This window comes from Sceloporus occidentalis, unplaced genomic scaffold (genome assembly GCF_023333645.1).
Source record: "Sceloporus occidentalis isolate IW3139 unplaced genomic scaffold, rSceOcc1.0.p SCAF_25, whole genome shotgun sequence".
Taxonomy (NCBI): Eukaryota; Metazoa; Chordata; class Lepidosauria; order Squamata; family Phrynosomatidae; genus Sceloporus; species Sceloporus occidentalis.
The window spans coordinates 2,917,548-2,989,636 of NW_028317005.1; the positions used below are offsets into that span (position 1 = coordinate 2,917,548).

The 72,089-nt window shown below is 41.4% G+C and overlaps 1 protein-coding gene and 1 pseudogene across 1 annotated transcript; both read left to right on the forward strand.

The window, feature by feature from the left end:
- The first annotated feature begins 40,580 nt into the window (after positions 1–40,580).
- LOC149300264 (phospholipid scramblase 1-like) lies at positions 40,581–43,773 on the forward strand. The gene is made up of 6 exons (XM_089485353.1): positions 40,581–40,637; positions 41,009–41,051; positions 41,300–41,520; positions 42,038–42,199; positions 42,780–42,941; positions 43,741–43,773. The coding sequence occupies exons 1-6, from the start codon at positions 40,581–40,583 to the stop codon at positions 43,771–43,773; spliced, it is 678 nt and encodes a 225-aa protein (XP_089341479.1).
- Positions 43,774–46,360: 2,587 nt separating this feature from the next.
- On the forward strand, positions 46,361–56,251 carry LOC149300265 (phospholipid scramblase 1-like; annotated as a pseudogene).
- Positions 56,252–72,089: the final 15,838 nt, after the last annotated feature.

The window sequence follows — 72,089 nt, forward strand, 5'->3', positions numbered from 1 at the left end:
CATTCGACCAGTCTCACATACACCCAAACCACGTTCGGTTCAGGCCGGTTATGCCGAAAGACACCACCGTCGCATTCGTCCATTCTCAAATGCACTCATATATTCAGCCAATCTCACATACACCCAAACGACGATCGGTTCATGCCGGTTATGCCGAAAGACACCACCGTCGCATTCGTCCAGTCTCAAACGCACTCATATATTCAGCCAATCTCACATACACTAAAACGAAGATCGCTTCATGCCGGTTATGCCAAAAGACACCACCGTCGCATTCGCCCAATCTCAAATACACTCATATCTTCAGCCATTCTCACATACACCCAAACCACGTTTGGTTCAGGCCGGTTGTGCCAAAAGACACCACCGTCGCATTTGGCCAGTCTCACATACACCCAAACCACTTTCGGTTCAGGCCGGTTATGCCAAAAGACACCACCGTCGCATTCGACCAGTCTCACATACACCCAAACCACTTTTGGTTCAGGCCGGTTGTGCCAAAAGACACCACTGTTGCATTCTACCAGTCTCACATACACCCAAACCACGTTCGGTTTAGGCCGGTGGTGCCAAAAGACACCACCGTCGCATTTGGCCAGTCTCACATACACTCATATCTTCAGCCAATCTCACATACACCCAAACCACGTTCGGTTCAGGACGGTTATGCCTAAAGACACCACCGTCGCATTTGTCCAGTCTCAAATGCACTCATATCTTCAGCCAATCACACATACACCCAAACCACGTTCGGTTCAGGCCGGTTATGCCAAAAGACACCACCGTCGCATTCGACCAGTCTCACATGCACCCAAACCACGTTCGGTTCAGGCCGGTTGTGCCAGAAGACACCACCGTCGCATTCGTCCAATCACAAATACACTCATATCTTTAGCCAATCTCACATACACCAAAACCACGTTCAGTTCAGGCCGGTTGTGCCAAAAGACACCACCGTCGCATTCGTCCAGTCACAAATACATTCATATCTTTAGCCAATCTCACATACACCCAAACACTCAATCTTCAGCCATTCTCACATACACCCAAACCACGTTCGGTTCAGGCCGGTGGTGCCAAAAGACACCACCGTCGCATTTGGCCAGTCACAAATACACTCATATCTTTAGCCAATCTCACATACACCCAAACCACGTTCGGTTCAGGCCGGTGGTGCCAAAAGACACCACCGTCGCATTTGGCCAGTCACAAATACACTCATATCTTTAGCCAATCTCACATACACCAAAACCACGTTCAGTTCAGACCGGTTGTGCCAAAAGACTCCACTGTCGCCTTTGGCCAGTCTCACATCCACCACTACCATCTGACCGCCTCAAGCTGGTTGCACCATAAGACACCACCGCCGTCATCGGCCAATCTCACATACAGTCAAACCACGTTGAGTTCAGGCCGGTTGTGCCAAAAGACACCAATGTCACCAATCATACATCCATATTACCGTACTCTTAGGCCAGATGTTTCAACAGACAATCTCACATAAACACATATCACGGTCGCCTTAGGCCAAATGTGCCAACAGATAGCACTGTTGTGTGCGGCTAGTCTCACATACACCCCTGCCTTGATCGCCTTAGGCCGGTTGCGCCAACAGACACCACTGTCGCCTTCACCCAGTCTCACATACACCCATATCACAATTGCCTTAGTCTAAGGCTACACACCAACTCTTACAATAATTTTGCAAAACTTTCACACACTGTAAAATAACATGTTCCAATACACAGACATTTGTATACAAAACAGGATAAATATGGTATTTCAGAGCTTAAGAGTTCCAGAATTTTGTGTTACACTACTGCACTGATTACCAGACCATATTAATATTGCGCACATCTTTACATCAAGTAGGTTACCCGACTCAGAAATATACATATATATATACATACATATATATTTGTATATATATATACAAATGCACATTTTCTAATACATTAATAATTACAGTGCATGATAATTGGCACTTATTTGCACAAAAGAAGTTGTGTACATAACAGCACAGCAAATCCCCCCTTGTGCCATAAAAACCCTTTAAATCACCAATAAAAGATAATAAACTTTAACCATCAAGTGAGAGTACACATCAAAAATGATAAATAGACAAGCCTTAGGTCATGCAAAGAAACTAAGGCTTGTCTATTTATCCAAAAAATAGCCTTAGTTTCTTTCCATGACCTAAAGAAAAGTTAACCATTAACCAATTGCTTCTACACTGTCTGTCAAAGACTATTGGCAGGATGTATGGGTTACAAACAGTATGAACAGCGTTAGTGCTTCACATGAGCTTCAATTCTTGCAAATGGTGTCCAACAAACATTAAAGATACACAAGTAACGTTCAGAAACATTAATTGCAGCTGGATATGGCTATGGCTATTGGACTTCAAAAAAGGAGTTCAAAAGGTTGGGTACATCTTAACCACATTGACGTTAGATTTGTATTGTTAAAAGCGCTGACAAACAAAACTGTTGCCACCTGATTCTTCAATACTAAAATGTGTACCACTTTCTCTGTTAGTTTTACTGAAACAGAAATTAAATGTGAAGGCAGAGAATCCCTTACTGACAGCCCATTAAAACATACTGCAATAAACTGGATAAAATCCTTATTGCTTCAAAAAGCAGGTCTAGCAATAAGTACCGTAATTGCACGATTATAAGACGACCTTGAATAAAAATCTGAATATTAATTTATGAAAAAAAGAAAAAGCCTGAATATAAGATGACACTATAGGAAAAAAGTTACCAGTAAATGTTAATTCATGTAAACTATGTGAACAATTTTTTTTTTAAATAAAAGCTATGATTGAGAAAAATATTTTGTTTCTATTTCCTTTTTTTCAACCTGCCACCCTAGTTATGCACATCTGCCCCTTGGCTTGCCACTCTGCCCCATGATATCCCTTTTAACCCTCTAAATGCCACTGTGCCCCATGATATACCTTTTGACCCCCTATTTGCCACTCTGCCTCCAGAACTGCCTTATACCCCTATATGCCACTGTGGCATTTAGGGGGTTAAAAGGCATATTATGGGGCAGAGTGGCGTATAGAGGGTTAAAAGGCATTTCTGGAGGAAGAGTGGTGTACAGAGGTGTTAAAAGGCATTTCTGGAGGCAGAGTGGCATTAAGGGGGTTAAAAGGCATTTCACAGAGCACTCTGCCTCCAGAAATGCCTTATGCCCCCCATTTAACACTCCCTCCCTCCTCCAAACTTACCGGTGCTTCTGAGTCCCCGGTGTTTGTCCGGGCAGCGTGTAGAGCTCTACGCAATTCGCGTAGACAACTTCCGCTGCAGCCGGGAGGAGGTGCGGTTAGCAGCGGGGGTTGTCTGCGTCCATCGCGCAGACCATCCCCGGCTGTCAGGGTTCACAGGGAACTCTGATCTCTGACAGCCGCTGAAGGTCTGCGCGATGGACGCAGAAAACCCCCTGCTGCAGCGGAAGTTGTGTACGCGAATCGCGTAGAGCTCTACACGCTGCCCGGACTAAGCACCGGGGACTCAGAAGTACCGGTAAGTTGGGGGGGGGGTGTAGACAGGAGGATCCAGGTCCCCTGCATCGCTGCGGGGGATCTGGATCTTAGTCTCATAGTCAGACCTAGTTGAGGTCTGATTATAAGATGACCCCAATTTTTTGCTCTGGAAAAAACCTTGTCTTATAATCAAGCAAATACGGTATCTTGCACTAACAGCCATATCTAGAAACATGAAATGCTAAAATAGTTTCTGTTTCAAATGATTATCATATTTCTGATTTAAAGTATTGTTGCACAGAAACAACCCCCCATCGCTTAATCGGGTGAGCCCAAAGAGAAAGTCCAAGGTTACAGCAGACAGCCTTCTGCAACTCAACAGAGCAAAACCTGTCTGCCTCCAGCTGAGTGCTAAGCCCAATCCTGCTCCTACACAGGGAGTCGAACCTGAGCCAGCACCCGCGTGGCTGACAGTCTCCATTGCTGTTATCCCGTTAAAACAGAAAGTTCCCATGAAGAAAATAAAATGTCATACCTGTATTTGTTTGAGACCACCAGTTCTTCATCCTGTAGAAGAAGCGACCTTCGCGTATACCAACTGGAATCCTGATACACTGCCAGGTAGCTAGCAACATCTATGTCTCCATCCAGACGCATCTGAGGGAGCTGACTGTGCAGAGATTTTCAGAATGCAAGTGCCTATTGTTGCATCGCACTGACATCATCAGTGTCTATGACATCATTCACTGTTCTCAGCATCTGAAAATGATGTTTAACACAGCTATTTAAATCAAACTATATTCTTTATCTATTCTAGACAGAGATAATTTACTTCCAATGTTAGAGATTCTGCTTGAATAATCTGAGTAGATGGGAAGTCCATACACTTTATCAGAGAGTACAAGACTTTAGAAAATCAAGGCTTAAAACATATATCTAGAGGATTTTCCTGATGGCCGATAATTTGTTGAGTTATACTGCTTGGTTGCTGCTGAGATTAATAATATTTTGAATAAACCATTCACCAATTCATCATTATGTTTGTGGATTTTGGGTTATACTACCGCTCTGCTTATCAGACCATATTAAAACGGCTGCATATCCATACATGGAGCAAGCTACCGGACTCTGAAACTTATATATATATATAATTGGCCCATGGATGCTCTGTTTTCCATATTGTAAACAGCCAGTTGGGGCAACTAGAGAACTCATCTTAACCATCCCATTACGCAGAAGCTAATGTGAATATGAATATAAAAATCACACACAAACAAAGACATGCTAATTATTGCCATAATTCTTCGTGATGACTTCATGGCGTCCGGGATGGATCGCAGACATTAAAATCAGTGGCGCACAGGTCCGGCACAACAGACACGCAAGATGGCCGCCGGCCTACAGAGCACTCAGCCTGGGGGAGGGGCTCCTCCGCGGCGGGCTAGCCCGCCCACTGCTGGAGGAGAAGAGCCGGTTGGCAGTGCTCCAGAAGCATCTATGGGACGCAGGCAGCACTATGCCGCCCCAAAGTCACTGATGGATCCGGTAAAAATAAAGAGGTAAGTCCCGATACTCGGTTTTACCGCTTTAATTTTCTGGAGGAGGCGGGGTCTATCGGGTCACGCAGCGTCATTGCGTGACCCCGAGGGAGCTGCAGTAAGCGCCTGCTAGGTCAACACGGTGAGTTAAGTGTGTGAGCTGCTTCAGTGTGTTTTGCTTTGGTTGTGTGTCCGCGCGGGTATGTTTACGTGCGTCAGTGTGTCCGCGTGGGTGTGCGTCAGTGTGTCTCATTTGGTAAATTAGACACGCTAAGATACTAAATCAGAAACACTAACATACAACATGTGCTTGGGTACATTAGTAGTAGTTTGTGGGTACAGTAGTAGTAGTAGTGTGTGGGTACATTAGTAGTAGTAGTAGTAGTAGTAGTGTGTGGGTATAATAATAGTAGTGTGTGTAGTTGTGAGTGACCTCGCGGTTAAACGTGAGGATACCCGTGAAGTGTGCGGCCAGCCAAAAAGGTCTGCAGACTGCTGCTAAAGATGGAAGGAAAGGGGGGGGGGGGGGTGAAGAAAGGTTTGTTTGTGAGTCTGAATATATATATATATATATGTATGTATGTATATACAAAGACAAAAAGTGAAACGCTGGCACTCAATGAAGATGAGAGCCAAACTGTGTGTTGCTGAAATATAATAATTCCTTTATTTGGGTTCGTAGTCCCGTATTAAAAATTCATAATACTAAAAATACGAATATATTTTATACTTTTTTAAATAGTATATAATATGATACAATCAAAACAATGTCATCTAAAGAAAAAAAAAATATATGTATAAAAAATATATAACTTGTGTGGGTTCACTCTGCGTGCAATATAGATGCTGGGTAATTCTAGTGGATGCAGCCTGGGCAAGTGTCCTGTCTACGTGTAATCTGGTTGCTTGCGCAAGTCCTTATGTGTGCAATACGAATGAGGACCAGTCAATACACTCTAATACACAACCCTCATCAGGTGCCAAAAAAGCAGAGACCGGCTGATGGGGGGGGCAAGACAATTTTCACACCAGGGCTCTGTGTTTTCTAGTTACGCTCCTAATGTAGAGTCCCCAACCCTGACCGCTCCCTGCTACATGAGAGCTCTGTAAGAGCTAGTGTGCATTAAGTGTTACTTTGCAATCACGGCCACCTTCGGTCCCCACAGAGATTTGTGGGGTTTTCTTTTGGCAATTTAGAAATGGAAATGGGGTGTTCTGAGATTATCAGTAGGCCTACTTTTTGATTCATCTCTGCAGGCCATTCATTTTTGCTTTGAAACCGCTTTGCACACACATGATTTTGGGTGGGAATGTATTACTCCCGTTCTCCGCTCTCTGGCCAGTTGTGTACAGCATCGCGGCAGAGAAGCTGAAGAGGAGGCTCTACCAAGTACAGGAGTGGTTAGACACCAGCAACAGGAGCTTTCCTCTCAAGCTGAACTGCCTTTATCTGCAAAAAAAAAAATGTGATTTCAGATAAGGGGTTCTCAGATAAGAAAAGGATACTTAACTTGCATTACCGAATTTTAGTACATGTTTATAAAACCTACATTTAACCACATTTCATTACAGTATACTCAGAGGATGTTGTACTCTTTGTTTAAATCATCCTCTAGCTCTCTGGGCTGACTTCATATGCAAAACTGACCGTTCTGCTGCCTATGTTGCTGCTGTCGAGGAAGGGTATGTATTTTGGATATCAATCCTCTTTTGTTTGTTTGTTTTTGTTTTTTTTTCCTGGCTTAGAGTGATTGTGGGTCTTAAAGGGGAGATATATATAAAATTAACAATGGGTTGTTGGATGTGTATAGTTATGTTATAAATAATTTGTGCTCTGTTGAAACAGAGCAATGGTTCAGTCATTCTATATAATGCTCATTATGCCTAATACATGTAGTGAGTAGAAGGCAACACCTTTCTATGGTTTTAAGCATATATGTTTGTTTAACCATAATTTAGCATTTACAAAAAGTCCCTAGAGTACCCTAACACATATATAAGGTTTTTTCTTTTGTAGGCTCAATATTCTAGTGCACGGGATCAAAAAGAAAATATGGTCTAGAAGTGGAATTGTCACTTTTAACCCACTTATTAAAACTACCAATAAGTGTTTTGCTTATCAAGTAGTGTAATTGTTTTGAGGATAGTTATCAGATTTCCCTGAGAGATATTAATAATTTTCTGTCCCAAAATTATCTTCCTTCTCCTCACCCCACTCTTTTGGATTTTACTTAACCATAGCAGTGAGATAACATAATATAATGGATTAATCATGCAAATCCAAATTACAGTTAGTTAAGGTTTTGCTCCCACAAAAAAGGGATTTCTGAACTATATATAATCTGTAAACACCACTAGAGTATTGAACTACAACATGTAGATTTTTGGAAAAGTGACAGATCTTCTTTAAACCCCTTCAGTCCCCTATGGACGTACCGGTATGTCTAAAAAATGCATCCCAAGAATCCCCTATGGACGTACCGGTACATCCTGCCCTTGCAGTGGCAGGGATGTGTCCCTACACGGGAGATCAGGCATCGCCAGCTTTCTGCTGTCCAATCTGATGTAATAGCTTCCGGCACAAAAGCCGGAAAACTGTTACATTTTTAAACGCTGATCGCACGATCAGGCATTCCCTTCCGGGTCGCAGACCCTGCAGGGGATATCCTGTCCTCCGATGAGGCACAGACTCTGTGGGGACTTGCATAGAGATCACAGTGTGATCGGTGCAGGGGGATCGCAGAGAGGAGAGTGAGAAACCATGTTTCTCACTCTTCTCCCATGCTGAAACAGACAACTAAGGGAAAAAAGTTAGTGATTGAAGAAAAAAAAACATAAATAAATCACCAAAATAATACAATAAAAAAATAATAGTGAGCTAAGTGATCTCATTGTGACATCACTGGCATTAATAACATGTTCAAGAGGTCCCTAAGAGGATCTCTAACCATTTTTATATATATAAAATATAATAATAATTAAAAAAAAACAAAAAAACCCTTACATCCCATTGCCCTAACATCTACCCAGTATAACCCTCCTGCCCCCATTCACATCCCCCAAACCCGTTAAGCCATAAGCATAAAAATTCTACGAATCATGTACACCTTCTAGTATGTTCCCTGTAAGTGCTGGGAAAGTATGGAAAATCTATATAAATTAGGTATTTCTGAAATCAGGACACCTGAATTGATAAATTTGGAGGGAATTTTCCATCACTTTTACCTAATTTTGTGAGGATTCAGAGGGGAAATGTAAAAAAAAAAAGTGTTTTTTTTTCAAATTTTTGCTAGTTTTTACTAAATTTCTCATTCTAAATTTTCACCTAATCATCCAACTATGGTATCAAAAGAAAGCTCTATCTCTCCTTGAAAAAACAATATATAGTTTACATGGGTACACTATTCGCAGGAAAAGAGAATAATCGCTGAACCGGCATAGCGCAAAATTGCTCTGGGACTTGAGGTACCAAAAACCCCTGGGATTGAAGGGGTTAATATCTCCTTGGGTGTTGCTCACACAAAAGTACTTAATCTCACATCTATTATGTGGCTATGAAGGAGAGCGTATATGTGGATAATAGGGAGACATAGCTATCTGATTACATTAATGGCAGAACATCAATCTGCTTGACACAGAAATTAAGATAAATATTTCTGAGGACTGGGATAAGATGAGTTTACATCATGTCAATTATAGGTTTATGTGCACTTACAAATCTCATAATTTTAAGAACAAAAAATAGCTAACTGTGAAGTTGAATTACGTAGAAGACTAGTGATGGCCGTTTACCTAGTCATAGACAAGTTATGACCCATTTATTTTAACGAAAGATTGGCTACTGGGTAAAAAAAAACACTTTTTGAAGTTAAAACCACTTTTCAAACTCTTTTTATAAATAGCTCCCATAGAGCCATATTAAGAAAAATGCTGGGCATGGAGCTTAAATATGCTATTGCTGCTTTCTTTAAACTTTGCCCCAAGATTGCAAATATTGCCCTTTGTGCTCACTACCGGAGAGCAATTGGCATCTTCTCTATACATTGCATATATATATATATATTAGGGCTGCAACAACTAATCTATAATAATCGATAATGAAATTAGTTGCCAACGAATTTCATTATCGAATAGTTGAATCGATTTTTATCGATTATAAAATTAGGGTTTTTTTCAGAGCAAATGCTCTGGGAAAAAAAACCCCTCGTTTTATAATCCATTTCACTCAGTGTGACTCACAGCAGTTACTACTTACCAGTCCCTCCCTGCAGTCACTCTGAATATTGGCCCCACCCATTTCCTATAGCGTCCACATGGCCCATCAATTCATCTAATTGTGAGTATAAAATTAATATTTGGGTTACAGAAAGTTAGGGGAAGTGGGGGTTAATTTAGGGGCAGTTATGGTTGATGAAGTGTTTAGGGTTAATTTAGGGGCAGTTATTGTTGATGGGGTTGTTAGGGTTAATTTAATGCTGAGGACTGAGGGTTAATTTAATTAATTTAATAAGGTTAACTTAAGGTGCAGTTAGAGGTAAAGGGGGGGGCAAACTAAGGGGAAGCTAAATCCTGGGGGCAGTGAAGATTATTAATGTATTTATAAAAGTATGGTGTCGGTGTGCTGTGAACGAGTCTGTGAATCTATGAAGGCACTATGGCATATCTGGGGGGTTATATGGCATATCTGGGGAGGACGGGTTGACATATCTGGGGGTATAAGGCATATCAGGGGGCACAGTGGCATATCAGGGAGTATAAGGCATATAGGGTATATATAGCGTGGAGACAATCTCCGTTACTGCCGGCACTTCTACTGGGGCTTCTATGATGGAGCACCGGTGTTACATGAACTTCCTGTGCTCAGTCCTAGAAGCTCCAGCAAAAGTGCCAACCAGAAGCAGAGGTTGTCTACGCACATCGCACAGACGTTCACCAGCTGCCCCTACTAGACACCAAGGAGTCTGGAGCACGGGGGGGTAAGTCTTTGTGGGGGGCAGAGTGGCATATGTGAGGAGGGTGGAGTGGCATATCTGGGGTATGTTGCATATGTGGGAGGCAGAGTGGCATATGTGAGGAGGGTGGAGTGGTATATCTGGGGTATGTTGCATATGTGGGAGGCAGTGTGGCAAGCCTGGGCTCAAATGTGCATAACTAGGGGGGCAGGTTGGGAAATGCATTTTTATTAAAGTTTTTTTTATTCTGCTGTTTGTTTTTAACATCCTGTTTGTTTATTAAATTATTTTAAATAAATGAAAAATTTACATTTATTTTTTTATCCGATTAATGGAAAAAAAATTGTCCAACTAATCGATTATGAAAATTTGCTTCTACACTGCTTTTAGTGCATTGGTCTATTGGCAGGACGTATGGGTTGCAAACAGTATGAATAGCACTATTGCTTCACATGCGCTTTGGTCCTTGCTAATGGTGTCCACCAAACATTAAAGATACACAAGTAATGTTGAGAAACATTAATTGCAGCTGGATATGGCTATGGCTATGGCCTGAATGGTAAAAAAAAGGAGTCCAAAGGTTGAGTACATCTTAACTACATTGATGTTGAATTTGTATTCTGTTAAAAGCGCTGACAAACAAAATTGTTGGTAATGGTTAACGTTTGCAGCAAATGGAACCTAATTCTTCAATACTAAAATGTGTACCACTTTCCCTGATGGTTTTACTGAAATAGAAATTAAATGCAAAGGCAGAACATCCCTCACTGACAGCCCATTAAAACAGCCTGCAATAAACTGGATAAAATTCTTATGACTTCAAAAAGGAGGTCTGGCAATAAGTATCTTGCACTAACAGCCATATCTTGAAACATGAAATGCTAAAATATTTTCTGTTACGAATGATTATCATATTTCTGACTTAAGTTGAAGAACTATGGTTGCAGGCACCCCCCCCCATCGCCTAATCAGCATACCTGGGAACTCTCCGGGTTTGACCCGGAGATTGTCGGGTGAGCGCTGCTCCTCCAGTTCTCCCGGTCAAGACCCGAATCCTCCGATTCTTGACACGCCCTGCTCCCCACCCATTTTTCCTTTAAATGGGAGTGTTTCCTGCTGCGGTCAGTGAGAACGCCCCCGACTTCAGCGGGGCCACGTCCCTCAAGGGAAGGCTCCAGGTAGCCGGAAGCCCAGAAGTTCCCAGGTATGCTAATCAGATGAGGCCAAAGAGAAAGCCCAAGGTTGCAGCAGACAGCCGTCTGCAACTCAACAGAGGAAAACCTGTCTGCCTCCAGCCGAGCGCTAAGCCCGATCCCTCTTCTACACAGGGATTCCAACTGCTGGAGGAGAAGAGCCGATTGGGGAAATCATTGATCTCCACGGCAGGCGAGCCCGCCCACTGCTGGAGGAGAAGAGCCGATTGGGGAGATCATTGATCTCCGCGGCAGGCTAGCCCTCCCACTGCTGGAGGAGAAGAGCCTTTTGGGGAGATAAATGATCTCCTTCTAACAGGCGGCGCTCAAGAAGCAGGACCGATGCAATTTAGAGGGTTTTTAATTTTAACACGGAATTAAGCGCAAATCTAAATGCTTAAATCCAGTGGATGTAGAAGTATCTACAGGATTTTCCATATAAACTAGACATAGGTCATTAGCCAACATTATGTTGTGGCATTTACACTAGAATAAATGAAAAACACCCACATGGGTTTGATTCCAGAACTACGAATAGGTAAATACTATTACATGGTTTCCAAAAGCAACTCTCTGGCCCTTAAGATTTTAATGGAAGAGTCTTGAAGAGTGTTTTACCCTTTCTTCCTTCTACTTCCTCCTTCTTCCTGCTGTACATATTCTAATAATATCAACTCATTACACTGTAAATAGAGTAGAGCTCAAATGTTCAGAGAATCCCCTTTTAAACATTGTTGTGAGTCCATTATAGCATTGTATAGGATTCCAGGACTCTTAACTACCATCAGAGAAATGTCCCTAGGGACTTTGACAGCAAAGCACATAATTACTTTAGTCTGTTGAAACATACTGGGTGGGACCATGAATAATGTAGATCACAGAATGTCTGCAGATAAGAACCATTTGGCTAATTCAGTCTTCCCATTCTCTGGCCGCTGTGCTTTACAAAAATATGCATTGAACTGGTAAAGTGTTTCCCACGGGTAGGCTAATAAACTATTTTTGGTTTTTAGAATTCCTGATTTGTATTTATTTATTTATTTATATTTTTTTTTATTCTGCTGACATTTTTACTATATATGTTTATCAGATGGGTCATATATTTATGAAAACAAAAGTGCAATTTAGTATTTAGAAGCCAGGAAGAGTTCAGTTAGTTAGTTAGTATTGTAATTTTGATCTGTATAGCTTTAAAAACAAAGGTTTGTCATTTCTGAGAATCCACGTCATGTTACTTTTGCTGGCAGCAAATTCTTGCCAGTTGCAATATCACTAATGACCCAAGGGTCAATCATGTTTTCCTGGTTTTGTTTTTAAGCCTTTTTGTGATAGAATGTAAGATCTGGAAACATTGGGCTTTGGTACTTAGTATCTCAGGACCATTTTTTTTCCTGTGTGTGTGTGTATGTATGCATGTGTGTATATATATATATATATTAGGGCTGCAACTAACGATTATTTTAATAATCGATTAGTTGGCCGATTATTTTTTCGATTAATCGATTAATCGGATAAAAAAAAACAATATGCGAATTTTTAGTTTATTTAAAATAATTTAATGAACTGGATGTTAAAAAACAACTTAAAATTTACATTAACATTCTTATTTTGTTATGATGTAATAAAAAAACAATATTTTCAAAGTACAAAAACCCAAACACAATATTTATGAAACAAAATAACCCCAAACATTCTGAAAAGAGGTGGACTATTACTGTTCAAGAAACTTTGCCCCAGCCCTGGTACTTTGCACCCAGCACCCAGCACTTTGCACCCAGCACTTTGCACCCAGCCCTGGCACTTTGCACCCAGCACTTTGCCCCACCCCTGGCACTTTGCACCTGGCACTTTGCACCCAGCCCTGGCACTTTGCACTCAGCACTTTGCCCCAGCCCTGGCACTTTGCACCCAGCCCTGGCACTTTGCACCCAGCCCTGGCACTTTGCACCCAACCCTGGCACTTTGCACCCAGAACTTTGCACCCAGCCCTGGCACTTTGCACCCAGCACTTTGCACTGTGCCCCTGCACCCAGTCTCCAACTCTGCCCTGCACCCAGCCCTGCCCCCACATTCTGCCCTGCCCCCACACTCACACCCTGCCCCCACACTCACACCCTGCACCCACTCTGCCCTGCACCCACACTCACACCCTGCCCTGCATCCACACCCCCACTCTGCCCTGCACCCCCACTCTGCCCTGCACCCAGTCTCCTGCCCTGCCCCCACACTCACACCCTGCCCTGCACCCCCACCCCCACTCTGCCCTGCACTCAGTCTCCTACCCTGGCCTGCCCCCCCACCCCCACTCTGCCCTGAAACCCCACCCCCACCCCCGCGAATCGCTCTGTGCGAATGGAGCCACTCGCACAGAGCGGTTCGCTCTGTGCGAACGGAGCCACTCGCACAGAGCGAACCGCTCTGTGCGAACGGAGCCACTCGCACAGAGCGAACCGTTCTGTGCGAACGGAGCCACTCGCACAGAGCGATTCGCACAGACATGAAGAATACTTACCTCCGGAACACGTCACATCCGTCACGCAGTGCAGAGCGTGTAGCGGAAGCAGGGAACGCTCGCGGAGGTAAGTAAAAGGAGCCAACAACGAATCGATCACTCGATTAATCGATAACGGAAATCGTCGACAACGATTTCCGTTATCGATTATTATCGATTTTATCGATTCGTTGTTTCAGCCCTGATATATATATATATATATATATATATTATATAATTTTTTTTTTTTTACTTACACACAATGTGTAATGAAAATTTTATTTTATCTATTAAAAAAAAACAAACAATCATAACGCGTAATCCAAGACCATTTTCCAAAAATGTAACTATTATGTCTAAAAAAATAATAAAAAAAAAAAATATTTACTTGGCTTTCCCTTGTACCATAATAGCATCACATCCAATTTCCCTTTTACTTTAATGCATTTTAATGTACTAATGATGCTTATTGTATCCTAGTATATCCTGTAGTATCCAATGACCTACTTACTGATAATGCCTTGTTAGGGTAGAAACTGGATTTATGAAGATTCACTTTTCCCTGTGGGTTTGTTTTTTTGGGGTTTTTTTTAAATGCGAAAGAATTATGTTTCTCATTAGCAATCATTATTGTTTGTATACATACTCTAGGGAAATCCACTTCATGTATAATTGGTGGACTGAATTAGTTAAAAGATTTGTAAAAGTATTTAGGGCTCCAACTAACAATTATTTTCATAATCGATTAGTTGGCAGATTATTTTTTCGATTAATCGGATAAAAAAAACTATACAAATTTTTCGTTTAAAATAAAAACGTATCATTTACATTACGATGTGTCATTAACACTGACATAATAATAAAGCTATATTTTAAAGGAACCCAAACACACTATTTTTCTAACTAAGTTTTAATACCAAAAGTTTTACAAGTAAATATTAATTCATGTAAAGTATATTTTTTTCATATTTAATAAAAACTGACAAAAATTGCCTCTTGTTTATATTTTCTTTTATTTGCCAACCTGCCGCCCAGTTATGCACATCTCACTCCCAGCTTGCAACTCTGCCCATATATGCCTTATACCTCCTATGTACCAGAGATGCCACTGTGCCCCCCAATATGCCTTATACCTCCTATATGCTACTGATATGCCACTCTGCCCCCCATATGCCACTCTGCCCCCTATATGCCACCATGCCCCCTGATATGCCTTATGCCCCTGTTAGGGATATTAATGAGACAAAATAGGTAAAACCAATATTTTATCACACACGCAAAATAACGACGCTACCAAAGATTGTAGAACCACATCCACAATGTTAATTTAAGGAGATACCCTATATTTTATCTCCGATCCTAAATCCTTTCAGATCGCCGAAAATTATAATTCAAATTAGATATATATATCACAATAATAATCAATCAAAAATATTGTTTATTGTAAACACAATTTATAAAATATCTATAGGAGTCACACAATGCATGATATAAAACACAAAATTCTTAAAACATGTCAAATTGAATCAGTTCCAAATACAATATATTATCGATATTATCAATATGAATTACTACTTTATGAGTCTAACACACACAATTAATTTCCATCCCACTCAGCAACCAAAAATGATAATCAGGGCGGTAATAAAAAGATCACTAACTCTATTATATTAGTTCAACTAATATGACAGATTAAAATAATTTAATAATGTCTAAGAGTATTTAGTGAAATTCCTAATAGATGCAAATAATGTCAAACTTCATCTACAGGTAAAAATACCTTTTCATTATTGTCATTATCACGGGTTATAAGCTGCAGTCTCACAAGCCGTCATATACAATAATGCAATATATTATTTATTTCCCAGAAACAGGGAATTCTATATGAAGAAGACAAAATGTATCTCTATTCAGCATAATAAAACAATTATATTTACCACCACTTGTTGCTGTTGTCCTACTGGTCCTTGTAGAAGTTAATCCAGGTTCAGTGGCAAGAAATTAAGTGGAAAGAAATATACTTTCTAAAAGTTATATAGGTTGGGACTCAAAGTAATTCTAAGAGTAAGATTATGGTGCCAGGATCTTGAGATTCCAATTCTCTGGGGTAAATTTAAATGAGTCCGGCAGGGTCTGTCTGTTTCAGGTCCGTTTCTTTTTTAAGGTCCGCCCCTTAATTATTAAAAACCTAAGCTTTTAAAGACAGGGCTTATTATCATAGCCTCCACCTCTTGATTGGAATTCTCCAATCATAATGGTGGGTTTTACCCATTATAATTAGGACTTTTACTCGTATTTACATCGTTGTAATTTCTTAATTTACCTGCGAGAGACGCTCTGGTCTAAGAAATAACTTAAGACCATTACATATGTGTTAGGAATTTATCCTTGGTCACCTTATCTTTAGATGTTACCTCCTAGATAGTACCATTACATAAGTTATGGTGGGTAAAAGGTGATGGAAACCCTTCCACTTAAATTTAAGGGGTAAATAGAAGTATTATTAAACACCCATCTACACACACCAGACAAGCCAGAAGGCTTGTTTTTCCCTCAGAAATCTCATGGTGCTTTCACAACCACAAGGGATTCTGGGTAGGCACATGCAAACAAGGTTAACAATTATCACCTTTGCCTCTATATCCACTTTATACATGGATTCCTTGAAAGTAATTGCCCGCTGTACAAGACAGCCTTTAGACAAAACTCAGAAAGAGGTACAATAGCCAGATCACCACTCATGGACAGCTGTTTCGTCCTTCATGGGACTCGTCAGCATGAGGTTGTGATACTGGCTTAATAGTATGAGGCTTAAATTTAAGTGGAAGGGTTTCCATCACCTTTTACCCACCATAACTTATGTAATGGTATTTCTTAGTTACCCCAAGCCTCATACTATTAAGCCAGTATCACAACCTCATGCTGACGAGTCCCATGAAGGACGAAACAGCTGTCCATGAGTGGTGATCTGGCTATTGTACCTCTTTCTGAGTTTTGTCTAAAGGCTGTCTTGTACAGCGGGCAATTACTTTCAAGGAATCCATGTATAAAGTGGATATAGAGGCAAAGGTGATAATTGTTAACCTTGTTTGCATGTGCCTACCCAGAATCCCTTGTGGTTGTGAAAGCACCATGAGATTTCTGAGGGAAAAACAAGCCTTCTGGCTTGTCTGGTGTGTGTAGATGGGTGTTTAATAATACTTCTATTTACTCCTAGATAGTAAATCAGGTCTTTGTAGTCACCCATATCTCCAGACGTTGCCTCCTAGATAGTAAATTAGTTTTGGTGGTCTTACGACGTATCCCCCATTCCAATTTACATTCCTAAGGATATGTAGTGTCTACTCCTTAACTTTCTCATGGAAGATAACGTTAATTGGATCATATATACTGAAACATCTATATACATGAATACTTCTTTGTTCTCAATTATAGAGGGAACAAAGATAGAAAGAAATAATCATTATATGATTAAGTAAAATAAAATGGCTCTGACTCCATTTTGTGCTCATGTAAAATACAGAATATATAGAATACATGTTTTCTATCATAAAATATCTGACATAATCCCCCCTTTAGATTATGACAAAGCGAAATCCAGTTTGCTTTAGAATGATCTAAACCAGCGTCAGATGCATGTTAACGACTTCAAATCATATCGTCCGACATGGGACTTGCAGGAGTATACCGCACGGATTGGAACACTTTTGCTCCTATAAGAGAAGTCATTAATGAAAACTTTATAGTAAGAATAATTAGCCATATAAGAACTGTTATCATCATCAAACCAAAAATTATATCGCTATGGTATGACCAATCCACATTGTGTATGATATTGGTATCTTGTTCCGTGTACTTATATGCATCAACAGAAATATCATTCTTCCTGATAGACATCTGTATCGTATGGTTAGGTTTATGGTCAAGTAGATATTGGAGATCAGGATTAATGGGAATATCAAGATTTTGAAACGCATCAACCATTTGAACTTCCCCTTCCCAAACATCGGTACCAACAGGGTACAAAGTAACCTTGCCTATGGTAATACGCGAGTCCTGGGGTACCTTGATCAATGACACTGGAGATGGCAAGGCTATCACCTTATTAGTCACTTGATCTCTCCGAAATATACTCATGTTTTTGTACAGAGTACTGACCAACCATCTATCTTTTACCAAGATAGCATGTACTGGAGCATTATCACCGGTTTTTGTCATAGTTACTTGACATTTTTCAGAACCATGCTTAGTATATTCAATTCCACATAAGGCATTAGTAGAATCATATATAAAAGGATTCCCGTCGCACTGAAAATTATTGTCCTTAAATTTAACACATTCTGTCAAAATAGGTATTGAATACCAATCTGGTACCCATGGTTGAAAAGCCAACACAGCAGGGGTTTGGATTCTGACATGGATCTCATCCTTCCATGTTCCAACATTATGTATGGTTTTCAACTGAAAAATATTTCGTGGGGTAACATACGGGATTGATAATAAGAAACATATTTCCATTTGCTCTGGGTCAATGTAAAGAGGAAGAGCACTTCCCATTTCATAGGCCAGATTTAGTTGCATGGGTTCCACTGTATTGCCATCGACTTTCATAATCATTTTACGAACAATATAGTCTGAAACAAAATATAAAGGAATGTGTCCTTTGGTTAAATCAGTCATTCCAGATTGCACTTCATCCAAAAAGGAATTTGTGTGGAATATTATCGGGTCGTGCACAAACAAAAGTTCACGTTTGAATTGTTCATGACTTTGGTGCAAATTAATGGAGTGAGAGATTAATTTGGAGTGCATATTCGTGGTTACAATGGTATCATTCACCATAACCATTAAATCTACTAGGTACTCTCTTTGTCGTTCCATTTCCCGATGAATAGCATTGATTTCTCCTTTTAAGCCTCGAATTTCGTTCTCCAAAGTTTGAACAGAGACAGAGTTTGCGGCAGACATACCGGTTGCAACGACTGCACCTATGGCTGTACATACCAAGGCAACAATTAAAGCAACAAGGAATCTTTTAGCTCGATGATTCATTGTAATGGAGCTCGATACAAATGGTTTCCTGGCTTGTTCCAAAATTTCTTGAACGCGTCTTTGTGCTCTTTCAAGATGCATCTGGTACCAGGCTTTTAATTCAGGGAGCTGCATCGATGAAACGTTGTACTGTTTTTCGATGGAGATCTTCGGGTCTAAGCTGACAAACACACGTTGTGTTAGGATCCTCTTTTCTGTAAGGATGAATCCAGGAGCTTCTTGGATCATGATGCCAGAGGATGGTCCAGGCTCTGCGATCGGTTCCATCCGCATCTCGTGACACAGTAGTAGTACGATCCAGACAATCGCCACATCCTTCTTGGACATCTTTCAGAACTTGAATCCTTGCCTTAATATTCAAAAAAAATAATATAGTATGAGTATACATACTTGTAATATCACTTGACATTAAAACATAGCTATCCGATCTACCTATCGATATTGATATAGTTGCTGGATGGTATGGAAATTAATGATATGGATATACATGATCGCATAACATAACACACATTTCAAGTTGTATACGATACCACATTGTTGGTTTGGCTCTTCTGATTCCAAACAGATGTTCAGTCTTCTATTTCCGAATCATTATCTATAATTCTTAACTGAGATCTGGGATGACAAGAACGCAATTGGTTAATATGAACCCATTTTTCAACAAAATCACCATCTTTAGGAATCTTGATCTTATAAGCTACTGGTGAAATCTTGTCAAGTATGACATATGGACCCTTCCAAGAAGGTAGAAACTTCTTTTCCTTCACTTGGTTTCGTGCAAAGTTATACAGATAAACTTGGTCGGAGATTTCATATTCTTTCTTAGTAGTCTTCAGATCATAGTAGGTTTTAGCACTGATTGCTGCTTTTCCTAGATTCTTTTGTGCAAAAGCAAATGCATATTGAAGATGTTTACGTAGATTTTCAACATACTGATGGGTTGTTGCAGCGTTGATCAAATTATGATCAGAGGTACGATATAGCAAATGTTGTGGTAAAACCATCTTCCTGCCTGTCATCAATTCAAAAGGTGACATCTTAGTGGCGGTACTAGGTGTAGCTCTAATAGCCATTAGAACTAAAGGCAATTTAACATCCCAGTCCTTGCCAGATTCTTTCACATACTTTTTGAGTATATTTACTATGGACTGGTTATAACGCTCTACCCCTACGCTAGAAGCTGCACGGTAGGCGATATGTAACTTGCGCTTCACACCTAGGATTTTCCACATTTTTGTCATCACTTCACTTGTGAAATGACTTCCACGATCTGACTCGATTCTCTGAGGAAGGCCAAATCTGGAAAATACATGATTAATTAGTAATGCTGCACACACAGAACTAGTGTTCTCTCTGCATGGGATACATTCTACCCATTTGGTGAACATACATGTAACAGTTAACATATACTTGTTACCTCTTGAGGATCTAGTTACAGGTCCTATGAAATCGATTTGTATGTCAGACCAAGGTAGAGACATTCCTCGTTTCTGAAGTGGTGCACGATGAGTTGGAGCATGAGGTTGGAATTGCGGACAAATCAAACATCCTCGACAATAAGTTTGCACATCTCTTAGCATATGTGGCCAATAGGCATAATCACGCAATATTTCGTAGGTGATCTTATCCCCACGGTGACCAGAAGTAGGTGCATCATGTGCGTGTTGCAACATTAAACCTCTAAAGGTGGTAGGAACTACCCATTGTTGTATGCCATGTTTGGATGTTCTGATCAGCAATCCATCCATCAAATTGAATTGGACTTTATATCTCATTAAGATTCGCAAGTCTTCATTAGCCTTACAATCATCATCAGTGATAGGATTGGCAATAGGATCTTTTATATACTCATAAAATTGACCAATAACGGGATCGTTCTTTTGACTAATGATCAGATCCTCATTGGGAAATTCTTGACTCCATTGTGCAATATTAAGGTCCACTTCATTTCTAGCTTGCTGTCTAGTTATGGCTTCAATCTGAATTGATCCAGTAAGATCATCAATGTCAAAAAGTTCTCCATTGATGGCTGCCTGTTTTGCTAATGAATCAGCCAAATCATTACCTTCTTTATCGATACTCTGTATCTTAGAATGGCCTTTGGTTTTCTTCCAGTAAATGGTCAAACCATGTTTGATTACCAATTCATCAATCTTACAAAACAGCTTACCATGCTTCACAGGTTTGTTGTTACTTCTCAGCATTTGGTTACGTTTCCAGCTAGGCAGATACTCGACAAAACTGTTGCGCACGTAGTTAGAATCCGTTATGATAACAAATTCTTTAATACCATATTCAATTGCCATTTGAATGGTTTTATATACGGCATAAAGTTCAGCTATCTGACTGCTTTTAGGACCAATGCTGTATCCTATAGATATATTTGGATAATCTCCTGTCCAGGTGATTCCAATACCTGCAACCAATTTCCGTTCATTATCAATGGTGATATGATATGAACAACCATCTATGTATACACATGATAATGGTCGACAATATTCCTCGTCATAAGCTTTATACGGAGAAAGTAATTGTTCCTGTAGGAAATCATCTCCGGTGGAGTTATCATCCAGAGGTAGAGCAGCACAATCATGTAGATCTGCTAGTCCTTGGGCAACTACATTCTTCTTATTTTGATTATAACGGACTTCTAACGGCCATCCCTGTAAGAATAAAGTCCATGCAGTAATTCTACTGTTAGAAAGATTACCGTCTCGTATCCTGTCGCTCTGCAAATATTGGAGAGGTTGGTGAGCAGTTTCTACAATAATCTTCTCGCCGTGGATATAGCTCCGAAAATTCTGTAATGCCCATACCGTAGACAATAAAGCTTTCTCACAGTTGTTGAATTTCATTTCAACAGGTGACAAGGTTTTGCTTGCATATGCGATGACTTTGTTCAGATTGTCCTGTCTTTGATACAAAACCGCACTTATGCTTAAGTTAGTAAATCCTGTTTCCAGATAGAAAGGCTTACCTCCCTCCGGATATGCCAAACAGGGTGCCTGAGTGAGTTTTCTCCTCAGCTCATCTATGGCTTTGTCCTGGGCTTCCCCCCAGTTCCAATTAACATCTTTCCTAAGCAGCTGTAAAAGAGGTTTTGTTATTTCTGCATAGTTATCAATAAACTTACGGGAATAATTAATCATTCCTAGAAACGATCTTAATTCTTTGACATTGGTAGGAGTTTTGGCATTCAGAACGGCTTCAACTTTCTTCTTCTGTGGACTTAATCCTTCAGAAGTTACCTCGTGTCCAAGGAAGTTGACTTTGGTGCGACACCATTGGGCTTTCTGTAATGAAAGTTTAACTTCTGCCTCTCTTAATTGATTAAGAACATGTCGGATCTCCAGAATATGTTTATCAAAAGATGTACTTTTGAGTAAAATATCATCCACGTAGGCCAAGGTTCCCCTTTCAAATGCATCAGGCATAACTTTATGCATGAATACAGCAAATTCATGACCAGAATTTATGTAACCAAAAGGCATCCGGGTCCAAGTATACTGCTGTTTTCCAAATGTAAAGGCCAACTTGTATTGGTCCTCCTTGTGTACCGGAATAGTCCAGTATCCCTGGGCACAATCTAAGGCAGTGAATATTTTGGATCCTTGCATTTGTACCAAATATTGGTCTATGTAGGGTACAGGCCATCCAGACATATACACACGTTTATTTAGCTGTCTTAAATCAGCACACAAACGCCATTGACCATTAGGCTTCAGAATTCCTAGGATGGGGTTATTATACGAACTGTGCACCGAACGGATAATACCACGGTCCTTTAAATTCCGAATGATATCCTGTAGCGCATCATAGGACGCTAAAGGTAGTCTATATTGCTTGATACATACGGGTGGTAGATCGGGATCAGTCTAGATTCTAGCGACATGGAGGTTAGTAAAACCACAATCATAAGAATCTTTGGCAAAGATCTCTTGGAACTCCATTAGGATTTCCCTTAGCTGTTGACGTTCGCTGTCATTAGAGCAAGCATCAGCCATGGATATCTGTTCTTCCACCCTTTCCTGAAATCCAGGAAAAACTTCAGGTTGACCTATTTCAAAGGATTCCTCAAGTTTAGAGGTTAGATCCTCTCCAGGTGGATCGATCTTCTTTTGGTCATTATATTCTTGTTCATCAATTAGGTGGTAAAAGACAATGGAGGATTCTTCAATCCTGCACGAACCTTCACCTATACTGAAAGGATAAACAGATTGTATAGTGAATAAACCTTCTGGAATAGAATTAAACGTTTGTTCCACTATTTGTTCTTCTGTCAGGTATTCTTCAGGAATGAGACCTATAACATGATTTTGGAATCCAAAAGTATAATATTCTGAATCCAATGCCAAACCTACAACAGTACCTTTGGATAAGGTAATATTATGAGGTGCAATGTTGTTTATAACAACATAAATAGGGTTTCCATGAATATTTACCATTGGTGTAGGTGTTACCATGACACCTAGCTGCTGCATCCGGTTGGATAAGCAGATAAATGCATTAGGATTTCTCAATCTCTGGCCTTTCTTAACCTGTATGGGTAGAAGAAAGTTACTGCTCCCTTGTGGAATGGTTACATCTTCAGGTACTTGAACACTGACTGCATATGGCAATAACTGTGCCGATTTCAGTGCTTCATCTTCATCCTGAAATTCACAAGGATCGCTTTTTAATCTGGTCCAAAGATTAGAATTAATCAGATCCAAATTAATAGCAAAGCGATGTATAATATCATTGCCCACATAAATCTGGTAACGAGGTTCATCCAACACCAGAAACAAATGTTTGGCTGTCTTATTTCCGATAGAAATGGATAACAAACATTTTGCAATAATATTATGGCTATCCGATTCGCCGTCCAGATTATGGATCCACCTGTCTTGGGGAGAAAGATACCGGATCATTTTAGGATTAGCGATCTGTTTTAACAGACTGTTGTGGAAATCAAACGTTGTGCTGACCACCAGACTTCTTTGAATGTATAAAAGTTTATTCCGGATACAAGCAGCTGCAGGGAGATCTGCACAAAAGCAGGCAAATCTAACAGCTTTACATTTTCACACACTATATATACATTGAAAACAAAAGAAATAAGTAAACTCCTACAAAAGGGCTGGCACACTTGTAATATCTCTGGGTTTACCATAAAAGGCAAAAGCCTAACCTACATATCATTAATATGTATGATATGGGTGGGGTTTCAGTTAATTAAAGCAGACATCCTGTGCCCGGAAGTTGACCCTGAGCCCACACTTATGGTCCAGTTTCTCACCAGCTGTGTAATTTGACCTATGCCCTCAACCATAAATATCCTGTTCCTAAACAGAACAATACTACCTCCCAGTGCATCAGACTCTTATCACCAAATAGCAGAAACAGTTAACCTCTTCCTACCCACTCTCCACATCCTAAGATTCCACAGTCCCCCCTTTCATGCTTTAAAGATTCCATGAAGCATGACTCTTAGGCATTCACCCATTGTGTTTAATACATTTGTGGGCAGCCAAATCTTGGTCACCGTCATACACAGATAATAAACGTGTTTTGTAATTTCTTGAGTATTCTTGGTTTTGATATTAGAATCTCCATTAGCACTAGGGGGACATTCATGAATGGTCTTACCAATTAGAACAGGATAATGGGCAATAGACGAGGTAGCAGAATTCCAACATTTAAGGAGTAAAAGTTTCAACACTGTTATGGAGGCAAATATGGTTGTGAGGAACAAAGCCCCTATAATCAAACCATACGCCCCAAACCAACTACTTATTCCCCAATCCCCAGAAGAAATTTTCAGGGAACTTTGCATTTCAAGTACTTCTTTCCTAATCTCACTAACCGCTGGAGTAACATTTTTAGAGACGACTGGAACATAAGTGCAACATTCAGAGCCCACTAGTGAGCATAATAGCTAAAATGAAATGAAGAGCTATATGATTCTGTATGGCACCCAATCGTAGTGCTAGCATTTCTGCTGTAATACTTGTGAGAGTGTTTTCTGTTTAATTGGCCACCATTTCTAACATGATGGTTAAAGCTCTGATTCTTCCCCAATTATCTTAGACCCTAGTGGAAGGAATTCTCAGCTACCCAAAATTTCTGAAAACGTGGGTTCGTCTTTATGGTGCCTTTTAGTTCTATGAACCCCAAATACAACTATTGCTCTTTCTTTAGTATGTCTTATTGTAGGGAATATGTAGGTCACATAACATGATCCTTGACAATTCTCAGGTAATCTAGTAAATGCATAATTTCCACACCTAATAAAACCCATTTAATGTCACATAAATATGTGCTTTACCCAACATCTTCTTCCCATGCAATATTAACAAGATGTACAATGACACCTGATTCCTGCAATTACTTGTGACACTTACTAGTTCCTACAAAAATACCTCCCTCAATATTTGTACGTTCTAAACACAAATCCCCAATGGTCTGAACTACTGTTATTCTTCCTCATTTCTCTTTGAAGAATTATAACACTGACCATACTCAATTTATGACATCAGAAAGGGAGGATAAAGAGTTTTAGGGAGACCTGGGAGTAAAACTTGAGTCTTATTTCTAAATCCTACCATTTCATCAATACAATACAATGCAATATAATGGGTCGGGTATAAAAAGGAACAACCCTGTCTGAACTATGAGGCATATGAATATAATCATAATACAGAGAATCTTGTACGTTCTCAACGTAACTATTGGCAAGAGCAATATAAGAGTTCCGTTCACAACACTGAAATAGAATAACAAAGGATAGAAAAACAAATATTTGTAAAATTAGACTTTTTTTTTTTTTTTTTTTAAACTTCCTGCTCTCTCTGTGTTAAAATACATGTTAATTATGCAATCTACTTAAGCAACATAAAATAAAACAAAACAAGTATCTGAAATATAAAATTACTAGGAGAATTTCAGTCTTTTAAATCTTTTGGGGGAGGAGCAAGCTTGCAATGGGAGATATGGATCCAAGAAACAAACAAATCTGTGTTGTACATAATACTTGATAAGCTCCTTTCCAGTGCGGTTCCTTTGGAAACTGTTAATAAGGACCAAGTCTCTAGATTGGATATGGTGCACATTTTTCTTCATATATTGTTGGCTGTACAGCTTTGACCTGTAGATGTCGAGACTCCAATGCTTAAATTAGTGGCATATCCACATTTATAAATTGTCCTCTTGTATGATTTTGATAGCAAATAAGAACCTTTCGGCCCATCCACTGTCCATTTTCCCAATATAAGGCTCATATCCCAATCAGCCCACGGTCCCGTCCTAGACTCAAGAGCCACATGCCCATGTCCTGTATTTTACATTTCCTTACTGTACCAGCATTTACCACTTCCACTGGTAGGCGGCTCCATACATCTACCACATAACTCCGTAAAGAAAAACCTCCTTACATTACATCTAAATACACATTGCATTGACATACTTATTACATAGACTGAAAGTACAAATATACTTAGAGAATACAAGCACAAGATTTTTGTAATTATTTTCATTTAAGTGTGAAAAAGAAAGTACTTAGAAATTTTAATTCCATGGGATAGAATCTAGAAAGATGTGAACCTGTGTCTGTGGATTTAGAAGCCACAAAGATTTCCTTATAAATTTATAACCTAAATGAATCCCCTAGGTATTAGTCAAGTCATGACTTTATGTGAACATTCTTGTTACAAAGTAACCAGTCACCAGGCGTTCAACTTTCTTTCTGATCTGAGTTCTGGTGGCTTGAGAACCCTGTTGAGATATAACTCAAATCATAATGGTTAGTTTATCAATATTCTAATACAATCTGACATTGCACGTACATAAATATACTTGACATATGGATGTCGTTGTGTCCTAAACTGATATTTCCTAATGAACACAATTATAATCTCACATAAATTTAATACTAAAAATATTCCTGATAGAAATACAGTTAGGGAACTATTCCAATGAAGGGATATGGGTGTATTCTATTATATATTTTCCAAATCCAATCTGCTTAATCCATTTTACACGCATTATAACAATATCCATGTTCCTATCCCACATTCATTCACACTTCATTCGTATCACACACACACTGGTAAAGCAGATTGGAGTAGAAACAACTTTCACGATAGCAGTTATCTTATGCGCATTGTATTCACTAGTGTTAGTACTACCATACAACTTTGCTTACTGCAAACTCTTAAGTCGAATTATTATTATTTTTTTTTTTATTTTTTTTTTTATAGTTTACCTCAGTTTTCCCAGCTGGCCAGGCTAAGGCAACTGTCAGGCATGCTGTACATACTTAAAAACATTACTCCAGGGAATTTTCAAAACGTAAACCCCAAAATACAAAAAGAAAAACTAATATCAAGTTACAATTATATTATTTTGCCTATTTTGTTTAAATATGCATTTCCTGTACATCACTTTAATAATAATCAAATAATTAGGCTGTTATTTGCTAGTATAATTGTGCATGGGCGTTATGGTGGAGCAAAGCTACAGTCTCTTTCAATGTTCCTTTATGCACAGAATAGGCAAGTTTGACACTTACATAAACCACATTTACAATAACTACAAATTTCTTATCCACTTCCTAGAATGTTCAAATTAATATCTGACAATTCTAGAACAATCAAACAATTCTATTTCTTTACCCAATGATAACATCATACCAGTTACAAATCATTCATAGAACCACCACCAATAGCAGCCCATCCCATTACATCCTTTTACTTTCATAACAGTACAACTTACAAACACTCGTAATAGTTTTGTGCACATCTTAGAAAGGAAAATATATACATACATACACTCTTTACTTCTATTGCATTCTTATTCACACACATACAAGGGTGACGTCATTTCTTCAGTTTTCTGCGCCTTTATTTTTAGAGAGGCATGCCAGTAATTCTAAACATTTTTCTTTAATAATTTTTCTTAGACTTTTGCATTATGTGCCAATTTCATATTACATTTAATCAAAGGTACCTTCTCAGGGAATTGCCCAATTTTCTCCAATAAATAATTTTATATACCTCACGTGAATTCCTGGTAATTAAATACCAAACCGGGGTTCCCTTTTCTTGGGACCACCACTTCCTTGGAACTAATTTTGCACAATCATACACCAAGAACTTATTTTCCCTGGACCAGATACAATTAGACACAATTATCTACTTGCGCTTGCTCTGAGTCCACTACATCAACGTCACCACGGCCAGTCTCCTCCCTTAAAGGTATTTATATTAATACCCGGGACCTTCTATCAATTATAACCTGACCGTCCTTCAACCGTCCTCAGGGGTCTCATGTGTACCACTTCATTCAGCCCTCAATTTAACACGCAACTGGGTTTTCCTCAGACCACCCTTGCAATCAAGATACCCTGGTCAACACCCGAAAGGCTAGCAGGGGTCTTGGGGCGGCTGCAGTCTGATTATTACCCAGTCCCGACCCACCTGGGTCTCAGTCACACAGCACTCACACAAGTTCCAATATCCCTGACCTAGGTCACCTTATACAATCTTAATATTAACGTTTATACATTCAAAGTAAAAAGATCCCGTCACCAGGAATATCTTACCCTCCAAGGGAACAATACCACTCGCAGGAGACACAAACAATAGACATTTCAAAAGGTGTCTTACCTCTTAATAGCGCGCTGGGTTTGTGTGTCCTGGAGAGAGTCCCAAGGAAAGGTTCGATCAGGTTTCCTGGATGTTGGGATCCTGCCGACTACGCCAAAAACTGTTGTGGAAATCAAACGTTGTGCTGACCACCAGACTTCTTTGAATGTATAAAAGTTTATTCCGGATACAAGCAGCTGCAGGGAGATCTGCACAAAAGCAGGCAAATCTAACAGCTTTACATTTTCACACACTATATATACATTGAAAACAAAAGAAATAAGTAAACTCCTACAAAAGGGCTGGCACACTTGTAATATCTCTGGGTTTACCATAAAAGGCAAAAGCCTAACCTACATATCATTAATATGTATGATATGGGTGGGGTTTCAGTTAATTAAAGCAGACATCCTGTGCCCGGAAGTTGACCCTGAGCCCACACTTATGGTCCAGTTTCTCACCAGCTGTGTAATTTGACCTATGCCCTCAACCATAAATATCCTGTTCCTAAACAGAACAATACTACCTCCCAGTGCATCAGACTCTTATCACCAAATAGCAGAAACAGTTAACCTCTTCCTACCCACTCTCCACATCCTAAGATTCCACAAGACTTTTGCTGATATAGCTGTTTTCGATGTCCAAGTTTAGCTTGGCATTCTTACTTCTCCCTAGATCATTCACTTGAACAGGAAAAAATAAATTGTTATTAACCCTTTCAATTTTGTCAAGGAATTGCACATGACCTGCTGATTCCACAGATTCCACATAATTCCTGTGAAGAGAAATGGTTAAAACATCGCCTTCCAGAGATACATTTCGGATCCTCTCCGGTTGAACTTTTATGGAATGATCATCTGCAGGGGACATAAAATCATTAACCTGCAAAACAGTAACATCAGATGACTGACTATTCCTAAAATGAATTTCAATTGAATCCGGCCTTTCCTCAATCATATGGCAATTACGCCTGGATTGCTGATGAGACTTATCATATGGAATGGGTACTTTGGTTTGTTTTTCCCATTCCTGTACTGCCTATTAGGTTTGGAGTTATTTGACTGAGGCTGTTGGGAGTTATCAGACTCAGACTGACTAGATCTGTCCCTATTAGTCCTGTAAAATTTCCTCCTTGCCTGAGGAATTACCCTTCCTCCACTGTGGATTCTTTTTGGCAGTAGGACTTTGTCCTTTGTTATCCTGGGATTCCACATTAAGGGTTTTAGGCCTGACAACAGGTGAGGCTGTAGCCGATTCCTGTTTCTGAGGATTTGGGGATTTAACCACCTCAGCATAGCTTCTCTTTTTCTGTGATTCTAATCCCAGATGGACTTGGGTTTCTGCCACCTCTTGTCCATGAAATTTCTGACTCTTTTTATCAGGCAAATCATCACTGGCATGCAATACTGTATACAGTGTCATGCATTCATTAACAAGCCAATCTAATGAGCAATCGCTATCATAATCTCTAGCAAGATTTGTCCGAATTGGAGAAGGCATTGCATAGAAGAAAAGATCACGGAATTCTCGAGAATCATATCTGGGCTTACGTTCTGTAAGAGAATAAGCGTTCTTTAGAACAGTTAAAAACTCTCTAGGACTTTGGTGAGGCCTACATTTCAGATTATACACAGCCTTTTTAGCAGCTGAGACAGTTTTATACTGTCCAAACTCAATCTTAATCTCATATTTCATTTTAGACCAAGATAGGATTCGCATACTTTGTAAACCTTCAAAGTAATGTCTGTGATGACTTGAAAAAGTCCACGACACATAGTGTTTCTTGTTGGAATCATCATCCATTCCCAAAAACTGCATTGCCCTTTCAAATGATTCTAAATGATCAGCAATATTAGCTGCGCCTTTTTTAGAAAATTCAGTAACAGTCTCCTTAAGGAATTTAATTACCTTAGGGGCATCATAGACAGGTACGGGTAATTTCTTAGTACCCTTTACTGCTCCTTTAAAGTTACGGGAGCGCCCGTCTGATCTGTGTGTTCTGGCCGTATTGGCACCTTGTAACATCACAGAGGGTTCACCTGAAACATGACCTTCTGAATAAACGGAAGATTCACTATCACTTTTATCACTCTCCTGATTCTCATCAGAGTCAGAGGAATCGCGTGTATCAGAGCATTTAATCTTCTGATTCCGCTGTGATTGGACAAAAACCACCTGGTTAACCTGTTCTTGTAGAGTTTGTAATTGCTTACTTAAACTCAGAACGGTAGAGTCTGTTACGGTGGTGTGGGTTTTAACCCCTTCATCACCTTCACCATACAAAGATAGCTTAGGCATTTGCACACTATCCTGTTTAGACAATTGGGCTTGGAGTTCTCGTATCTCCCTATGACAATTCTGAAGATCATACTGACAATCCGTTTCCCTGCTCTTAGCATCAAAGTATTGGCCATGAAGTCAATTCATCAAACTTTAGTCTCAACTGTTTGTACTCTGCCTGGGTATCATTTAACTGATCCAGGGCTGCTTTAGAAGCATTCAACTCTTTCTGGAGACTAGACACTTCTTTTTCTCTAGTTTCACGATCTCGCAACAACTGAGAAGCCAATACAAAGAAATAGGGCCAGGATGAAAAGATTAACCCTTCTCTCTCCTTCAAATCAGATGTTTGAACAATAGCATTCAAATTTCCAACCAAGGGTGATCCTTCAGACCATTCATTTATTAGGGTCATTTGTACTTCATCCTTAAGGGATTGGAGCCACTCTCCATAATTCTCTTTGATTTTCATATTTTTATGATAACCTCTCATAATATCCTGTTTAATGTTATTAACATGTACCAGCATTTGTGCTTTAGACAGCAAAACATCTTCACTAGAAGTAACACTCGATTTGCTGGACACAGACATGTTTTATGCACTGATCAGTATACAATACACAGTACCAAAAATATACTATGTGAAACAACCGAAAATGACAACAACTACCGTATATCAATAATTTGAATTATTCTTTTACGTGAAATATCTCAGCAGTGCCTCCAAGTATGTTAGGGATATTAATGAGACAAAATAGGTAAAACCAATATTTTATCACACACGCAAAATAACGACGCTACCAAAGATTGTAGAACCACATCCACAATGTTAATTTAAGGAGATACCCTATATTTTATCTCCGATCCTAAATCCTTTCAGATCGCCGAAAATTATAATTCAAATTAGATATATATATCACAATAATAATCAATCAAAAATATTGTTTATTGTAAACACAATTTATAAAATATCTATAGGAGTCACACAATGCATGATATAAAACACAAAATTCTTAAAACATGTCAAATTGAATCAGTTCCAAATACAATATATTATCGATATTATCAATATGAATTACTACTTTATGAGTCTAACACACACAATTAATTTCCATCCCACTCAGCAACCAAAAATGATAATCAGGGCGGTAATAAAAAGATCACTAACTCTATTATATTAGTTCAACTAATATGACAGATTAAAATAATTTAATAATGTCTAAGAGTATTTAGTGAAATTCCTAATAGATGCAAATAATGTCAGACTTCATCTACAGGTAAAAATACCTTTTCATTATTGTCATTATCACGGGTTATAAGCTGCAGTCTCACAAGCCGTCATATACAATAATGCAATATATTATTTATTTCCCAGAAACAGGGAATTCTATATGAAGAAGACAAAATGTATCTCTATTCAGCATAATAAAACAATTATATTTACCACCACTTGTTGCTGTTGTCCTACTGGTCCTTGTAGAAGTTAATCCAGGTTCAGTGGCAAGAAATTAAGTGGAAAGAAATATACTTTCTAAAAGTTATATAGGTTGGGACTCAAAGTAATTCTAAGAGTAAGATTATGGTGCCAGGATCTTGAGATTCCAATTCTCTGGGGTAAATTTAAATGAGTCCGGCAGGGTCTGTCTGTTTCAGGTCCGTTTCTTTTTTAAGGTCCGCCCCTTAATTATTAAAAACCTAAGCTTTTAAAGACAGGGCTTATTATCATAGCCTCCACCTCTTGATTGGAATTCTCCAATCATAATGGTGGGTTTTACCCATTATAATTAGGACTTTTACTCGTATTTACATCGTTGTAATTTCTTAATTTACCTGCGAGAGACGCTCTGGTCTAAGAAATAACTTAAGACCATTACATATGTGTTAGGAATTTATCCTTGGTCACCTTATCTTTAGATGTTACCTCCTAGATAGTAAATCAGGTCTTTGTAGTCACCCATATCTCCAGACGTTGCCTCCTAGGTAGTAAATTAGGTTTTGGTGGTCTTACGACGTATCCTCCATTCCAATTTACATTCCTAAGGATATGTAGTGTCTACTCCTTAACTTTCTCATGGAAGATAACGTTAATTGGATCATATATACTGAAACATCTATATACATGAATACTTCTTTGTTCTCAATTATAGAGGGAACAAAGATAGAAAGAAATAATCATTATATGATTAAGTAAAATAAAATGGCTCTGACTCCATTTTGTGCTCATGTAAAATACAGAATATATAGAATACATGTTTTCTATCATAAAATATCTGACACCCTCGATATGCCACTGTGCCCCTATATGCCTTATACCCCCTATATGCCACTGTGCCCCGATATGCCTTATAGCCCCCGATATGCCTTATACCCAATATGTCACTGATATGCCCTTTACCTCAATATGCCACCATGCCCTCTGATATGCCTTACCCCCCCCTGATATGCCACCATGCCCCGATATGCCTTATACCGCCTGTGCCCCCTGATATGCCTTACACCTCTTATATCCCCACTGTGCCCCCTGATATGCCTCATAGCCCCTTTATGCCACTGTGCCCCCCTGATATAAAACAAACTGACAGCGGTAAAATAGGCATAAAATATATGCTTTAATGAATATAGAAAAAAAAGGATACACAATACAATATAAATATATATAAATACCGTATTGGCTCGGATATAGGCCGCACTTTTTTCCCCCACTTTAAGTCTTTAAAGTGGGGGTGCGGCCTATATTCGGGGTCTAGCGCCCGACGCCCGGGACATGCAGTCCCGGGCGCCGGGCAGGCAGCGGGGTTAGGATACAGATCCCCCGCAGCGGTGCAGGGGACCTGCATCCTACTCCCCGATACGCTCAGACAGCCTCCCCTGCCAGCACTTCCCACGGGGGGGGGTGCCGGCACGGGAGGTTGTCTAAGCGCATCGTGCGGTTGTCTAACCGCACGATGCGTTTTACCTCTGGCCCCCCGCCTGACTTACCGGAGCAGACTCCCGGGTGTCTTGCGGGGCCGGCGGGGGACATCTACGCAATACGCGTATACAACTTCCGGTGCCGGCACATCCGGCACCGGAAGTTGTATACGCGTATTGCGTAGATGTCCCCCGCCGGCCTCGCAAGACACCCGGGAGTCAGCTCCGGTAAGTCGGGGGGCAGAGGAGGACAGTGGCAGCATATCTCGGGGAGGGAGGAGGACAGTGGCAGCATATCTCGGGGGGGGGGGGGGACGGACAGTGGTAGCATATCTCGGGGAGGGAGGACAGTGACAGCATATCTCGGGGGGGGGCAGAGTGGCAGCATGTTTTTTTGGTGCTTTTTTAAAGAAAAAAACTTTTTCTTTAAAAAAGCACCAAACTTTTAGGGTGCGGCCTATATACGGGGGCGGCCTATATCCGAGCCAATACGGTATATGGACAATACAAACAAATCATATATTACAGCAATCAAAAAATAAAAAACACATCCCCCTTTTTTTTCCCCCTGGTTCCTGTGCTGGGACCTCTGCCCAACAGGGCTGCTCCGCCTTTCTTTTTTGCTGCCCAGTGGTTTGCGAGGTGTCCGCCTGGGGTTTCTGCCTACGGGTTGGCCCGTCCCTTGTTGAGGTTTCCCTTCCCCTGTTTGTTCACAATACGAGTTATCGTGTTCTTGTTTTCCGGGCATGGTCCTGGGGGTCGCTGTCTATGGGCCTTTTTTCTCCTATTTGTCTCCTCACTACCACCTTATCTTGCTGAGGCCTGTGCCTTTCCGCGACATTAGTGATGTCGATATTACTTTTTGTATGCACTGGTTCAATGATACCTATGTTGATGACTGCTGATGTTTCTGCTACCTGCACATCGTTATCACACGAAAAAAAAAAAAAAATGATGTCTAGGCGCCGCTTTACTCTGACCTGTATGATTTTTCTTTTTGCATATTCTGTCGTATGCTGTGCCTGGAGGTCAATAAAAAACTTTTCAATCGAAAAAAAATAAAAAACACAAATTAAAGAATGCAAAGACATAATTAATAGATCCTGAAAAAATTCTACCTGCCCCACCAGGGGTTAATATATCAACAAAAGAAACACAGGGAAAATAAGCATAAAAGATAATACTCCATGCTTACCTTACCCAGTGGTGCTTACTTGCTCCGTTTTTCTTCTGCTGCTATATTAACCCCTGCTGGGGAAGGTAAAAGTGAAGGGAAGTAGGGAGGTTGCGCACATCGCGCACTAAAATCCAAATCCCGTGCAGCGCTGCACGGGACCTGGATCCACTCTGGCAGCCGGTAGGGGTCTGTGCGATGCACGCAGACAGCCGCTTCTCCCCTCCGCTTCCGTTGGGGCTTCCATGATGAAAGCCGCACCGGAAGGTCATGTGACGCCGGGTTCAGTAATAGAAGCCCCGGCGGAAGTGGAGGGGAGAAGCGGAGGATGTCTGCGCGTTTTGCACAGACCCTCACCGGGGGTGGCAGAGAGGATCCAGGTCTCCTGCAGCTTTGCGGGGGGTCTGGATTCTACGGTTCTCTATTTGAGATCGGATTATAGAAGGATGGAGTTTTTCTGAGCATTTGCTCTGAAAAACATAATTTTATAAATCGATAAAAATCGATTCAACAAATCGTTGACAACTATTTTCATAATTGATAATTATCGATTTTATCGATTCGTTGTTTCAGCCCTAAAAGTATTGCAATAAGTGTCTGGAAAGCCATTAACAGCATTTAACCCCTTCAGTACCGGGACGTACCTGGTACTTCCTGGTTAACAGTCACCGGTAGACCGGGACGTACCAGGTACGTCTCCTCCAAAAAACGCCCCCACATCACCACAATCGCGGTGATCGTGGGGGCGCTGCTGCTGCTGTCTGCCCAGGAGTCCTGGGCAGACAGCACAGCCTGTCTAAGCCCGCCCCCAAGCCCACGATCACTCCCATGGAGTGATTTTGTAGGCAGAAACAGCGATTGCAGAAAAATCTGCAATCGCGGTTTCAGCTGCCACAGGCAGCTTCAGGGAAGGGGGGGGGTATTGAATGGGTCCCCACACAAGTGTGGGGACCTGATCCAACACCCCCCTGCTGCCTGATCGCTCCATGAGAGCGTCAGTGCAGCGTTAACCCCTTCAATGCCGCGATCGCGGCATTCATTGCCGCGATCGCGGCATTGAAGGGGTTAATTCACGTTTTTTAGGGGGTTCTGCTGCTGGTGGTCTGCCTGGAAGCCCAGGCAGACCAGCAGCAGCAAAAACGAGCCCCCAGAAGTCCTCTGATCAGTCCTGTAGGACTGATCAGAGAGACTCCTCCCCTACAATCTCCAGTCTATTGGAGATTGTGTCCCAGCTGCCAGAGGCAGCTTCAGGGACAGGGAGACAGGGTTCTTTGGTCTCCACATGAGTGTGGAGACCAGACACCCCCCCCACCCTTCCTCAGTTAACCCCTATCCCCCTCTTCCTCAATTAACCCCTTCAATGCTGCGATTGTGTATGACCCCCATCGCAGCATTGCAGGGGTTAATATTAGTCCCCACAAGCTTGTGGGGACTAAATATCAATCAATGCTGTGCTTCAATGGAGCATCAGCATTGAAAGAGTTAAAAAAAATAATGTAAAAAATAATAATAATAATTTAAAAAATAAATAAAAAATTAAAAAAAATTAATAAAATAATAATAATAATTAAAAAAAAATAACAGCACTGACCTGAAAGTCCAGGGTGCTTCCAGGTCAAATGCTGGGCTGATCAGATCGCTCCTGGCCAATAGGAGTGATCGGATCATTATGGCAGCCCACGGATGACCCTGCTCTACAAAGAGAGAGGGGTCATCTAGGGTAATTATGAAAAAACACAAATTATTAATAAATGAAAAAATCATAATTATTACCTGATCACTTGTCGGTGACATTTTAAGTCGCTGATTATTGATCGGTCTCCCTGATTGATGTCAGCGGCCTAAACCTGTCACTTACAAGTAATCTGATGAAAAAAAATATTTAAAAAAATGTAAATGCACATGTTCCAGTTTTGCCCTCATAGCTTCCTCAAAAAATACATGAACCATGCATGTGAGGCCTTGTTGGAACCGGGGGGTGTTGGTGAACAAAATGTGGTGTTTTTTTTCCAGTGTTACACATATGCTGTGCAAGAAATAAATTGCAACATTGAAATGTATGCGTTAAAAACGCAATAAAATAATTTCCCTGTGAAGTTTGGCAGACATCAGTGAAGAAATGGCTGGCTGAAAACTGTAAAAACTACCCTAGTTGAACACCTTGACTCGTCTACTGTTCATAAATATATACTTTTATGGGGTCATTTACAGTGGGGGGCTTCCAAAATGTCCCAAATGGGATATGGGCCCAGGAAACCAATTTCTGAAAATTCCAAATGTGAAAACGAAAATGCGCATGTTCCAGTTTTGCCCTCATAGCTTCCTCAAAAAATGCATGAACCATGCATGTGAGGCCTTGTTGGAACCGGGGGATGTTGGTGAACACAATTTGGTGTTTTGTTCTGCAGTTGCACATATTCTATACAAAATATAATATAAAATCTAAAGCAACATTGCAAAATATGCAAAAAAAAACAAAAAAATATAAAAATACCTCAAAATTTGGCAGCAATTGGCGATAAAATCCCTGTTTGAAAAGTGTCAAAATGACCCTAGTTGTACACCTTGACTTATCTACTGTTCATAAACATATAATTTGGGGGGGGGGTAATCAGTATCTGTGACAACTATTGCAGTTATTAGACTACCATGCCAAATTTGAAAAAAATTACATTTCAAAAACGTGATGCATGCCTTGCAATATTTGCCCTATACTGATCAAAATAGATAAAAATCCTGGCCATGTTGGGTGGTTTCCAAATCAGGACAACTTAATGAATATATTTGGGATAATTTTTTCCCATTGGTTCAATGTGTGTACAATTTGTATGTATACAAAACTGTAGAAAAAATGCTTTTTTTTTTTCATTTTTTCCCCACTTCTTCCAGTTTATTTCAAACAAAACAATGTACTACCCAGCTTAATATGGTCTCAAATGAAAGCCCTACTTGTGCTGAAAAAAAACAATATATGATTTGTGTGGGTGCACCAATTGATAAGAGAGAAATTACAGTTGAAGAAAGACATGGCAAAAACACAAAAACGGCTCCGGTCCTTTAGCGACACGTTAGTATCAAAATCCCGGTCCTGAAGGGGTTAAACAACAAGTGTTTGATAATTAATCACCAGAACACTAGAAAGTAGATAAAGCTCCAGGGCTAGATGGGATACACAGGAGCATACCACAGGAAGTTAGTCAAGCAATAGCCAGATTACTGTTTCTGATTTTGAAAGATTCTTTCCAGTCGGGAATTGTACCAAAGGATTGGCAAAGCTGATGTGGTTCCCATTTTTAAAAAAGGATCCAAATCTGAGCTTGGGAACTACAGACATGTAAGCTTAACATCTGTGGTGGGGAAATTGTTTGAGAGTTTATTAAGAGATGGCATATACTATACTGTACATAAACTAATAATATCAACACATTACACTGTAAATAGATTAGAGCTGAAATGTTCAGAGAACAAATTAACCCCTTAATGACAAAGCCTACAGGCTGCCGTTAAACAGCTAAAACAGCTTAGGAAGCGATCGGAATCTCTTCCTAAGCATAAACTGTGTTGCGTCGGTAACACAACCCCCTACCTCGATAGCCTCGTGATTGCTTCGAAGAGCAATCACAGGTGCCATCCTGTAAATGACGTTGCCGTCATTCACACGACGGCATTAACAATAGATCTGAGTTCGCAGAGGGTCTATCCAGAGCCTCTTGAGAACTCTCGAGCTCCTCCTGCAGGTTGAATGCGGTACATGCATGGGACAGGCAAAAAAGCTACCCTGACTCTAATAGACCAAGGACTGATTAAGGTATAGGTCCTTTCAAGGACCTATAAACATGCAGACTTGATTGACCAAATTGTACTTATGTAATTAAATTTCTTCTCATCCAATGGCTACATACAACCCGATCTAGAGGTATACAAATCACTCCATTCAGAACCTCATCGTGAAGAGAAACTGACTCACACTACCACAAATATTCAACATTTTTTTCTGTTAAAGAAGTCCCGTGGGGAAAAGAATCTTGAGCATAAAATACTGTGCTGAGTGATTCTATTTTATACCACTGGCTGTGTGATAAGGAATTGGAGTGATGTGTCTAGCAGACTAGAGCTACAATAAAATATATATGTATAAAGCTGTCTCAAAACATATTATACAAAAACTAGAACTGATAAAAAAAAAACCTTAACCTGATACTATTAATTAAAAAAAATAATAATAATTGGGTAGGGGTTCTCCTTTTAAAGTGTGGATGACACGGTTGACTGCAAGTATAAAACATATACACACATTGTGGCAGTAAAATTGGTAACGTGTGTGTGTGTGTATAATATATATATATATAATCTCATTTTACACACTCACTACATGAACAAAAGTATTGGGACACCCGACCATTACTCCATCAGGGACTTTGATGACATCACATTCTAAACGCATAGACATTAATATGAAGTTAGGCCCCCGTTTGCAGCTAACAGTTTCCACTTTTCTGGGAAGGCTTTCCACAAGATTTTTGTGGGAATTTTTGCCCACTCGCCCAGTATAGTGAGGTCAGGCACTGATGTTGTATGAGAAGGCCTAGCTCGCAATTGCCGCTCCAGTTCATCCCAAAGGTGTTTGATGGGGTAGAGGTCAGGGCTCTGTGCGGGCCAGTCAGGTTCTTCCACACCAAACTCATCCAACCATGTCGTCATGGACCTTGCATGGGCACTGGGGCCAGTCATGCTGGAATAGAAATATGTTCCCACAAAGTTGGAAGCATAGCAGGGGTGTGACTAGAACCCACAGGACCCTGATGCAAAAATTGCAACTTCACTATGCAACATGTCCAACAGTGCCACCTTTACTCCACACAGCTTGTGAGTATATTTTCCCCCAGGCAGCTTATCACTGCCATCCTAACCACCAAACAGCCTGTTTGTGAGTACTGACTAGCTGGGGCAAAGATGGCACAAACAGCTGGTCTGTGCCATCATTGCCCTGAAACAACTTGCCTGTGCCTTCTTTGTCCCTTGCCACACCCAGTTCCAACCTACACTCTGGCACACATATATAAACACACTTACACAAATTAGACACATTTACTCATACTTTCTAGCACACACGTGCACATTATGTGACCCTTGGGTCATCAATGATATTGCAACTGGCAAGAATTTGCTGCCAGCAAAAGTAACATGACGTGGATTCTCAGAAATGACGAACCTTTGTTTTTTTGTTTTTATTTTTTACACTTACACGTACATGTTCGCATACATACATATAAATACAAACACATATACATACGTTTCTGTCAATGCCAGTTCAAAATAGTTTCTAAACAATTTTGAACCGGTACAAGGAGACAGGAACAATGGGTTGCAGGCCCCAGGCCACCTAGAGCTGTGACCCCCTGTAGTTGTGCAACAGAAGCATAACATTGTCCAAAATGTCTTGGTAAGTCCCCTTTAGCATACCAAGACACTTAGGACAATGCTATGCTCCAACTTTGAAAAGCCTTCCAAGGTGAGTGAAAGCTGTTATAGCTGCAAATGGGGGACCAACTACATATTGATGTCTATATATTTAGCATGCAATTTCGTCAGAGTCCCTGTTAGTGTAATGGTCAGGTGTCCCAATACTTTAATCTGTATAGTGTGTGTGTGTATAATTGGAGGGGGCATTTAAAATTGGTTAGCCCTACAAAGTGACATCTTCTAATTTTATTAATAAAATCTATTATTTTGTAAACTTTATTTTTTTTTACATAAAACTACTTACTCTTTTACTTAACAGGTGCACCTGGTCAGCCTCCCTATGGAGCATATGTAGGGGTGCCTCCTGTCCAGAACCAGCCAGGTGGCCCCAGAGTCCCTGCAGCAGCTTGGATGCCTGCACCTCCAACAATCCCCAACTGTCCACCGGGCCTGGAGTATCTAAGCCAGGTATCTGTAATACCAAATTTGTTTACCATGTGCTTGATGCAAGTTTTAAATAAGTTTGTTTTCTCTGTAATGGAATCCGTTTTCCATGATCAGTATCCTCATATCCTAAGATCATCACAGGTACTGGTGAGACAAGAAATACTGTATTTTTACCAATTTATAAACCACCCTTGAAGTCTGCAAACCATAGATTTGAGAGGTTATTTTAGTGGAAGCAGACAGTCTATAAGTCTGTTCCGTGCGGGTAAACGAGAATCCCCATACTATTTTCTTTGAGAGGCTCTGCAGGGAGAATGGTTGTGGGCAAACCTTCCCCTTGGGTGGAGGTAAGAGTCCTTTGTTAATAACACTATTATATTTTTCCCTCCCAGATACACCAGCTTTTAATTCACCAGCAAGTTGAGTTGTTAGAAGGTATGTCATTTTTTTCTATTTCCTTTACAGATGTCACACTTACATTGATGAGTTCGTAGTTTTGTTTTTTGTTATTCTTAAAGATTATTATGCTTTATTAACAGGAGGCTAATCTTTATTTTTTAACCACTTTTTTAAAATGTGCACTGCATTTCCATTTATATTGCCATTTCCATCATCCCCATGAATTGGCAAATAGCTGTTTTTTGTTTCCATACATTTATTTTTTTTCTCTCTCAACTTCTCAGCCTTGACTGGATTTGAAACCAACAATAAATATGAAATAAAAAACAGCTTGGGGCAAAGGGTTTACTTTGCTGCAGAAGAAAACGATTGCTGCACTAGGAATTTCTGTGGGCCTGCTCGTTCCTTTGCCATGACCATTGTTGACAACACGGGCCGTGAAGTGATGAAATTAATCCAACCGTACAGATGTTCTTCCTGTTTTTTTCCGTGTTGCTTACAAAAAGTAAGTGTGAAGCAATTGGTAGGCCCAAGGGTTAACATCACACTACACACATTTCCTTGACCAATAACATAGATGTATCTTATGGTCAAGTCCCACAGCACTATAGAAAGAAACGCTAAACAGAATGAGTCATGGGGAAATATGAAAAGTGTATTTTATTAGGAATAAGACTAAAAGTTAATTTTAAAATGGATGAGGGACATGGATTCACTAATCTTACATCACTGGACACCGGGATTCCTTGAGCATCAGTGGTCCAGTTGAGGTTGTGCCTGGGCTGCTGATGTAAGAGTATTCCTTAATCTGTCTGTGTTCTCAAACAGTAAAGAGGGTAACATCTGAGTGTATTGATCTGTAGTATTTTTTCTAATTTGAGATGTAACTATAGCTGGGTATGAATTGAGAATTTGTTCTGGAAGGAGTTACTTAAAAGTAATATATTTTTATAGGTAATATGCGTATATTCAATAATCTCTCTAAATCCTTTTTTTTTATTTTATTTTTATTTTTTTTACAGCTTGAAGTGCAGGCTCCTCCAGGTGTCGTAGTTGGTTATGTAAAACAGAATTGGCATCCTTGTCTGCCAAAGTTTACCATCCAGAATGAGAGAAAAGAAAATCTGTTAAGAATCACGGGGCCCTGTATTCCTTGTAGATGTTGCTCGGATGTCAACTTTGAGGTACAGAACCGTAGATACATTCTAACAACCTTTTCTTTATGTGCCGGTGAAACAAAAATTGCCATTTTAAAACCCTATAATAATACCAAACATCTTACTTCGCAATAGGGTTCATTATAGTTAATCATAGTAAGTTGGCAATCGTGAAGTTGAAAGTTCTATTGCATTCCTGTACTAATGCAGCTCTCCACGGGATGGGATTTGCTAATATGCATTATGTCACATTAGAAAGGTTGCAGAACATTGAGCTACAAAATTGGGTAGCTTAACGTTAGCATCAGTCTTGGATTTGTATCCTGACTTCTCATTAACTTTCATATAATATATCCATAACTGAACACTGAATAACCATTTAAAATGTATGCCCGGAGAATTCTAGCAACGCGTAGATGCTGAATTTGAATTTATTCGGAAGATATTTATTCAATGTATTAACCAGAAAACAAAATCAAAGATTACAACAGACAACACAGCATTGATATTATGTTTAAAAAATATATATATTTAAGCTTATTTAATAAATAATCTTGATAGAGATTTGTGAGTATGCACTGTCATTTTTTTTGTTGTTGTTGTTTAGCTGAAGACTCTTGATGAAACCTCTACGGTTGGGCGAATTTCCAAACAGTGGACAGGTCTAATAAAGGAATCCTTAACAGATGCAGACAACTTTGGTGTTCAGTTTCCAATGGATCTTGATGTGAAAGTCAAAGCAGTTGTGCTTGCTGCCTGCTTCCTTATTGTAAGTAGTGGGTTGTTTATTCAGAAGGGTTATTCTTTCAAATAAGGATTTTTTTTCCTCTACATGTACGTTTCCTAATCTTGCTGTTTTAAAAGATTGCAATGAAGGTGTTTGTCCGTTTAAAGTTATCCTGATCTTAGAAATGTAAGTGATTTACCAGTAGCTGGGAATGTATTAACTGAACTGAATTTGCTTTATTACTATGCCCGGCACTTCCGCTGGGGCTTCTATGACGGAGAGCCAGCGTGACATGACCTTCCAGTGTTCAGTCATAGAATCCCCAGTGGAAGCGCTGGGCTGTGTCTACGCACATCATACAGACGTTCACCGGCTGCCCCCACTAGATACCAGGGAGTTTGAAGCACGGGGGACAAGTCTGCTGATACATTGGTGGGGGGGGGCAGAGTGGCATATAGAGGGTATAAAGCATATCTGGGAGGCAAAGTGGCATGTAAGCTGGTATAAGGCATATCTGGGGAGCAGTGGCATGACGGGGGAAAGATGTGCAGGTTGGAAAATAAAAGGAAATAAAATCAAAAAACGCATTTTTTTTCAATCATAGTTTTTATTAAATATGAAAAAATACTTTACATGTGAATTAATATTTACTAGTAAAACTTTTTTTTCCTATTGGATAGTCTTATATTCAGGCCTTTTCTTTTCTTCCTAAATTAATACTGAAATTTTGGGGGGTTGTCTTATAATCAGGGTCATTTTATAATCGAGCAAATATGGTATGTTGTCCTACATTATATTCTGCATCAGGCTGATGTTTATATTGAATATTTTTGTCCCTCAGGATTTCATGTTCTTTGAGCACAGCCAAGATTGAAGACAACTTTCTGAAGATACCCATGAAAGAAGGGCGTGGGTTGTTTTTTGTTAATGAGTTATGTTTTTACTGGTTTTAACACCTGTACTTTTCATTTATAGTATTTGGAATTCATGAAGCAAGGCTATTTCAATTTTTCTACAAACTCATCTTTTTAAGAGGTTCCAAATGTTTTAACTATCTCCACTTGGTGTTAACAGTCCAACGGGAATATTAAAAAGATTTATTTTTTTTTGATCCGTACATTGTGCTTCCTAAATTTATAGATTATGAGGGCTGTATTTGTTTAATACCCATCTACATGCTCTGTTGCGATGTTGAAGTGCACTATCCATGCCAAATATAAAGTCTGTATTTGGAGGAGGGGTTTATACCTCTTCAGGACCCTCTCCTTCAGGGTGTTTCATTAGCGCTGTTTGAGCATCTCGTTAGTGCTTGCAGGGCGGGAGGGGCTCCTGTTTAAGCAGAGCTGCTCAGTATCGTTTTATGTGCAGGTAGGGCTCATTTAGGGGGAATCTTGGACTGACTCGTTTCATGTGCAGGAAGGAAGAGGGCCTGTTTAGAGGAGTGTATCCAGAGCACCTCTACTCATTTTGCTTTACACAAAAAAAAACCCTTTCTTAAATGTGGCTCTACCATTTGCCATCTTCTGCCACACTCATTTAAAACTTACCCCAACTCTATAATCTATACATAGCAGGCATACAACATTAGGTTTCACTATTACACCTGGATAGGGCTTTCCTTCTTAGCACACATCCCGGACCTGGAACATGCCTTTAAAGACCTTGCAAACGATAACACAGCTGTAACACAGCATTTATTATCAAATCATACTCTATTCCTACATTCAGCATTGGGTCATTACTTTGGCCACTATCTTACCTACAATGGTGGCGTTTTCAGGGTCTAGGCACATTTCACTTGACGTTTGCTCATGTTTCACCCGTACCATAAATCTAAAGCATGTTTTTGGTATTTGTTGGAGATGTCTCGGGGAATATGTATACCCCCCTTTAGGACCCTCTCCTTCAGGGTGTTTCAGTAGCGCCTTTCCTGCCTGCCCCCCTCAGTTCACTCTTTCTGCTCGTCTCTATTCTCCCTTTCCTAATCCTCTTCCTTCTCCTTTTGAGAGGTAGGCTCCTATCCTACCTACAAAAGAGGGTAATTTTTAGGGTCTAGGCGTATTTCAGACCCACTGGACATTCGCTTATATTTTACCCCTACCATAAATATTTTTTGTATAGAGAGCATAAAGGTTGTTGAGTCAAATGTCTGTTAAAAGTAAAATATATATCTAAACAATTAGCACAGTATATATGTTTAAATAAAACCTATGAGGTGAAAGTTTACAAGACAAGACCTTCTTTTTAACATTTATATATCATATATGACCAATATCTATGACCGGATTATTCTACTGCGATTGTGACCGTTAAATATTGTTTTTCTATTTCATGTTTTCAGTCACTAAATATATATATTTTTTTATACTTAATTGCAACCAGTCTACCTCCAACAGTAAAAATTCATCCCTGTCTATTGATGGACAAAATCTGAGACTGAGAGTGACCTTGTGTAAAGTCTTACTAGAATTTTGGTACATTCCAAACTAAGTTGGTTGTTTTAGTTGATTGAAGAGTTGCTAGTCTTTGTATAAGTATAACCTGGGCATTTTTTCACTATGCACAAAACCATTTTCCTTGCCCAGCATGATGAACACTACATGAAATACTGCAGTCAGCGAATTTAACTCCAAAGGAGGCTGTAAGTGATGTTTTATAGTGGTATCAATACTCCATTGAAACATGCGAGGAGACGGTAAACCACCAAACTGGTTTGGAAACGACCAGAGTATTAAAGTGGTGTGGAATCAAACAGCCAGAGAATACTTGGAAAACCACATATTACATTGCATAGGTTTAACACATACAGTAGGTCCTTCTTAAACCTGGGTTATAATCTATACACTTTCTTTTGACTTCTACAAGTTTATACTTTTGTGTCAATCTGATGCACTGATGTAGAGGACTGCAACGGGACCCGCCAAAAAACTTGCGGGCGGTCTTTCTGGGGCTGTGGGCGGGAGCGGGCGGTCAGGCACTGTACCTGCGGGTCGCGGTAATCCCGCGCAGTCCCGCAAGGATGCCTTCTCGCTGCTCCATTACAGTGTCTCCTATCTTGCTCCGCCCATGAACAAAGCGGAGTCACGTGATGTGACGTCACTTCCTGTGACTCCGCCTTGTTCCTGGGCGGAGCAAGAGAAGAGACGCTGTGAGGGAACAACTCGAGGGCAGCCTTGCGGGACTGCGCGGGAAATCGGGTAAGGAGGCGGGCGTGATTGGCCACAAATGTGTCGGGAGCGGGCGGGATTGGCCACAAATGTGGCGGGAGCGGAACACCCACATTGCGGGAGCAGGATTCAAAACAGCGGGAGCGGGATTCAAAAAGCAGTCCCGCGCAGGGCTCTACACTGATGCTCCTGTATCCATGGCCTGAAATTGTGTCATTTTGGTGGGAGATAAAGGGAATGTTTTCAGGAAAAGCAATCTCATTTTCTGTCATTGATTCATGAGATAGTTTAACAATGCCGATCCGGGGAGTGAGTGAAGAGCATCCATAATTAATGTGAGTGGTCATATATTTTCAATGTTTAGCTTTTTTCCTACCAGCTCAGAACAGTAGCATCTGGGGTTAATCCCTGTCTCTGTCACTGTTCCCAGATGAAGTATAGACCTTTTAAGTCTGTTTTAATACTAAATAATCTTCAGATCAAGCCAGACGTGTCTTTGTAGTTTGTACAAAGTGAGTATAAATAGCACCAACCCCTTAACTAATTCTGCTGCGCTTTGCCTTGGACTCTTGCGCTAAATCCATAACCAGCTAAAATAGCATTTGGCATTACCTATAAGAACTAAATATTCCCTGTCACTACAACAGCAGGTTCCAGACAAGGCACACTCAAGGAGTGTCTATAAAAAGCTTTATCCAGCTTCCAATACAATATATATATATATATATATTTTATTTTTTTATTTTGTGGAGCCAACTATAGCAAGAAATAAACTGGCATTTGATATGATGTTTACTAGAATAGTAAACGCACTGTGAGGAATGGGTCACGATGGCCTTAAAATATTTTGTGTTTTGTGCTCACCTATGCAGTAGGCTTTAGTATTTGTTTGGGCATTATATTGTACCTGTGCTTCATAGGGGCTTGCTTGATTTCAATTAGCTTTAAGAAATGAAAATATTACATGAATCCATTTAAGTAATCTCCTTATTCATAGGTTACAAGTGTTTCAATTTTGTTTTGAGGATTTTGATCTGGTTAATTTTGACAACGCAGCCAAGGTATATTAACGTCTTTTTGTTTACTCATTGAAGTGCCTAGCTGACAAATGTCAGGTTTTGTTAAAATTGCATTTTCAGGTTTTGTATGTTTTTTTGTTATGTTTGTATCCTACTTATATGTATAACTGTAATGCCTGAAAATAATGCAATGTGTGTGTTTTTCTCTCTCCATGAAATATTGCAAAAATAATAATGTTAGAAGGGCTCAGCTGTGACTTTATTATACATAACCAAATCAATAAGATTTCTTAAAAGATGCCTGGCTCACGGGGTATGCCATTCAAAATGTGAAGTGGAAGCTACAAGACTTGAAATATCCATTTTAGTGAATACACCCTGGTATGGTGATCAGACTAGTGACTGGTAACATAATTCCATTAAGAATGAAACCTGTGCCTTAGTCATCCATCTTTGTCTAGCGAGGCAGGTTTATGGGGATAGCGGCTCTGTGTGCTGGTTTAAATGCTCTCCCTTGTAACTGGTTAGCTAAAGACAGACTCCCATAATCACCCTGTGCTGGCCTACAGTAGTACCCCCACTATATATGCAAATGCCTTTTCTACCTCTGCTGCCTACCTGCAGCTCATCACATGGACTGTGATGGGTGTGTAATCTGTTGCATTCTTTTTTTTTTTTTTGTTCTCTGTAAAATAAAATGTATTATGTTTATCAGCACTAATCTGGTATGTGTCTCATTTCTTTGCCTTTACAGTTACAGTGTTTACACATAAGTAAAATAGTAAAATAGCCTTAGTCCTTAAAGCAGTAAACTTAACATCTAGCATTTTTTGTTTGTCACAGCCATAATTGTCCCATTCATCTTAAAATATTATTTATGGCTGTGGACAGAAATCTGCAAACTGTATTTACCTTTTTAATGTTTATTATTATTTCACACTTTTTTATTTTTTACTTTTTCACATTTCTCCACTTGTTTTTCACTGTTCTTTTGAAGAGCAGTGGAATATGATTTGAGATCACAAAAAACCCTGAGTCCTTTTTTTATAATATTTTGTGCGCTCTATTACATTTTTTTTTTTCCCACTACCCAGGTATCATTTTTGTAAGCGGAAAGGACTATGTTTTCACCTATTCACACTTTGATGTCTTTGCCGTACATGTGGTCAGCAACAGGGGGATCATCAGAGATGCCCCCAGGGTCTTCCCTACTGTGTCATTACTAATTTTGTAGTAAAAGTATGTAAAGAATTCCTAAACTGACCAAAAAGAAAAAACTTATCTAAACCATCCCAAATAATTATATTGTTCTCTAACTTGCTTCTCAGGATTTCTGCCGCTATGCTGTGAAGGATATTCATCTGTAGATGCCAACAAACTATTTTTTAATCATTTTCTTGTTAGTACCTAAACATATTTTAACAGTTTACAGAATTTTCAGTTGTTTTGGTAATTGCAGCAAAACCTCTTTTGAACATTAAGTTACGGAGTTGCAAACATATTTAGAACAAAGCATTTTATTTCTATCAATGGGCACAGTTAAATTCATACTAAACTTAGAGCTAGGTTTCAAAAATCAATAGGGAGCTAACACCAGTCACTTGTGACCTTTTGATTTTTTAACTGGACAATCTGTGTTAGGCCACACTGACCTGTGCCAAAGTCACTGTCCAATGACTGAATCTGGATATCTAGTAGAAGGTAAGTAATATGTTTTCTGTCATGCTGTCATTGAGTGAATACACTTTTCTCCTCAAATGTGCTGGGATCCCCATCACCTAAACCAGTTAAAATACTCCAAATCATGATAGTAGTAGTAGTTTCAAAGAAAATTGCAACAGCAGAAGACTGAATGGTTTTACATTAGTTCTGACCCTAGTGGTATGGCACTTGTCGGGATACATCTAGGACCATAGTTCAGTGAAGCTTTCAGAGACCCGATGAGATTTTACATGTTTATTTAAAGAATTGTAACCTTAGCACACTGTCCATTTTAGAAGTGACTGGGCAACAGGAGTCAATCCAAAAAACCTACTCCTGTTTAGGAAACTGGCTAAACATTAGCTTTCCAGTCAAAACAATACAAACATAAAAGACGCTTTAACAATAAATCTGGCGCAATGGGAGAGACAGCCTGTTTTCTTCAGCCCTGCATATAACACCCAAGGATTAATGTTAATATGGCCCATAGTTAACCCATAGGTCAAAGAGAACTTCCATTTTCCAAACTCATTTATATAAAAGCCCTATTTCACCCTTTGTCTCAGATATATGTCTCAGGTGGGTTTAAACTCATTAAGTCCTCTCATTAAGCCATCAGATCATTTCTAGAAGCATGAAGGGGAAAAACTTTCACACATCTAGTCAACATGCCTAATTTGTGAGTAATTAAGTATATCCAAAAACTTAGATGTTGGTATCAAAGAAGTTCATATTTAATTACACTTTCCAAACATACACTTGATGATGTATTCACTAAAGTGTGAGCTTGCGTGAGCTAGTCCCATATATTGCATTGATATTGTTTGAGTTTTCGCTGATTTTACTATGCATTTCTCAGGGCTAGATATGGCTAAATTTCATAAATAATGAAAAGCATGGCACATTCTAAAATTCCTAATTTTCTCCACATTTTTAGATATTTTTTATACTAAATAATGGTTTATATATATATATATATATATAATTATTTCAAAATAAAGCCCAACTTGTGCTAAAAAAAACAATGTTCTCTGGTCATTTAGTGCAAGCATGGTAAAAAATAAATTAAAAAAACCCGGTCCTGAAGGGGTTAAGTGCTGGAGGTGTTTAGACATGCATCAGTGGTACAGGGAGTATGAGTTTTCTTAAGTTTTGTTTCTTCACAAATGCTTCTCTGTGAATACCTCTATCACTCGATAGCATGCATCACATATATAAATAACATCCTGCCTCAGTATTGAACTTCCCCACCCTTCTTTTTTAATGTTAGTGGGAGTTTAGGAGACATGCATTTTTGTTTCAATTTGCAGTTTTTAGGTTTTTTTTTTCCCATCATCCTACAAGGTGCATAAGAGATTGGAATAGGTGCAATAGAGTTAGCTGGCACAGTTTCTCCGCAACTAAGGTAAAGCTTTAAAGAAGTTTAATTAAATCCTGTGTTTTGTGACCAGATAAGAAAGGTGAGCATCTAATATCTTCCATTAATTATTTTATGTTTAATCTCTAATCCCATAGACCTACCTATATGCACATATAAATAGCCTTCAGATCTGGTCTAATTCGGTAATAACTCAACGTAGTTTAAGAACAACTGGCTATGTTCAACCGCTAGTATTTAACACAGATGCGATTATTGCAGTGAATCTAAAACAATATGAGGTAAAGGCGTTAGGTCAAGGTCATTGGATCAACCTAAATAAAATACTATTGTTATTCAATGGTTAGCTACCTACAAATCAGGTAGGTATAAACCACCTTCAACTGCTAACCTAGTAGTAGATTATGCATTTACATTGCTGTGTCCCAGCACCTATTACTTAATCCTTCCATGACATGAACTAGAATCAGATTGGTTCCATTCTTTTTGTAAGTGGCAGAGTTTATCTGAATTCCATGCATATGCATATGTCTAATGGTGCAAATTATTATTATTTGATTCATATGGCACCGTCATATTCTACAGCGATATATGTAAAATATATAAAATGGCGTACCTTTGCTGTTACTAGTGCTTCTACTACTACTTCTATTTAGACTAATGGGTGGGGTGCAATTATCTACTTTTTTCTTGCAAATAGATGACATCGACAAGCCTTTATTATCATTTTTGGATCTTTTTTTGGTTCAACCTGCGCAAACATGAACCATTTCTTGCCTACCTCCACAGATTCAAAGAGGCCTACTAGAGCAGCAGCAGGGGAGGGGGGGGGGCAGTAGGCTGTTTAGAGTAGGGTTACTTGACACAGAGAGCAGAAAAAATTCTGGGCAGTCAGGGTAGTGCAGCCAAAGGGGTTTTATTTAATTCTGTAGTGTTTAGGTCTGCTCTCTTTCCCTCTAGCCGATCTACTCTCCTTCACTCTGGAAGCTGCTTCTTCACAGGCAAGTCCCATCCTGGACAAAGAGACTGCTGAGTCTACATTTCGCATAACTCTTAGCCAGTCTGGTATGTTAAGCATCATGGGTTTGCAAGTGCTGATAACCCTACACCAGTAAATCAAGGTCATGAGTATCCGCCAGTATCCTGCTCCTGGTTACCATGGACTGGGATACCCTGCTGCAAATGTGCAGACAACTCATGGATATCAGGCCCCACCTGGAGATTACCAAGGTCATTTATGATTAAGAATTAGTACATTGGAAGCAAAACTCTCTGGCTTTTACAGTGTGCACTGAAGTGTACAGGTTAAGCCCCCTGCAAAAATGCTTGTGCAGACTGGAGTTTACATAGATGCATAAAACAAAGAATTTGACACCAGATAAGAATCATTTATCCTATCTAGTTTTCCTCTGACCCTCTAGTTTTAGATTTTTAGACCTATTGTTTTAATATTTCTACTAATTTAAATCTCCCTGTTGTACTTTAAATGCCTTTACGTTTCTATCTTCTTTCTCTTCTCAAAGCTATACAGTTAGGTCAAAGCTATTGATTTCCCTTAGCCTTTCCTGATATTTGTTATCTGGTAAACCATTCACGACTTAGTATTCTCTCTAGAATGTTAGTATCCTTCTGGAGATGGGGTCTCCAGAACTCTAGGTAAAGCCTCAGGCCTGACCAGAGATCTGAGGAGTGGTAAGACCACCTCTTTTATTCTACTACTAATGTCTCTAGCTGCACAACCTATCACCCTGCTTGCTCGTTCTAATTGTTTGTTCTTTAACTCAGAAATAATTACTGTTAAGTCCCAAGTACAGTATTGACAATGCTGTATTTTGCCTTTGGAATTTGACATCCCAAGTACATTTTTAGATTTACCAACATTAAACTTACCAACATTAAATGTACCATTCTTCTAATTTACTTGAATTATTAAATTTTGACTTACTCTCTAAAAAATGGCTACCCTTACCTTCCTACACTATATACATATTACAATGTGCGAACCTTTTCTAGAAACCTTCATTTATTTTGCACTATGTTAACTGAAAGAGTAGCCATCCCTCTGTATCTACATAGTCTCATCATCATTTGTAGAGCAGTAGATATCGGGGCTTATCTTTCACTCCTTGAAATGTGATGAATGGACAATTACCACCTCTTAGGGTTGGTCATAGTTTGGTTACTAGGTTGCTAATTGGCACATGACTACTTAATTTATTGTATTTTTTTGTATTAAAGGTGCTCCTTTTACAGTCCTTACTTGTATAGCAAACAGTATGTTTCAAATAAAAAAACAGTATGTGAACGAAGGTATACTCTGCCACAGAGGAAAACGATTGCTGTGGATGAGCCCGTTGCTTTATAATGAACATTGCTGACAACACAGGCTGTGAAGTCATGAAATTAATCTGTCCCTGCAGATGTTCCTTATGCTGTTGCCCATGCTGTTTACAGAAAGTGAGTATAAAGCTGTCTCTAGGGGCAAGGGTTAATCACTGCCTGCACTACTGATTATTTTGCATGACCAATTTAATAGTCATAATTTAATAGTAGTGTATTATGCTCTTGGCAAGGAGCATTACAAGAGATGCTCAGGGTAAAGTGGGTATGATGTAGATGGGTCGTGGCTTAATACAAACAATGTGTATTTTATTGGGATTGGCCACTGATGGCCCTTTCTAAGAAAGTAATAGAAAATGTGTTTGGACTCACTCATCAGGCTTTATTATTATTGTCATCATTATTTTATATAGCTCTAACATATTACACAGAGCTGTACGATGGGTTGGGAGATTAATATTGTCTGCCAAAGTGTTTTGGGCTTTTATTACTGGGCCACTGTGGTGTAATTGCTCATCAAATTGAATGTTGCCAACCTTCTCATGGTATAAACACCCCTTTATTTTACAAAAAAATGCTATATTTCCTGGTACAACTATGTAAAGGTTGTTAATGCTTAACCATAAACATTAATTATCAATGTGCAAAAGTTTATAAAACTCTTTTATATCTCAATAGGAAAAGTACTTTCACAGGCATCTATTCACTAAAGTACGAATGCTTGCAAAATTGGATAAAAGTCTAACTCGCAAATTCACCAAATCCAAATCCAAATCGCTTTAGTACTTGCATACACAAAAGCAGTTACTCAATAAGGTGCGAGTTGCCTGCTACTTTAAATGCAAAATGTCACATTGCAACCTAAAAGAGAGGTCCCTGCCCCATTGCTACATTGATATAAAAAAATGGGGGTGATAACTGCCCAACTTCCCAAACATGATGCAGTATTTAATTGTGTGTGTGTTTTTAATTCTCAAAATTTTTCATACAGCTTGAAGTGCAGACTCCTCCAGTTGTCACAATTGGCTATGTTGGCATATTTGCCTGACAAAGTTTACCATCCAGAAAGAGACGAAAACTTGCTTAAAATCTCTGGCCCACATGTTCGTTGCAGATGTTGCAGAGATATCAACTTTGCGCTATTACATCAGCAGCTGCCTATCTGGCATCTCTTCCTGGATGGCCTCTCACCACCTCAAGATAAATATGTCTAAGACTGAGCTCCTTCTAATACCTCCCTCTTTCCTCCCTTTTATCCCTCACATCAAATCACTCTCTAAATCCTGCCACAACTAACTACGCAACATTTCCAAAATTCGTCCATTCCTGACTGCTAGCAGCGCAAAACAACTAGTCCACTCCCTCGTAATCTCCCATCTAGACTACTGCAACAACCTACTTACCGGCCTCCCTCTTTCCCGACTATCTCCTCTCACCCGACACTCTGCATCTGCCGCACCTCTCTGCGAGTCCCTCCACTGGCTCCCCATCCATAGCAGAATTAAAATCAAAATACTAACTCTATCCTACAAAGCTCTCACTAACGCCACTCCTCTCTACCTATCCTCCCTCATCTGCAAATATACTCCAGCCCACCATCTAAGATCCAACAATGACCTGCTCCTTGCATCTTCACTTATCACCTCCTCCCATGCCCGTCTACAGGACTTCTCTCGCCCAGCACCAACCCTCGGGAACTCTCTTCCCCGTGCTGTCCGACTCTCACCAACTCTACTCTCCTTCAAACCCTCCCTAAAAACTTTTCTCTTCAGGGAAGCCTACCACTGACATAAACATCAAAACTTCCCTCTCACCCACTTACAACCCTTATCTCACCCTAAATTAACATCATTCACTACCACGCAGTCCTCACCTCCTGTTTCTCACCCCTTATCCACCTATATTGTAAGTTCCTGCAAGAACAGGGCCCTTCATTCCTCTTGTATCTTATGTCAATTGCTGTATTATACTTGTCGTTATCTGTAAAATTTTCATCTTGTACAGTGCTGTGGAATCTGTCGGCGCTATATAAAATAATATATATCAATTCTAAAATCATGTTATAATTTATTTCATAAATTGGCTTGCGATTATTATGAGTGTGCATTAAGCTATATTTATTTTTTAAATATTGGATTATTTATTTTATTTTTGAACGTTACCCGACAAATTTAGATGAAACCTCTACAATTGGACGAGTTTCCAAACAGTGGACAGGTATTGTAAAGGAAGCCTTAACAGATGCAGACAACTTTGATGTTCGGTTTCCAATGGACCTTGATGTGAAAGTTAAAGCAGTCATGCTAGCTGCCTGCTTTCTTATTGTAAGTTTTTAGTGACCCATTAATAGGGTACATTGTTAAAATTAAGTAAATAAGTTTGCATTGTTTATTCTCTTTCTGTTTTAAAAGGTTTGAGTGAATGTGTTTGCAGATATAAAGTTATATTTAGCTTGAAAATGTAATTGACAGTATAACCCAAATAATTTTTTTTAATCAAAATTCTAACAGTAACTGAAAAAGTATTGCTTTAACAAGATTGATAGGTTGATCTGCCATGGTTCCTCTTCTAACTTTTGCCACTCATTGTGCTGCATGACTTTCTGGATGTCTGTAAGTTCAAAAGTAAAGGCACAGTTTAAAGTCCTATAGACAGCTTGACCAGAGAATAATGCATATTAAAGTAATTTGTAAATATTTTAATATGCATTTTTTTAAAATGTAAAAAATATAAAACAAATCAGTTACTTACTTTTTAGAGAGAAGCTGCAGCTTCCTGTGTCCTCCATGGTCTGACAATCATCCAATCAGTGAAATCAATGGGCTTACTTTCTGTGAGGCATCTCATGAGAACCCTCCTTGCCAAACTAGTGCTGGTGCTGACAGATGGTGTCGGGAAATGTGTTTGACGGAAGAGATCTCCTGCCTAGCATCTAGCGATTGGATGGGGAAAGGGGCAAATATATATCCAGGTAATTTGAAATGGTTCATATGATTTCCCTGCAGCTGTACAATAGCTGCATGTTCTATTTACCGTATTTGCTCGATTATAAGACGACCCCCCAAAATCTAAATATTAATTTAGGAAAAAAAGAAAGAGCCTGAATATAAGACTAGTACATAATATATACTAGTACATATTAATTCATGCAAACTATTTTTTCATATTTAATAAAAGCTATGATTGAGAAAAATATTTTTTGTTTTTATTTCCTTTTATTTGCCAACCTGCCCCCCCAGTTATGCACATCTGCCCCCAGAAATGCCTTTTACCGCATTTGCCACTCTGACCCATGATGTGCCTTTTAACCCTCTATATGCCACTCTGCCTCCAGAAATGTCTTATACCCTCCTATATGCCACATGATATGCCTTGTTAAAAGGCATATCATGGGGCTGAGGGGCATACAGGGGGTTAAAAGGCATTTCTGGAGGTATATAACTGCTAACAACAATCACACTCCTATCAAGCACAGGCAGTCAGTACATGCTGGAACCTGGGGATGATAGGAGTGTGATTACAGCCCCCTATGCCATGCTACCACCCCCCCCCCTTTAACATCCATGCTATCACACACACACTCATTCACAAACATTTAAATACTCATTCATTCCATTAATCACACATACTTGCTCGAAAAACCCCACCCCCTAACCTGAACTGCAAATCTCTCACTCGCAGACTTCTGCAGAGGCCCGGCTGCTTCCCTTTGCAAATTCTCTGGCCCCGCCCCCAGAGGAAGAATGACGACTCTGCTGGCTTCCTGTTCTCCTGCTGCTAGTACAAGAGACGCTGCTCGCGACCAAAGCACCGGTAAGCAGCCTGACCCCAGCGGACATTTTTTTGAGGTCTGATTAGAAGACGACCTCGATTATAAGACGAGGGGTATTTTTCAGAGCATTTTCTCTGAAAAAAACCTCGTCTTATAATCGAGCAAATACGGCAATTTCTACCCCTTACAAATGCAACCAGCTCCAGCATTGGGTCATGTGAAAGTTTCAGGGGTTTTAATGAGACAGAGTCCAAGGAAGCATTTTCCGAAAGCTCTACTGTTCCTGCCTTTTAGTTGCCAAAAGTGTTTTAAAAATGAGACTGGTGATGGGCCATTGTGCTGTAGCAGAAAAGCTGCAGTTTATTCTAAAACTATGAAATTCTGTTTTTATTTTACTTCTACATGTAAATAATGCATATTCAAGTACTTGGGAACCAGTGGCGGAACTACCGGGGTCGCAGGGGTCGCGACTGCAACCGGGCCCTGGAGTTCTGCCACTCAGGGGGGCCCAAGCAGGGCCGGACTGGCCCACCGGGATACCGGGAAATTTCCCGGTGGGCCCGCAGATTCGTGGGCCTGGCGGCCGGCGGAGCAGGATTGGAAGGAGCGGGCTGGGCAGGGGGACAATTGCCAAAATCTAATCTAAACGGCCGATGCGGCCGGCCGGCACTACTTTAATTCTCTCTTTTTTTTTTTTATTTAATATGGCAAGCTGAATCGGCTTTTAAATTTAAAAAAAAAAGTATTAAAGTAGCGCCGGCCGGCCGCATCAGCACCCAGCGGCCGTGTGCGATGGCCGTCTAGTGATGGGAGCAGCGTGAGGGGTGAAAGCTCCGCCCCCTCGTACGGACCTTTCACCCCTCACGCTGCTCCCATCACTATGCGGCCATCAGATTGCTGGAAATGTAAATCTAAATGGCCGCTGCGTGCTGATGCCGCCGGCCGGAGTTACTTTAATACTTTATTTATTTATTTTTAATATGGCAAGCCGATCCGGCATATTAAATAAATAAAAAAAGGATTAAAATAGCTCTGGCCGGCGGCATCAGCACGCAGCGGCCGTTTAGATTTACATTTCCAGCAATCTGATGGCCGCCTAGTGATGATGAGACTGAGAGCAAGGTGAGGGGTGAAAGCTCAGCCCCCTCGCACTCAGACTGCTGGAGCACCGGATGTCGGGTCACTGACATCCTGTCAGCAGAGAGAACAGTGTGCAGCAACCAGAGGACGGTGATGAAGATGAAAAAGCCCCAAAGTGGAAGAAGTAGAAGGTCAGTAAACTAATTTATTGTTTGAACAAACTGTATAATATTTTTTGTATTTTTAAAAAACAAAAACAATCAGTATGTGTGTGTATGTAAGTGTGTCCGTGGGGGACAAACAACATAATGCTTTTTTAAATTATTATTTTTAAATGATTAAACAAACAAAAAAAATCTCTGTCTGTATGTTTTCACACCTTTTACATAGCTTATTGTTCTTGACAATATTACACTATAAGATTATTTCTTTTTTCTATGTACACATGCGCCCCGAATTTTGCTGGTTACGTGTTTGAACGCCGAGAGGAGCGTTTTGGTTGGGCTGCGGCAGTGATACATTAGAGAAGTAATTTTTGGTTCCTATTCTTTTACCATCACCTTACACGTGTTTTTTGGGTGTTTTTAGTTTTTCGTTTTTCAGTTTATTTGACAATGGCAGTTTTTTTCTGCTGTGCTCATGTTTAGCTGTAATTTGTTTCTCCCCCATTTAGTGAACCCACACTCATATATTGTGTTTTTCATGACAAAAAGGGTTTTCTTTAGATATCATTATTTTGATCATTTTGCAATTTACTATAAAAAATGATGAACATTTTTATTTTTATTACATTTTTCTTTTACTATTTTCATATTTAAAAAAACCCCCAAAAAACATTTTTTCATTGATCACATAGTGACCTGGGCTCTATTGACCTACATGTTTAGCTGCATTACCGGTAATCGACCTGCAGGATTCTCAGAAGAGTCTACAGTGACCTCTTGGGAACTCCTTTATTTGAATGGGTGCTGCCATCTTGTTAGAGACAGCATGTCTCTAACAGGTGGCGATTTGAAACACTCCTAGAAAGCGATCTAAATGCCCTCCTTATTACACCTCCTAAATATATTTTTTAACACCTAGGTGCCACAATAACTAAAAGGCATCAAGCATTTCAATACAGTGAACACGACTGCTCTTAGGAGAGATCGTGCCAGGCCCCTACATTTGTTTTTGGTGTTGCTGGATGTCTCAATGTCGAGGCATTGCAACAACACCAGCTGAGTGAAGAAAGCAATCATTGACAGTGAGCTTAGCAGTGGCTGAGATAATAATAATAAAGTAATAATAATAATTTAATTTAGTGCAGAAAATGTACTGTTTAAGGGTAATCCAGCTGTAGGGACTGCAGCAGGCATTTTTTACCAATTTTAGGGAAAACACAAAATATTTTTTATTATCTTATCATATACTATTCTTTATCTTCATTGATAAATATTGGTGCCAAAACTAGGCATTCTACTATTCTTTCCGTTGTTTAAAATGTAAAACCTGTTCCTGTGTAGTTTGAGATAGGTGCCCATTTACCCTACCAGCCAAACCTTCAATTTGTGGACAAGGTAATTTTTTAAATTATCATTTTATCATATTATATATTATTTTTCATTGATAAATATTGAGGACAAAACCAGGAATTGTAATATGTATAATATACACTCACTGGGCATATTATTAGGTACACCATGCTAGTACCGGGTTGGACTCCTTTTTGCAACTGCCTTTATTCTTCGTGGCATAGTTTCTACAAGGTTCTGGACACATTCCTCAGACATTTTGGTCTATATGGACATGATGGCATCACGCAGATTTGTCAGGTGCACATCCTTAATGCGAATCTCCCATTCCACCACATCCCAAAGGTACTCTATTGGATTGAGATCTTGTGACTGTGGAGGCAATTGGAGTACAGTGAACTCATTGTCATGTTCAAGATGATGTGAGCTTTGTGACATGGTGCATTATCCTGCTGGATACACTGTGGTCATAATGGGATGGACATGGTCAGCAACAATACTCAGGTTGGCATTTAAACGATGTTCAATTGGTACTAAGGGGCCCAATGTGTACCAAGAAAAGGTCCCCCACACCATGACACCACCAGTAGCCTTATCCATTGATACAAGGCAGGATGGATCCATGCTTTTTTTATGTTGTTTACGGCAAAGTCTGACCCTGCCATCTGAATGTCGCAGCTGGAATCGAGACTCATCAGACCAGGCAACATTCATCCAGTCTTTCATTGTCAAATTTTGGTGAGCCTGTGCGAATTGTAGCCTCAGTTTCCTATTCTTACCTGACAGAAGTGGCACCCAGTGTGGTGGTCTTCTGCTGTAGCCCATCTGCTTCAAGGTTTGACTTGTTGTGCATTCAGAGATGGTATTCCGCATACCTTGGTTGTAACAAGTGGTTATTTGAGTAACTGTTGCCTTTCTGTCATCTCCAACGAGTTTGCCCATTCTCCTCTGACATCAACAAGACATTTTCGTCCACACAACTGCCGCTCACTGGATATTTTCACTTTTTTGGACCATTCTCTGTAAACCCTAGAGATTGTTGTGTGTGAAAATCCCAGTAGATCAGTAGTTTTTTAAATACTCAGACCAGCCATCTGGCACCAACATACATGCCACGTTCAAAGTCACTTAAATCCACTTTCTTCCCCGTTCTGATGCTCGGTTTGAACTTCATAAAGTTGCATTTACCACGTCTGCATGCCTAAATGCATTGAGTTGCTGCAATTAGTTTGGCTGATTAGCTATTTGTGTTGACAAGTAATTGAATAGGTGTGCATAAGAATATTGGGGAAATTCAGTTCAGTTTCAAAGGGCTTCATCTGCCAATGCCTGTTTGCCCGGGTCCAGTGCCCTATTTCTGTTGCTGCTAATCTATCGCCTTCCTTACTGTGGCAAATCAATATTTTGTTCTAACATTGGGTTGTATAAAAAAAAAAATGTGGCAACACACTGCAAGCTTATATATTGTGAGACTAGCAGGCAAGTAAGGAAAAATCAACAACCAACTTAATACCTGAAACATGCGGGGATCAGTAACTGTGGTGTCACAGGACTAAGAAATGCCCATCACCCTCAGCCAGTATGATGATGAGGGTGGTCAGAGCTGTAGCTCTCAAAAGCTGGCGATCTGGTAGGAAATACCGTATTTGCTCGATTATAAGACGACCCCCCCCCCACAAATCTGAATATTAATTTAGGAAAAAAAGAAAAAGCCTGAATATAAGACGATCCTATAGGAAAAAAGTTTTACCAGTAAATGTTAATTCATGTAAACTATGTAAACTATTTTTTTTTTAATAAAAGCTATGATTGAGAAAAATTTTGTTTTTAATTCCTTTTATTTTCCAACCTGCCCCCCAGTTATGTACATCTGCCCCCAGGCTTGACCCCCTATGTGCCACTCTGCCTCCAGAAATGCCTTTTGACCCCCTATATGCCACTCTGCCTCCAGAAATGCCTTATACCCTATATGCCACTCTGGTATTTAGGGGGTTAAAGGGCATATTATGGGGCAGAGTGGCATATAGGGAGGTATAAGGCATTTAAGGAGGCAGAGTGACATTAAGGGGGTCAAAAGGCATATCATAGAGCACTCTACCTACAGAAATGCCTTATGCCCCCCATTTAACCCCCCCCAAAAGAAAACTCACCGGTGCTTCTGACTCCCGGTGTGTTGTCCGGGCAGTGTGTAGATGTCTGACGCCGGAAGGAGGTGCGGTTAGCAGCGGGGGTTGTCTGCGTCCATCACGTAGACCTTCCCCGGCTGCCAGAGAGAATTCCCCGGTGAGGGGAACTCTGATCTCTGACAGCCGGGGAAGGTCTGCGCGATGGACACAGACAACCCCCGCTGCTAACCGCACCTCCTTCCAGCTGCAGCGGAAGTTGTCTACGTGAATCGCTACACACCGGGAGTCAGAAGCACTGGTAAGTTGGGGAGGGGGGGACAGGAAGATCCAGGTCCCTTGCAGCGTTGCGGGGAATCTGGATCTTAGTCTCATAGTAAGACCTATTTGAGGTCTGATTATAAGACGACCCCGATTATAAAACGAGGGGTATTTTTCAGAGCATTTGCTCTACAAAAAACCTCTTCTTATAATCGAGCAAATACGGTAATGTCATAAAATCTGGAAATACTGTATCTATATTTTTTTTATTTTTTTATTTTGGAACTTAACCGCCTTCTTATGTATGCATAACCTGTGTTATATTATGTACTGTCACCTACATTTAATGTGTGTACACTCGTCATGCATATATGAGCACATCTATTGGATAAGAGTTAGTACACACACTAGTTCTAAAAACCCCCACACCTCTTCCTGCAAGGTCTTCAACAAGATATTGTTGTGGGAATTTGTGCCCATTCACTGATGTTGGATATGAGGGTCTTGCTTGCAATCAGCATTCCAATTCACCCCAAAGGTGTTCATTGGGTTTAAGGTCACGGCTCTATGCGAGTTTCTCCCTTGCCATATTTTCAACAAACAGCTTGCCTCACCATCTTTGCCACCAAATTGCTTGTTAGTGCAATATTTGTCCCCAGATTGACTGTGACATATTTTCCCCAAACAAATTGTCAGTGCCCCAGACACCTTGTCTGTGTCATCTGTGCCCACAGATTGAATGTGCCATATTTATCACCACACAGCCTGCCCCTCCAGGAAAATTTTTAAAGAAGCACTCAAACGCAAACAGAACTAAGAGACTAAACAAACTTTATTATTAAGTCAACACCTGAAGACAAAAGCAAAAGATTTTTAAACAAATTGCCACCTCTGGACTCACAAAGAGTCATTCTTCAGCACGCAGGAGAGGAAAACCCCTATTTAATGGGGGAAACCTCTGGGGAACCATGTCTGAAGAATAGCCCTTCCCTCTGGGCACTAAGAGGTTGATTGATTACATGTGGAATGTTTTAGAATGCAGTTTTACTTTTAAATTTCCACATTATTACTTCATTATCTCTGTATGGTCCAAACGTCTACTGCTGGTGAAGTTTGCTTTCCTTATTTTCACTTAAGAGTAAGATATGTTGGCAGTATGAGGCTGCCCCTTCGCCTTGAGTGATCCCTGCTGATTTCCTGCAGATGAGAGAAAACTTGGGGAAAAACAAAGTGAAAACTCGCAGACACCCCCATCTTGGTCACCTTTTGCCAGTTGTGTAGAAAGACCCCACTGTCTTCGGCCAGACTCACATACACCCCTACCATGATCGCCTCAGACTCCATATGAAAAAGACACCACAGTCGCCTTCGCCCAGTCTCACATACACCTCTACCACTGTCGCCTTAGGCCGGTTGCACCAACACACACCACAGTCGCCTTCTGCCACATTCAAATACACACACACACACCACGGTCGGGTAGGTCGGTTGCGCAGAAAGCCACAAACGTTGCCTTCGGCCAGCCTCACATACACTTATATCAAGGTCACCTTAGGCCGCATGTTCCAACAGACACCCCACCGTGGCCTTCAGCCAATCTCACATACACCCAAAGCAAGTTCGCCTCATACTGGTTGTGCCAAAAGACAGCAAAGTCACCTTGACCGGTCTAAAATACGCCCCTACCACGGTCACCTTAGGTCACATGTGCCAACAGACACCACCATCGCCTTCAGGCAATACCACATACACCCGAACCAAGTTTGCCTTAAGCCAGTTATGTCAAAAGGAACCACCGTCGCCTTCGGCCAGTCTAGAAAACCATGTACGGTTAAAGCCAGTTGTGCCACCAGACACCCCTGTTGCCTTCGGCAAGTCTCACATGCACCCAAGCCACGTTCGGGTCACTGTGCCAACAGACACCACCGTCGCCTTTGGCTAGACTCACGTACACCCCTACCACGGTCACCTTAGGCTGGTTTCACCGACAGATACCACCGTCGCCATTGGCCACATTGACATACACCCACACTACGGTCAGGTAGGTCGGTTAAAAAGAAAGACCCCACCGTCGCCTTTCGGACAGACTCATATACACCCATATCACGGTCCCCTTACAACGGCTGCACCAACAAACACCACCATCGCCTTCGGCCAGAGTCACATACACCCACACCACAGTCACTTAGGTCGGTTGCGAGAAAGACCCCACCGTCGTCTTCAGCCAATCTCACATGAATCCAAACCAAGTTTGACTCAGGCTGGTTGTGCCGAAAGAAACTACAGTTGCCTTCCGCCAGTCTCACATACACTCATATCATCATCATGCCACAAGACAAAACCACCACCTTCACACAATCTCACATAAACCCAAACCACGTTCGGTTCAGGCCGGTTGTGCCAAAAGACACCACCGTCACTGTCGACAAGTCTCACGTACACCCATACCACTTTCATTTCAGACCGGTTGTGCCAAATGACACCACCGTCGCCTTTGGTCGGTCTCACATACAGTCATATCATGGTCACACCAACAGACACCACAACCGCCTTTGGCCAATCTCACATACACCCAAACAATGTTCGGTTTAGGCCGGTTGTGCCAAAAAAACACCACTGTCGTTATCAGCCACTCTCACATACACTCATATCACCATCATGCCAACAGACAAAATCACCACCTTCAGCCAATCTCATACACACCCAAACCACGTTCGGTTCAGGCCGGTTATGCCAAAAGACACCACCGTCGCATTCGTCCAGTCTCACATACACCCAAACCACGTTCGGTTCAGGCCGGTTATGCCAAAAGACACCACCGTCGCATTTGGCCAGTCTCACATACACCCAAACCCCTTTCGGTTCAGGCCGGTTATGCCAAAAGACACCACCGTCGCATTCGACCAGTCTCAAATGCACTCATATATTCAGCCAATCTCACATACACCCAAACCACGATCGGTTCAGGCCGGTTATGCCAAAAGACACCACCGTTGCATTCGTCCAGTATCAAATACACTCATATCTTCAGCCAATGTCACATACACCAAAACCACGTTCAGTTCAGACCGGTTGTGCCAAAAGACTCCACTGTCGCCTTTGGCCAGTCTCACATCCACCACTACCATCTGACCGCCTCAAGCTGGTTGCACCATAAGACACCACCGCCGTCATCGGCCAATCTCACATACACTCAAACCACGTTCGGTTCAGGCCATTTGTACTAACAAACACCACCGTCCCATTCAGCCTATCTCACACACACCCAAACACTCAATCTTCAGCCATTCTCACATACACCCAAACCACGTTTGGTTCAGGCCGGTTGTGCCAAAAGACACCACCGTCGCATTCTACCAGTCTCACATACACTGCCTCAAACTGGTTGCACCAACAGGCACCACCACCGTCATCGGCCAGTCTCACATAACCCAAATCACGTTCGGTTCAGGCCGCTTATGCCAAAAGACACCACCGTCGCATTCGACCAGTCTCACAAACACCCAAACCACGGTCGGTTAAAGCCGGTTATGCCAAAAGACACCACCGTCGCATTCGTCCAATCTCAAATACACTCATATCTTCAGCCAATCTCACACACACCCAAACCACGTTTGGTTCAGGCCGGTTGTGCCGAAAGACACCACCGTCGCATTCTACCAGTCTCACATACACCCAAACCACGTTCGGTTCAGGCCGGTTATGCCAAAAGACACCACCGTTGCATTCGTCGAGTCTCAAATACATTCATATCATCAGCCAATCGCACATACACCCAAACCACGTTCGGTTCAGGCCGGTTATGCCAAAATACACTACCGTCGCATTCGACCAGTCTCACATACACCCAAACCACGTTCGGTTCAGGCCGGTTATGCCAAAAGACACCACCGTCGCATTTGTCCAGTCTCACATACACTCAAACCACGTTCGGTTCAGGCCGGTTATGCCAAAAGACACGACCGTCGCATTCGACCAGTCTCACATACATCCAAACCACGTTCGGTTCAGGCCAGTTATGCCAAAAGACACCACCGTCACATTCGTACAGTCTCAAATACACTCATATCTTCAGCCAATCTCACATACACCCAAACCACGTTCGGTTCAGGATGGTTATGCCTAAAGACACCACCGTCGCATTTGTCCAGTCTCACATACACCCCAACCACGTTCGGTTCAGGCCGGTTGTGCCAAAAGACACCACCGTCGCATTCGTCCAGTCACAAATACACTCATGTCTTTAGCCAATCTCACATACACCAAAACCACGTTCAGTTCAGACCGGTTGTGCCAAAAGACTCCACTGTTGCCTTTGGCCAGTCTCACATCCACCACTACCATCTGACCGCCTCAAGCTGGTTGCACCATAAGACACCACCGCCGTCATCGGCCAATCTCACATACACTCAAACCACGTTCGGTTCAGGCCAGTTGTACTAACAAACACCACCGTCGCATTCAGCCAATCTTACATACACCCATAACACGGTCGCCTTAGCCCGGTTGTGCCAAAGGACGTCGCCTTCGGCCAGTCTGACATCCACCACTACCATGACTGCCTCAAACTGGTTGCACCAACAGGCACCACCACTGTCATCGGCCAGTCTCACATAACCCAAATCACGTTCGGTTCAGGCCACTTATGCAAAAAGACACCACCGTCGCATTCGACCAGTCTTACAAACACCCAAACCACGTTCGGTTAAGGCCGGTTATGCCAAAAGACACCACCGTCCCATTCGTCCAATCTCAAATACACTCATATCTTCAGCCAATCTCACACACACCCAAGCACTCAATCTTCAGCCATTCTCACATACACCCAAACCACGTTCGGTTCAGGCCGGTTGTGCCAAAAGACACCACCGTTGCATTCTACCAGTCTCACATACACCCAAACCACGTTCGGTTCAGGCCGGTTATGCCAAAAGACACCACCGTCGCATTCGTCCAGTCTCACATACACCCAAACCACGTTCGGTTCAGGCCGGTTATGCCAAAAGACACCACCGTCGCATTTGGCCACTCTCACATACACCCAAACCACTTTCGGTTCAGGCCGGTTATGCCAAAAGACACCACCGTCGCATTCGACCAGTCTCAAATGCACTCATATATTCAGCCAATCTCACATACACCCAAACTACGATCGGTTCAGGCCGGTTATGCCAAAAGACACCACCGTTGCATTCGTCCAGTATCAAATACACTCATATCTTCAGCCAATCTCACATACACCAAAACCACGTTCAGTTCAGACCGGTTGTGCCAAAAGACTCCACTGTTGCCTTTGGCCAGTCTCACATCCACCACTACCATCTGACCGCCTCAAGCTGGTTGCACCATAAGACACCACCGCCGTCATCGGCCAATCTCACATACACTCAAACCACGTTCGGTTCAGGCCAGTTGTACTAACAAACACCACCGTCGCATTCAGCCAATCTTACATACACCCATAACACGGTCGCCTTAGCCCGGTTGTGCCAAAGGACGTCGCCTTCGGCCAGTCTGACATCCACCACTACCATGACTGCTCAAACTGGTTGCACCAACAGGCACCACCACCGTCATCGGCCAGTCTCACATAACCCAAATCACGTTCGGTTCAGGCCACTTATGCAAAAAGACACCACCGTCGCATTCGACCAGTCTTACAAACACCCAAACCACGTTCGGTTAAGGCCGGTTATGCCAAAAGACACCACCGTCCCATTCGTCCAATCTCAAATACACTCATATCTTCAGCCAATCTCACACACACCCAAGCACTCAATCTTCAGCCATTCTCACATACACCCAAACCACGTTCGGTTCAGGCCGGTTGTGCCAAAAGACACCACCGTTGCATTCTACCAGTCTCACATACACCCAAACCACGTTCGGTTCAGGCCGGTTATGCCAAAAGACACCACCGTCGCATTCGTCCAGTCTCACATACACCCAAACCACGTTCGGTTCAGGCCGGTTATGCCAAAAGACACCACCGTCGCATTTGGCCAGTCTCACATACACCCAAACCACTTTCGGTTCAGGCCGGTTATGCCAAAAGACACCACCGTCGCATTCGTAAGTAAATACACTCATATCTTCAGCCAATCTCACATACACCCAAACCACGTTCGGTTCAGGATGGTTATGCCTAAAGACACCACCGTCGCATTTGTCCAGTCTCACATACACCCCAACCACGTTCGGTTCAGGCCGGTTGTGCCAAAAGACACCACCGTCGCATTCGTCCAGTCACAAATACACTCATGTCTTTAGCCAATCTCACATACACCAAAACCACGTTCAGTTCAGACCGGTTGTGCCAAAAGACTCCACTGTTGCCTTTGGCCAGTCTCACATCCACCACTACCATCTGACCGCCTCAAGCTGGTTGCACCATAAGACACCACCCCCGTCATCGGCCAATCTCACATACACTCAAACCACGTTCGGTTCAGGCCAGTTGTACTAACAAACACCACCGTCGCATTCAGCCAATCTTACATACACCCATAACACGGTCGCCTTAGCCCGGTTGTGCCAAAGGACGTCGCCTTCGGCCAGTCTGACATCCACCACTACCATGACTGCCTCAAACTGGTTGCACCAACAGGCACCACCACCGTCATCGGCCAGTCTCACATAACCCAAATCACGTTCGGTTCAGGCCACTTATGCAAAAAGACACCACCGTCGCATTCGACCAGTCTTACAAACACCCAAACCACGTTCGGTTAAGGCCGGTTATGCCAAAAGACACCACCGTCCCATTCGTCCAATCTCAAATACACTCATATCTTCAGCCAATCTCACACACACCCAAGCACTCAATCTTCAGCCATTCTCACATACACCCAAACCACGTTCGGTTCAGGCCGGTTGTGCCAAAAGACACCACCGTTGCATTCTACCAGTCTCACATACACCCAAACCACGTTCGGTTCAGGCCGGTTATGCCAAAAGTCACCACCGTCGCATTCGTCCAGTCTCACATACACCCAAACCACGTTCGGTTCAGGCCGGTTATGCCAAAAGACACCACCGTCGCATTTGGCCAGTCTCACATACACCCAAACCACTTTCGGTTCAGGCCGGTTATGCCAAAAGACACCACCGTCGCATTCGTAAGTAAATACACTCATATCTTCAGCCAATCTCACATACACCCAAACCACGTTCGGTTCAGGATGGTTATGCCTAAAGACACCACCGTCGCATTTGTCCAGTCTCACATACACCCCAACCACGTTCGGTTCAGGCCGGTTGTGCCAAAAGACACCACCGTCGCATTCGTCCAGTCACAAATACACTCATGTCTTTAGCCAATCTCACATACACCAAAACCACGTTCAGTTCAGACCGGTTGTGTCAAAAGACTCCACTGTTGCCTTTGGCCAGTCTCACATCCACCACTACCATCTGACCGCCTCAAGCTGGTTGCACCATAAGACACCACCGCCGTCATCGGCCAATCTCACATACACTCAAACCACGTTCGGTTCAGGCCAGTTGTACTAACAAACACCACCGTCGCATTCAGCCAATCTTACATACACCCATAACACGGTCGCCTTAGCCCGGTTGTGCCAAAGGACGTCGCCTTCGGCCAGTCTGACATCCACCACTACCATGACTGCCTCAAACTGGTTGCACCAACAGGCACCACCACCGTCATCGGCCAGTCTCACATAACCCAAATCACGTTCGGTTCAGGCCACGTTTGCAAAAAGGCACCACCGTCGCATTCGACCAGTCTTACAAACACCCAAACCACGTTCGGTTAAGGCCGGTTATGCCAAAAGACACCACCGTCGCATTCGTCCAATCTCAAATACACTCATATCTTCAGACATTCTCACATACACCCAAACCACGTTTGGTTCAGGCCGGTTGTGCCAAAAGACACCACCGTCGCATTCGACCAGTCTCACATACACCCAAACCACGTTCGGTTCAGGCCGGTTATGCCAAAAGACACCACCGTCGCATTCGACCAGACTCACATACATCCAAACCACGTTCGGTTCAGGCCGGTTATGCCAAAAGACAGCACCGTCGCATTCGTCCAGTCTCAAACGCACTCATATATTCAGCCAATCTCACATACACCCAAACCACGTTCGGTTCAGGCCGGTTATGCCAAAAGACACCACCGTCACATTCGTCCAGTCTCAAATACACTCATATCTTCAGCCAATCTCACATACACCCAAACCACGTTCGGTTCCGGCAGGTTATGCCGAAAGACACCACCGTCACATTCGTCCAGTCTCAAACACACTCATATATTCAGCCAATCTCACATACACCCAAACCACGTTCGGTTCAGGCCAGTTGTACTAACAAACACCACCGTCGCATTGAGCCAATCTTACATACACCCATAACACGGTCACCTTAGCCCGGTTGTGCCAAAGGACGTCGCCTTTGGCCAGTCTGACATCCACCACTACCATGACTGCCTCAAACTGGTTGCACCAACAGGCACCACCACCGTCATCGGCCAGTCTCACATAACCCAAATCACGTTCGGTTCAGGCCGCTTATGCCAAAAGACACCACCGTTGCATTCGACCAGTCTCACAAACACCCAAACCACGGTCGGTTAAGGCCGGTTATGCCAAAAGACACCACCGTCGCATTCGTCCAATCTCAAATACACTCATATCTTCAGCCAATCTCACACACACCCAAACCACGTTTGGTTCAGGCCGGTTGTGCCGAAAGACACCACCGTCGCATTCTACCAGTCTCACATACACCCAAACCACGTTCGGTTCAGGCCGGTTATGCCAAAAGACACCACCGTTGCATTCGTCCAGTCTCACATACACCCAAACCACGTTCGGTTCAGGCCGGTTATGCCAAAAGACACCACCGTCGCATTTGGCCAGTCTCACATACACCCAAACCACTTTCGGTTCAGGCCGGTTATGCCAAAAGACACCACCGTCGCATTCGTAAGTAAATACACTCATATCTTCAGCCAATCTCACATACACCCAAACCACGTTCGGTTCAGGAAGGTTATGCCTAAAGACACCACCGTCGCATTTGTCCAGTGTCACATACACCCCAACCACGTTCGGTTCAGGCCGGTTGTGCCAAAAGACACCACCGTCGCATTCGTCCAGTCACAAATACACTCATGTCTTTAGCCAATCTCACATACACCAAAACCACGTTCAGTTCAGACCGGTTGTGCCAAAAGACTCCACTGTTGCCTTTGGCCAGTCTCACATCCACCACTACCATCTGACCGCCTCAAGCTGGTTGCACCATAAGACACCACCGCCGTCATCGGCCAATCTCACATACACTCAAACCACGTTCGGTTCAGGCCAGTTGTACTAACAAACACCACCGTCGCATTCAGCCAATCTTACATACACCCATAACACGGTCGCCTTAGCCCGGTTGTGCCAAAGGACGTCGCCTTCGGCCAGTCTGACATCCACCACTACCATGACTGCCTCAAACTGGTTGCACCAACAGGCACCACCACCGTCACCGGCCAGTCTCACATAACCCAAATCACGTTCGGTTCAGGCCTCTTATGCCAAAAGACACCACCGTTGCATTCGACCAGTCTCACAAACACCCAAACCACGGTCGGTTAAGGCCGGTTATGCCAAAAGACACCACCGTCGCATTCGTCCAATCTCAAATACACTCATATCTTCAGCCAATCTCACACACACCCAAACCACGTTTGGTTCAGGCCGGTTGTGCCGAAAGACACCACCGTCGCATTCTACCAGTCTCACATACACCCAAACCACGTTCGGTTCAGGCCGGTTATGCCAAAAGACACCACCGTTGCATTCGTCCAGTCTCACATACACCCAAACCACGTTCGGTTCAGGCCGGTTATGCCAAAAGACACCACCGTCGCATTTGGCCAGTCTCACATACACCCAAACCACTTTCGGTTCAGGCCGGTTATGCCAAAAGACACCACCGTCGCATTCGTAAGTAAATACACTCATATCTTCAGCCAATCTCACATACACCCAAACCACGTTCGGTTCAGGAAGGTTATGCCTAAAGACACCACCGTCGCATTTGTCCAGTGTCACATACACCCCAACCACGTTCGGTTCAGGCCGGTTGTGCCAAAAGACACCACCGTCGCATTCGTCCAGTCACAAATACACTCATGTCTTTAGCCAATCTCACATACACCAAAACCACGTTCAGTTCAGACCGGTTGTGCCAAAAGACTCCACTGTTGCCTTTGGCCAGTCTCACATCCACCACTACCATCTGACCGCCTCAAGCTGGTTGCACCATAAGACACCACCGCCGTCATCGGCCAATCTCACATACACTCAAACCACGTTCGGTTCAGGCCAGTTGTACTAACAAACACCACCGTCGCATTCAGCCAATCTTACATACACCCATAACACGGTCGCCTTAGCCCGGTTGTGCCAAAGGACGTCGCCTTCGGCCAGTCTGACATCCACCACTACCATGACTGCCTCAAACTGGTTGCACCAACAGGCACCACCACCGTCACCGGCCAGTCTCACATAACCCAAATCACGTTCGGTTCAGGCCTCTTATGCCAAAAGACACCACCGTTGCATTCGACCAGTCTCACAAACACCCAAACCACGGTCGGTTAAGGCCGGTTATGCCAAAAGACACCACCGTCGCATTCGTCCAATCTCAAATACACTCATATCTTCAGCCAATCTCACACACACCCAAACCACGTTTGGTTCAGGCCGGTTGTGCCGAAAGACACCACCGTCGCATTCTACCAGTCTCACATACACCCAAACCACGTTCGGTTCAGGCCGGTTATGCCAAAAGACACCACCGTTGCATTCGTC

Bases quoted from the DNA above. Each gene is read 5' to 3' on its own strand.
- LOC149300264 (XM_089485353.1), top strand. From the start codon at position 40,581: ATGCCTGCACCTCCAACAATCCCCAACTGTCCACCGGGCCTGGAGTAT. The intron at 41,521-42,037 runs GTAAGTGTGAAG...TTTTTTTTACAG, and splicing joins TTCCGTGTTGCTTACAAAAA to CTTGAAGTGCAGGCTCCTCC. The intron at 42,942-43,740 runs GTAAGTAGTGGG...TTTGTCCCTCAG, and splicing joins TTGCTGCCTGCTTCCTTATT to GATTTCATGTTCTTTGAGCA.